Here is a 72,089-nt window from a genome sequence, read left to right as displayed (position 1 = left end):
ATCTTAACTGTAGAAAGATAGAAAGCTGTTCTGGTTGGAATTCTTAAATCTATGCTTTAAAGAATTCCTTGTTTACAACAACCCTTAGGAAAACCAAAAATATAGAGGTAAAAATAGAATCAAATCAAATGACCAGTGATGTCACTTTGAAGCTCATTAGCTTCAGTATATACCAACATGTTTCCTTCAGTGTCCATCTGTTAGACACTAATATTAAGGCAGCCACACCCTGGGATAAATGTAAAACTTATGAGAAGTTCTAATATTTATAGATCTGAATTCATTTGAATTTCTCATTTAGAGGTTAATACAGTCCTGGGTTATAACAATACTTACACATGGTGACTGAGCTCCTGAAGATTCATATTTGATTGGGAAGTGAAGAGATTTAGAAGAAATTTGAAGAGGTTTGTGGGGTTTTTTCTGCACTCCTGAGGGTTTTAGTAGCAGACACATGCCTTATCTAAGTGGTGTTGAAAAAACTAGATGGTCTGCTCAAGGCAAAGACACACTTCTGAAGCAGAAGTGGTGTTCAAGGCACTCTTTGTGACTGATTCCTGAGGCAGATCTGCTCTGGCAGGGGTCTGGTCACTGGGGAGCCGTGTGTTTTCGTGCAGTTGTTTTTCCTTAAAGTCTTGAGCACAATTGGAGGTGATGTATATAGGCCAAAGTTCAGGAAGATGTCATCTCTCCAGTGACCTGTTTATTATGTCTAAGCTGGAGTACAGGAACTTTATAAATTATTACAGATGTTTTACTTATGAGTGACTCATTAGGTTATGAATCAATCCCTCAAATACAGACCTGTGTGCTTTTTCTGGCTCCCTGTCCGCCTCTTTCGAACTGTCTCCCTAGATGAAGCTTGACATTTGGGAGCTAGGAGCTCTAAGTCCTTGCAGAGTATGTGATTGTGGGCATGAAAAAGGTGGTCAAGCAGAAGGGACATTGCTCATCTCTATTTTCTCAAAGTTTTCTCAAACTTTGCAGGATTGAGGGAAGAAACCACAGCTGATTCTTAAGCAAAGATTTTCATGTCAGGCCCTTTTCAAAGAAATGCATAGGAAAATTTCCTAAAAAGCAAGGAAGGTTTATCTGAAGTTAGAGGTGATCACAGAGAAGATAGGAGGTGAGATGGTTTTCCTTCACTTGATGTTACTTAAGCACAATTTAGTATGGATTGATGGTTTTTACCAGGTCAAGCAGTTCCACTCAGATAGACAAATATCCATCTATTCACAGGTGAGACAGTGAAGCACACACCCTGAGAAAAGGACTCATCTATCTTCCTTAAGGAAGGCTTGGGAGTCATGACAAGCTAAAAATAATTCCAGAGAGAAAATCATCATAGCAAGGAACATAAGGCAGGTATTTTTATAGGTCTAATAAAGAAATGGCTGTGCAAACACAGTAACACAATCTGATGCAATAAAAATTCAAAAGACATGAATATGACAAATCAAGGATGAACATTCAAAGCTAAGAAAATGAGAAAGAAAGAAACAAAGCTGAATCACTACAGTCCTCATGCCATCTGTGCATACGAGGAGGTGCTAGACAGAATTTTGCTGACACATCCTATTTTGAAAGCAATGTTGAAGATACCACAAGTAGTGCATTGACTGTACTGTAATTTTGGTCTTTTATATAGAAACTCATCCCAGAATCAGTTTGTTTTCATATGGGCTTTGAACCACAGCAACAGAACCATGCGAAAACATGGCTTGTTGTAATCTGGACAGTTGGAACACAGACATACAGAGAAAGTACAGCTCTCCAGTTCAGAAAAGAAGAGTGAAATGATAGCCACTGAAGGAGAACATGCTCCATATCTGGGAGGAAAGCCATGACTCTTTTTATATATCAGACATATATAGTGAAAGGACATAGAACAAGCTGGAAGAGACCGATGTAGTAGATTACGTTTCTGCTGTGAATGTGGGGGAAAAGTTATCCCAGATTATTCCATTCTGTGAAAAGCATCTTGCTGATGGCTTATGGGAGCCAGAAAAAGCAGTGATCTTTGGTATCCTGGTCTGGGAGGAAGCTTCTTCCCTTGCTTTCACAGCAAACCACAGATAACTTTATCTTGTAGCAAATAATGCCGGGCAGCTTTAACCTTTCTGTCTGCAGACACAGCCCGTGTTTTAGCCTCCTACTGCACAGTCTGATTAGCCCTGCAGTTACTCAGGAAAGGATCACATTAATTCATTTGGGACAAATGCACAGTGAAAGCATAGCCAAGGAGTGTATCAGGTAATGGGAAGACCCTCTCTGTAGGTAAGACAAAGATTTGCTGCAGTCAGGAAAATTCCAGCATTGCTAATGATTCCAGACGCCCCACTGCAACATTTATGTGCTCCTGGCTGGAAAAAGTGGGTTTCCATTCAGGTATGTTTTTGGGCATGCATGGTCATGTCATGGCTGCAATTAGCAAGCTACAGTTGGATATCTTGGGAAGGGGAAGCTTGTTCTGCCACATCTCCTACCACTGGTGTTTTCCCTGGGTTTACAGCACAGTCCTCTCCTGTCTTGTTCCAGGAGTCCAGTGGAGAAATGACGTGCAGGACTGCATTCTCCATAAGTCAGGTTGTTGTGTTCTGTTACGGCCACCACCATAATTGGAAGAACAGTGAAAAGCTCCTATTTTCAAGGTACAGGTGTTTTAATTTCTATTATTCTTGTTAATGTAATTAATACACAGACTAAAAAATATGAAACTACTTTCCACACGTTTGTTGTGTAATTACAAATCTGTCTGGATACAGCAAGCATTTTGGCATGGCTGCCATATGATTTGTTGTCTTAATACTCTTGAGGTTTTTGGTATTTCAATTCTGGTTTTAGTACAACAGACTATGCTATTTAAACCTAAATGGTCTATTTCCTTTCCAAAAAATCCCCTTATCTACAAAGACACAGTACCATTCTGTGCAGGTGATAACTAGCATTCATTTCTTGTAAAATAATTTTGTTAGTCTCCATCTAGTTCTTCATTGCACTATACAAGCTTGAAGTCTGGCACCTCCCACACTTGGTTTTGTATGTATCTTATTTACTGATAAATTAAAAATTTATAGAGAAGGAGGACTCACTGATCAGATCAAGAAATCAGACTACAGCTAAATTTTTTACTTTTTTTTTTTTAATGCCTTTATTCTCCTGGCTGCAATACCTGGAATTTTCTGTCAATGTACATAGTAGAAGAGTGGCACAATTTACATTTTCTTCTTTGACTGCCATGTTCAGGCAATGTTTATTTGTTGTCTCTGTCCTCATTTTTTCTGTTTTCTTAGTTTCAAAGTCATGAGCTTGACAGTCACGTAGGTAGATTCTTCCAGGTACCTGAAAGAAAGAAGACAGGCTGCTCTGTAATGATGTCTGTCTCCCTTTTACATGGCTGCTTCATGGTAAGCTGCAACCAGAGGCAATTAATTTCTTTGCAGTAAATCCTCCAACTTCTACAAACTTCAATACCTCAATGGACCTGGAGGAAATTTAAGTTAGGTGAAGTAAAAGCAGGTCTGGAAATGGACCATATGCTTTCTTTTATTTCTGTGTGTGATACAATACAATCCTCTACTGATACTTTTCTTTTTTGTCATAGGCCCTATTGTCGCACTGTTAGTTCCGTCATTTTTGGCTGTCAAAGCCTGTCACAGCATGGATCAAACTCAAATGCATCAATTATATGTACACATTAATGCTGAATATCTAAAATAAGGTACTTCTTTTCAAAATATTGCATTTAATACTCACTGCAAAATCTAGTTGATTTTTGGAAAATAATATTTTATTAATACTGAGAGAGGAGGAGAGGGCAATTTTAAGAGCTGCCAGTCAAGAATTTTTAAAGGCTGCTCCTTATTTCAGTGGTTTCTTTGTTTTAACTGGAGGAAAAGAATCTTCCCCCACGCTTAGGAATTGTAGGATTGTTTTTGCACCTCAGGAAGTGGCTCAGGACTGCTATTTTTAAAATGCTAGTAGAAGTAGGTAGATTGAGAGCTAATCATGTCTTACAGCAAAAATGTAAAAGCATCAAATCAAAACACTTTGTCAAAACTTACATTATACTTCTGAAGCATTCACACCTGAATTTATAAATTTTACAAATCTTGTTAGGTGAGATCATTCTGCCTTTAAATACTTTGATACTTCTACTCTGCTGAAAGGAAGATTGGATTTGATAGTTTCTCAGCTGTTTTTAGTGATCTGCCTATGTATGGTACCAAAACAACCATGCTAGTACACACAAATACGCAATAGCAGTTAGAGTCAGAATGGCTTGGGTTGGAGGGAACCTTAAGTGTAGGATCATCCACGGACGGCAGGGAGAAGGAATTCTACTGACCTGAGATATTCTAGAATATGTGGTTTTATTGCAAGGATCGTGGGTAAAAAGGGCCTTGCCTTCAGCCACCAGCCTCGGCTGAAGGGAAGTCCCAGAGAGAGTGAGAGAAAGAGCAAGGGGGTACGAGTTAAGAGAGAAAAAAATGAGGGAGCCAGATGGCAGGGGTCAGAGAGCAGGGGGAAGAGGTAAGAGCGAGAGCAGAAGAGGTGCTAAGCGAGGAGCTGGGATGAGAGAGGAAGAAGTAAGAGATAAGAGAGATAAGAGCAGAGTGAAGAGGGTAAGGAAAAGAGAGCGAGGTCCTTGTTACAATGCATTATATCCTCTTTTGTGATGAACATTCTAATTTACAGTGACCAACCAATACAAGACACAAAATCTTATAGAATCTACATATAGCCTGTAAGAACTAGTACATTACCATACTATGTTATATTTTAAACTCGAAAAACTACTCTTTAGACTTTTCTGTTTTGCTACATTGACCTTTGGTTCCTTAGCTAGCAGAAGGGTATCATTCCATCAAAAGGGATTCTCCTTCAGCTAGCTAGGCTATTGTTTTCAGGTTATATAGTAACTAAGACTCGGTATCCTACAACTCAAAGTAAGCTTCCATTTCTATTTCGATTATAGGTTTCATATTTTCAGAATCTTTTGCTAAACAATCATATTTATAAGGTCTCCCTGGTTCATCTTCCCCAACACTTAAGGATCACCTTGTTCCAACCCCTGCCATGGGCAGGGAGACCTTGCACTAGACCAGGTTGCTCAGAGCCCCACCCAGCCTGGCCTTGAACACTTCCAGAGATGGAGCATCCTGGACAAGTTTCTCTGGACAACCTGTGCCAGTGCCTCACCACCCTAACAGGAAGTATTTTCTTCCCAATACCTGAACTAAACCTGTTCTCTTGCACTTAAAAGCCATCCCCCAACTTGCCCTGTCACTACATGCCCTTGTAAAAAGTCTCTCTCCAGGGAGGGACTCTCTTGCAGGCTCCATTCAGGTAGTGGATGATGCTGTAAGGTCTCCTGTCTTCCATACTGCCTGCACCTATACCACAGGTGATATACAATTTCAATTCAGTAAAAGAAGCTATCTCAGTTTCTCAAGTCATCTTCAATTTTCAAGTATTCGGTAGAGTATTGTTGTCAACAGCCTAGAGGGGATTACTTAACATAATTGTGTGACTGAGTTATTGTACTTAATTCATGGAGGTAGAAGGTGGCCCTAGTCTGGGTGATACTGTGCTTTACACACAAGAATTAAAGATTTTTTTTTTTTTGTTGGACTTTCAGATTCTTTGCTTGCTTTTCTCAATAACAAACACCAATTTTACTTAATAAGTCGTTGTGCTGGTTTTGGCTGGGATAGAGTTGGTTTTCTTCACAGTGGCTGGTATGTGGCTATTTTGGATTTGTGCTGAGCACAGGGTTGATAATTTACTGATATTTTCGTTACTGCTGAGCAGGGATTGCACAGAGCCAAGGCCTTTTTTGCTTTCCATACTGCCACACTGGCAAGGAATGTGAGGGTGCTTGGGAGGAGACACAGCCAGGACAGGTGACCCCAACTGACCAGAGGGATACTCCAGACTACATGACATCATGGCCAGTAAATAAAGTGTGGGGAGAAAGGAGGGCACATTTGGAGTGATGGTGTTTGTACTCCCAGCTTGTTCCATGTGATGGGACCCTGCTCTCCTGGGGATGGCTGAACACCTGCCTGCCCATGGGAAGCAGTGAATCTATTCCTTGTTTTGCTTTGCTCGTGTGCATGGCTTTTGCTTTTCCTATTAAACTGTCTTCATTTCATCCAACGAGTTTTCCAGCCTTTACCCTTTTAAGTGTCTCCCCAATTCTGTTGCTGTGGGAATGAGAAAGTGGCTGCCTAGGGTGTGGCTGCTGGCTGGGGTTAAACCAAGACAGTTGGTGAAACAGAAAAGTGCTTTTTACAGTAAGACCCAGAAGGAAACGATTTCATAGAATACAACTCTTACTGACCACTGAGTTCATAGTCATTGGCACAAAAAGGATCATTTGACAAGGCACAAGGAATATGTTTTTATTCTTTTTTCTTAAAAAAACGCTGGAGTTAGTTAGTAGCTCTACTGATAGATTTACCGATCCACTCCTGCTATATCAAATTCTTTTCAAATGCAAGCATAATAACACAAGTCAATGAGAAGAATTTCCTTTTTCTTTTAGGTTTCATTGCGTCAGACATGACATCAAGAAATTGCAGTAGAAATTCAGCCTTACTACAAAAAAAATGAGTCACTGTTTAGCTACATGTAGTTAATAATTTACAGCTGTTTAAATTTTTTACCTTTTGTTGCAAGAGGTCTTGTATATCCACATATTCAAATATTTAGATCAGAGGGTAAACCAGCAACAGCACATAGGTATTAAAAAAATAAATATATCTTTGTTAATTTTGTCCCTGCATTGCTGATCTCAGTAAGGAATGTTCATTATTTGAAAAATAATCCCTTTCATGACAAATTCTAAGTTAAAAATAACCTGTTCTTCTTGAAGTTAATAAATCTGCTGTGAGGAATATGTAGCATTTATTAGACATCTTGTGTTGGGTACAAAACAATATACAGTATTTAGTTTCAAGAATAACAGAGCAATCTCATCAGAAGTCCTACTACCTTAAATCCAATACCTCACAATTGGTAAGTCGTGCCTCATGATTCAATCACTTGTACATAGAAAAGGCTAAACAGGATAAAAAGACTGTGATGAAATCCTTAGTATCTGTTCTGTTGCATTGTACTTCCCAAAAGAATGTAGGTTTTTTAATTAGAAGTTCTGGTGGCTGAGGTGATTATAAAAACTGTAATGCAGAAACAATGCAGAAACCTACCAAGGATAACTTCTCAGTAAATTATAAATATTGCTAGAAAAGCTTCTTAATCTAAACTGCCTTTATTCGTAATGCTTTTTCAAAACCTTCCTGGTTTTCCCCCTCTTGAGATTTAAGATTACATAATAAAATAGTTGAACAATCATTTTAAGAATAATTTAAATTGTTTGAAAAGTATATTAATAATTCAATTTCAATTTAGTAGTTTTTAAAATAATAAATATAAGTTGTAAATGGATAATTTAATTTTGTAATGTCCTACATTAAACCACATAAAGCACTGCATAAGTGTGGAAAGCTAATTGTATTAAGTTTTTTGGGACTGAGGTAATTTTATTTAGCTATGTATTTTCTGCACTCTGCTATCTCGGACCTCTGTTATATGTTCTTCTGAAAAAAATAGTTCTATAACTATACATTACTCAGAGCACAGATTTTTCCAAGATTTATTGCTGTCAATCATACACTCAAGCATCTGCAGCAGTAGCCAAGAAAGGAAGGGATATATAACTAATTTTCTTGGAATTAATTCTACACTGTTATTTCTCACTTCTTTCATAGTATCTCTTTTTCCTCTGGGTCTAAATACCAGAACAGACTGTTTTCATTAGCTCTTCTTGAGAAAAGCCCTTACGGAGCAGAGTGGTGCTGTCAGAAGGTTGCTGCAGTGGTTGTGGATACAGCACTGAAGCATATGAGGAGCCTGCCCAAGGAAAGAACAAACAGAATTTCTCCTGCAAATGCATGGTAAGTGAAGTAAAAAACATCCTCAATTTCTGTCTCCTTGGAAGTATTTGAGGGCATAACACCTATGGTATATAATCCCAGTTGGTTTTTACTATATCTTAAAATAAAAGAAGCTGTCACACAGAAAACTGGATAGGCAATAAGGAGTTTGAACTTTGTGCTAGAAAAGGGATGAAAATTAGGAGGTTTTGAACATGGGAGATGAGTCTTGACATCTAGAAAATGTTCTCAAATGAAGACCATTTCCTAGAGACTAAACAGTTTTGTTTGTGCTGTCTTTTGAGGTGATCATGTCTTATTTTGAGTTTGAAAATGAAACTTTTGTGTTTTAACCCCCCAGAAAGGCTGAAAAATCTCAGAAGCTCCATTTGTGAGGTTTCTCTTCCAGCGCACACTTACAGGTGGTCACTGACAAAGGACCAGCCAGAAGAAGCGGGCTTACAGCTGCACCAGGTTTGTCCATGAGCACTTCAGATGCCGAAAAAAGCCCCTCACAGCAGTCTCTGCCCTATTTGTGAAGGCCCCATATAAAGCCTGTAGGAGTGTGTGGAGATTCAGGGGGAAATGGCCTGAAAAAAATTCTGGAAATCATTAGAGCTTTCACATTCCTCCCAAGGGAGATAAGTTATATTCATAAGCTTGGTAAACATTTGCACAGACTATTTCTGAAGGATTTGCTAGACTGTTTCTGGTGGATATTCTACAACTTTCCTAGGCAATACATTCCAATACTTCACTAGCCTTACCTTTAGAAAGGTTTTTTTATGTCCAACCCAATTTTCCTTGCCTCTGTTTTTCTGAAGGAAAAAACCCTATGTTTGTCACAAGCTGTCTACAACAAAATATTTGTTGACTTTTGCTTGCTGTCATGGTGGTTCTCAAAAATAACGCCACATGACTCATTTGGGATAAATTTTTTGCCCCCAAACAATCAAAATAGAATGATTGGTATAAAAATTCTTACTTCTTTCCTTTGCTCCTCTTCAAAAGAATCGCTGTCCACCATCCCATCTTTCGGTACATTCCCAATCCTTCACAAGCTGCCAAAATAACACCAAGTCCCAACTGCTTCAGGTGCTTTTTTAAATTCCTCCACCTTGAACTATTCTGAAGGCAATATTCTATTTGTGTCACTTTTTCTCACTCACTGATACAGTCAGATAGCTATCAATTTCTAGAAGTTTGGAATTAATTATTTTCAACAGTTTTGAATTAATTATTTCTAGTAATTTGGGAGTTGGAGCTAGATAATCCTTATGGTCCTTTTCAGCCCAAGCCATTCTGTGATAATGTCAAGGTTTAATTAACACAGATGAAATAACCTGCCACTTCCTGTGAGAGCATTTCTGCTTTGCTGAAAGCAAGAGCATTTTCTGTTTTCTGCTGAAAGCACTTCTACCTTTCTATGTCCCTGATTTGGTATTAACTAGACAATACTGATCAATTGAATCTGATAATGCTAACTTCAAATCTATATGAATTAAACTTTCATTTTGAAGTACTTTTACCTTAATTTTAGGCCTTGCATTTACACATTCCTGGACAAAGAATTGATCAGATGTTGGAAACAATCCTAGACTTGGCACAAAATGGTATGTGTCAAAAGTTCTGGACAACTAAATTTTGGCTGACAGCTTTGATGCACATGAGCACATTGACATGTGAGCATTTGCTCTTATTCTATGAGCAGTAACAAGAACATTTCATACTGGTGAGTCAAAAAGAAAAAGGAAAATTAAAGATTTTCTAAATCTGTAAGTAGAACTAGGGATGGCTTGGCAATGAGTCAGTGCTCTAGTGACTAACTAGCAATACTAGAATTGCACTACTGTCCTGGGTTGCAGTGTAGGATATGCCAAAAGTATGTAGTCTATCACCATCCTCATGAGCTGTTGAAACTAGGTGGGGCAGTGTTTCCTTTGCTCCCTCCCTCTGGGCTATCTTCTGTTAATGGCCCATCAATGCCTTTGCTGCATGACTAATAGGTAACTCCCTCCGGGAGCTATCTCTGTTTAATGGGCAATCAAGGACCCCCTGCATGACTCATAGAAAGATATGATCACATCATGAGATGCTCTGCCCAGGGGGAGGAGCCAAGCATTCCCATCTGGATATAATCTGGGATTTGGGACAGCACAGGGAGCTCTTCTTAACCATTGGATTCCCAGAGGACAAGAGCTACCAGACCTTTCTATGGGAATCACTGCTTCAAGGAGACCACCTCATCTAGACTGCTTCCACCACCCTGCTCAGGTTGTAATTCTGACTCTGACAGTGGTCTTTTGTATTATTGCATTTATCTTATTTTACTTCTTTTTTCCTTCCTATTAAATTGTATTTCTGACTTGGAGTCTCTCACTGGTTTTGCTTTCAAACCACTACAACTACTAACACGAAAACCATTTTGTCACAATAATAAACAGGATAAAAATGACAAACATTAACTTCACCAGCCAGAAAATCCACATGCCTGAGTCCTCTGTTCTGTTATCTGCACTGCACCTGGAAGCAGATTCTTGGAACCTGCCCTTGGTTCCTTCTGGAAAGAATGAATTTGCTTTGTTTGCCGCTTTTGCATATTTTTAGGAGCAAGATGGAGTCTTTAGGCCTTTTGTAGAAATAGTACCTTCAAAATCTCACACTGTTCTTTAACACATAGTGTTTTGCTCATAGGTAAGATATTCGGAAGCTGCATATGCTTCACAGGGATACGTGACTGATAATATGCTCCTTAGAGAAAAATTCAGGGAATGAAAGAGGAAGGTTAAGGAAAGCAAAATCCCTGCAAGTGTACTAGTTTTAGACATGTGGTCTGCTTTCAGCTGTTGGGTTTTTTCTGCTCATTGGGGGTCTTCTAAACTTGTTTTCTTCCATTGTTGTATATGTCCTTCAAGTCATATTCTGAGCAGCTTTTAATAGTTATGATAATTTATTTTTTTATTCCCCATTTTAGTTTCCTAGCATAACTATAAAATCCCTCATCTCCTTTACAAAGAAGAGGACCTCAGCCTGGGTACCACAAGGCTGGTGAACCAAAGATGACTACCTGATTATGTGTCCTGGTTTTCTTGGGCCTGCACGTAACGCACTGAGAGAGCAAAGAGTGGATTATATTATTTGGTTCAATGTTGGCTGATGTGAGGAACACTTCATCCCCAAAAATACAAGAAGCACAGAGGCAGGATGGGGAATCCCTGGAGCCCAGTAAGAGGAATGAAGCCCTTGTCCCAAAACTGCTTTGGGAATGCCATCAGCCTTGCCATCCAGCAATGAGTCCCTGTGCATGATCCTGCTGCTGAAGAGGCTCCCTGCATCTGGCCTCTGGCTGGACTTGCCACAGCACATTTGGGGGAGGAACCAAAAGTGGGGAAAGGGAGGAAGGAACAAGCATATGGAAAGAGAGAGGAAAGGGGATAAGAGGGGCTGCTTGCGTGCAAACAGGTGGCTGCCATTACACTTAAGGTCATTATATTAAGGCTGCACCCTCTGCTGCACTTGCACGTTCTGTTCCATCATGAAACTCCATTTCTAACTACTATAAATATGCTTTCATTTAAAGACAGCTTTTTCTTTAGGGATCAGAGAAGAATTTAAAGTACCACTTTGGATTGTGTTTCACTATTTTTCCCATATTTTTGAATCTAGGAGGTACATAACAGCAAAAAACACACCAGAGGGCTTTCAGACCCTGGAAGTTGTTTTAAAGATAAAATTTTGGTTCTGTTTTTGAAAATGCTCTGGCACTTCTATATGTACAAGATGCAAGTACAGCTTGATAAAGCACACTTAACAACATTCCCCCTTCCCCAGGTTTCATTTCATTAATGTGTCTTCCATATGTGCTGCCTAATGAATTAAAACAACAAATAGTGCATGTAAGGTATAGAGGTATGCATATAAAGAACATCACCTATTTAATTTGTGACATTGGTAAATTATTACTTGATTTTACTTTTTGGCACTAGTAAGAGCACTTTTAAAACAAGCTACTCTTTAATTTTGTCCTTTTAAGATGTTATGTGATGGGCTTCATTCTATTTTCGAGAGGTTGCATATTCTCAGGCTTTCCATGAGAAGACTGTGGCCACACAGAAGGGAAGGAGCTCACAGCTGGTGTCTGGGATGTTGATACTCTCATCTGCCTCTGTTCCACTGGAGGAGCTGAGCTTTGGAGGAAGGCCCAGCTAAGGATGCAGGAAGAAGTGTCTGGTTGTCTTGGTTTGGGAAGACAGGTATCTGCCAGGTAGTAAAAAAAAAACAACTGGAGTTTCCTTTGGAATGGAGAGTGTAAACCCCCCCATTCCACCCTTTTTTTTTCTTTCTTCAATTATAAATTACAATCAGAGGCTCTTTGGCAAAGATTTGGGAAATAGGAATAGCAGTTCTTTACTAGTATGTATTACAAAGCAAACAAACACAAAAAAAGCCTCACCAAACAACTACAGCATTAATAACAAACGAAAACAGTACTAAGAACTTTGAGGGCTTTGTTTCGCAAAACCCAGGGCAGTTTGGTTTCGGTGTCCCTGCAGGATCCTCAGAGCACCAAGCTGAAACAGTGGAAAAGTCCTGGGCTGGTAGCTGGGATGGCAGGGTGTCTCAGCAGGCAGGGGCAGGATGTCCCAGCAGCGCAGGGGGTGCAGGGTCACACTGTAGCAAGAGGAGCAGTGCCGAAGAAGCCGAAGGCGAGGCAGTGCCTGGCTCAGCTCCCGCGGGTGGCAGAGAAAACTCAGGATTCAGGCCGAACTGGTGATAGTAGATTTCCCAGGACTGGATCTTTTTGGCCACAGTGAAACTTTCCAGCCAGCAACAGCCGTTCTCTCTTTCCTCGAAATGCCGGAAAAAGAAGAGGACCCAGCTGCCTTAAGCTCTGTCTTTTACCTGTGTTATCTCCCCCTTCCACCTTTGTCCACCTCTTTGTTTCGGTTAAGTACTCTCAAGTATCCAACACTTGGTCTCCTTGGTAACTTTTTGGGAAAAAATTCCTTAGAGAAAGAAGGAACAAACCTAACCCCCAACACTGGTGAAGGAACTCGGGCAGCTGGAGCATGAAGTGTATGCAGTGCCTTCAAGCAGTCAATTTCAATTTTAATTTTATGTTCCTTTATACAGCTCTTCCTCTTACTACAACACTGCCTTGTTCCCATGCATGACCCTCTCTCTCCATTCTTCTCAGACACATGTTGTTTCTCCTTTCCTAGCAAAGACATCAGACTTCTCGAAATAACTTCCTTCCCTCTTAATATACAAATTATGTATATCTGTATGTATTTTTATTACAAACGGCTACATAAGCTGGGATAAATAAGGTATCTTTCAACATTTTTATTAAAACATTTTCGGAAGTATTCAGGATTAATGCATATTACCAAAGTTCTACCCTAATTCATTCATGTCACTCAAATGTAGGTATAAATGGGTATAGGCACTGATCTGTAATTCATGTAATTATAATGTCACCTTGATGGAACTGGATAGCTAATTTATGGCATAGTAAAAATAAAACAATTTCATTGTAGCTAAACTGATTAGTTTTAACAAGTTTAGCTAAGACTGATTTAAATAGTATAACACAAACTGGTTGCAAAAAATGGAATTTTATGCCTTCCCCTTCCTTTTTTATTTAACCTGTCAGTCTACATTGATTTTTTTTTTTCTGGTTGAAAGTAGAAGCAACTGCACAATTGTCAATTAGCAGCACAAATTATTTCATACAGTCCACAACCCTTTCTGCAAAATTTGCAGACTGTGTTCATACAGAAATAAATGTATAGCAGTAAGTGAATTACATACAGTCCTTCAAAGATTACTAATTGAGAGAGAATTATAGCTGCTAAAGCATGGAAGGAAATGAATAAGGCTCTTTGGATTCCTTAAAATATCTCACTGTAGGTGCAGGTTATGATGTAATTTTGAACACAGTTCCATAGTACAGAAAAACATAAAACTAACCTTTGGAAAACATTCTAGCAGCACTTTGGTCCTTAAACACCATATGGAGTAGTAACTAATCCTATACAAAACTAGATGACTCAGTGGGATAATTCTCAGAAGAATTTCCATATTGCATTCTCAGTGTTCTTCAAGACATCCTTTTCTACCTCCAGCCCATGCTTATGAAATGCTGGCAGATGCACTGCTGCTACAGCAGCCTGAGTTGAAAAGCAAAATAAATATCCATTTTATCTGTATCCAAAGACACAGATGACACATGAATGTGTCATCACCAGCTAATTGCTGTTATTTGTCCTCTTGGATGGTGAGCCAAGGCCAGCAAGAAGGTAGGATTTCAACTGGCGTAAGCACAGCCCATCTCTGCTATGGTACAGGTCTGTCAGGCTTGAGTTTGGATTCAGATTTAAATCATTTGGATGGCTGATGGATTTGACTGGACCGAACATGATTCCGTTTGAAACACTCTTTTCCCACATTCCCAAATTCCAGGACCTGCCAGTGCAATTTCCCTCATTTCCAACTTCTCAAACTGAAATCAAACTCAAACTGAAAATCAACTTTTTTTTTTTTTTTTTTTTTATTCTATAAATCCCTCAATGTTATTCTAGAAATCATTTTGAAATTATTTGTCCAATTAGAGAGTCTTTTACATGAAGGTACTCCAGACACTTTCTAGCAACCCCGGCCCACAAGCAGTGGTCTTGAAGGCAGCAAATTGATACAGATCCATTGATACATATTTCCATTATACAGAGTACACAGCACCCTTTATAACTCACAACACAAAGATTGCAGAGCATACAAAGCAGCATAGAGAGCAAGAGGCATCTGGCCAAATAGCAGACATGTATCTTAGTGATTTCTTTGGGCATTATTTTTAGCATCACCTTCTTTAGCATGGAAGGACATAGTAATTATACTTCCCCAATAAAGTTCTTCTCTGTCAAAGAGAATTGATGCTCCCATCAGTGCACAGCCTGGCTTTGAATTATCCATTTCATAAGTTCTGTTACCAAGAATTGTATTTACTTCACTCAGCATTCTCATTTGAAGAGAAGCAGATATGGCTCTAACTCTGTAACTGATTTCAGGAGCTTAAAATTTGGACTGACAGGTAACTTCAGTTTCAGGTGGTTTGCTCTGCTGAGAAGAGTTATACAATGTGAAGCAGAGCCAGATTTCTTATAGTAGTTTCATGAACATCAAAACTGCCTCTAAGCAAACAGGAGATCCATTTCAAATTCCTTTCTAAAACAATAGAATATTTTCTTAACTTATGTTCACTGATGATGACAACCTTATTCACTTCTTTATTACCTTCACAGCAAATTTTAATTAATTATATAATATTCAACAATTTAATCACTTTCAATTGGCTATCCTTCCAGACTTGATGCATGCAACATTAATTATTTGCCTATAGCAAGATTTTATGAACTCTAATATGCACCACATGTTCAACTTGCTCAAAATTAATTGCAGACGTATTTGGCATTAATGTACATCTTTAATTTGCTTTAATTTCACATCTGTGTTCCTTTATATACAGCATTCTTTATCAGCATAAATGCAAACTGCTTCTGATGAGTGTAATAGCAGCCACCAAAGCCACCTTTTGTATTAACATTTTTTGCTTTCAATATAAATCTAGTTTTCTGGATTTAAGAAAAAAAAAGATAAAGAAGTAATTTGAAAATAATCTTTCTTATTCACATTAATTATTTGGAAAGTCAGGTGGAAAATACTGGCTGAGATCTAACAGAGAAAATATAAAGTCACTAAGCTTTGCCTGAACAACAAGGTTTGCCTGTTTAAGAAAAAAAATCTCTTTCGAAGAGGTTTTGTTGTGAAAATCTATGCTTAGCCCGAAGAAACAGACAAGAGCCTCACTTATCAGCTAGCAGCTTGTAAGGGACAGCCCCAAGACTGGTCCCACAGTTCCTCTCATTTTGCCCAGATACACATCTGAGGCAGCTGTAAAGCCCTACCTTGGTTTCAACCTGGAGATGAAACCGAACAAGCCCCAGCACAGGAAAACGATTCAACTCACACTAGGAATCTGGCACTGGCTTATCACGCAGGTATCTAGTTGTTGATACACAGATTAGGCAAATTAATGCTAATTAGGGTAAGTTCACAAGGTGTTGTAAGCACCTCTCCAGTTGCAAGATGTAGATATCCTGAGAATTACAGCAATGCAACACTGTACATCTCAAATGAGATACAATGTGTAGCAGTCAAATATAGGACACTCTTTTTGGTCCACAAAGTACTCTGCTGAAACACACATAGGTTTGCCACATTGACAATTTGGAATTTAAAAAAAATGTGCCATCATTTTACTTTCTGAGGGGATCGTGATCATGTCAGATCTCTTTCAGTAGAATGTGGTTTTGGACCAGTAACTCAGACAGCAACTATATCAGAGTCTTCACCTATTGCTGAGGGAGACTACAACATTAACTATGGAGTAATATTCAGCAATTTTTAGGAGAAGAAGGCAGGATCAAATGCTACTCAGCACAAATATAATGAACTAATTATTCAATTTAATACAAAAAGTATAGCTGAATGAGCAGACATTATACTCTAGGCAACAGGAAATACAGCATACAGAATAAAGTATTCCTTTTCCCTTAGCAGTTGACAGGAACAGCAGAAAACAACATAACACTTCAAGAACAGTTTCTGTCTTACCACCAGACTATAAAATTATGCTGTCAGCATATTTGTAGCAAACTGCTTTACACTGAGGCCTTTAATTATTCCAAGTCCCAGAATTCCACTTCTCATTCTTAAATATTTTGTAGGAATCAATTTCAAACAGATGCTGCTTTGAAAAGGCCAATGCACATGGTTTAACTGGCAAACAGTAGCCTGCAGATTCAGCATCCAAACTCCCAAGGACAAAAATCTTTGCTTTCTAGAACAGTTCATTTAAACTTCATATCACCCTTTAAAAAGCCAAATTTTAGAAGCTGATATTATTTCAAAGTTCACTTTGCTGCTTTAAAGCAAAGGAAATACTTTCAGTCGTCTCAAATATTTCATCTGGAACTGAAGAGGTGACTTAGAGTGACAATGAATGACCTTTGAATTGTCAGACTTACCCACATCTTTTCCTTGCCTGTTTGCTTGGGGGACAAATTACTGCTACTAATGACTTGGCACGTAAGTGGCACTCAGGGGAAGTGGAATGCACAGCAGTTCCCCCTCATCCAAAATCAAGCCAGATTAAACCACTTAGCGTTACTGGGGGGAAAAAACCCGCACCTAAACTGTTCAGGACGCCGGTATTTTCAGAGAAACTAAACCAGCCCACAAATTCAGCCATCCGGCTGATTTTCCTTTGGGATCTGCTGCCGCCTTGTGGGCTCGCCGTGAATTTTAAGTCCCAAGATAGAAAATCAGAAGTTAACTTTGGATTGTGGGGGGAAGCCCAGGTATTTAACTGACGTATAACCTCACTTGCATACCAGCATCATGTCTGCCCCAGTTTGAAGATTTTTGTGTAATCGGGTTACAGTTGAGAATTTTCACTTTCTTGAATTCACAATTATAGCAATAAAAGACTTCAAATTAAAATACTACTAAATGTACTGTTATTGTTTATGGGTTTGGTTGACAAAGAAATAATACACTTTAATCACTCTATACTGGTGGAGAGAGAGAGAGAGAGAGAAAAAACTCTCTCTCTTTTTCAAATTATTGGAGTGTTCTCCTGTATTGTCTTGTTTTGTTTTTGGACTATTTATAACTTGATATTGGACTTAAAGGGTTTCTACAGATTCTCCAGGCTATATAAGACCATGGAGTCATTAATAGCTTGGTAGCTTGTCTTTGGAGAAGGAGGTCGCTGGGATATAAGATTGGAAAAAGGAAAAGCAGTTTGTGGGACACTGAATTCCATGGGTTTTTGAAAATTTTCCTGTTTTACTATTGCTGGAAAATCTGACAGTGGGATGTTAAGGTGCTCATCCAAAAAGCCTGGAGTTTTCAGAAGCTGATCCATTCACCTTGGAATGACCAAGGCAAAGCGGTCACATGAGCAGTAACTCAAGTTCATTTTAGCTTAATTGGATAGCTTACATTTCAATTCCCTTTAATTCTTACCAAAAACAAAAGGGGGGTAGGGGGGTGGGGGGTGGTGGTGAAGGGCAGCTTGATCTCTACATGGAAAATTAGTTCCAGTGGTGGCCCTGCTGCACAGAGGTTTCTTGGCTTCGTCAGCTACAGACTCTTTAATTGTACACTCTGTGGACTGAATCTGACACCGATGATGGATCATCAGCATCAAGGTGTAGCCATGACAGCCTCCTCACCTCTGTCCTCCCAGATCAGAGGTCGTTCCCCTCTGTAGCTCAGGCTTGGGGCCAGGGAGGTCACTTCTCCCTCAGTGTCACTGCATACACAAAGTAACTTCCAGCAGAAAACATTGCTATAAAGTTGCCTTACAATCACAGAAATCACAGAATGGTTTGGGTTGGAAAGGATCTTAATGACCATCTTGTTCCAAACCCCCTGCCACAGGCAGGGACACCTTTCACTAGATCGGGTTGCTCAGAGCCCCATCCAACCTGGTCTTGAGCACTATCAGGGATAGGACATCCACAGCTCCTCTGGGCAACCTGTGCCAGTAGTGCACCACCCTCTGAGTAAAGAATTTGTTCCAAATATCTAATCTAAATACCTCCTCTTTCAGTTAAAAACTACTCCCCTTTGCCCTGTCACTATCTGCCTGGAGAAGAAATCACTGTCCCTTCTCTTCATAAGCCCACTTTAAGTACTGTAAGGCTGCAACCAATGCTCTAAAAGGGATGTCTAGAAACATGTTAATAATTCAAATACAATACATAAATAGAAGTAAACTAATTCAACCGAGCCTGTGCCCCCTTCTCCTCTCCTTACTCCTCTTTTCAGACCGAGCTCGAGTCCTCCCTCCGGGCATGGCCCTGTCGCACCATAGGCCGGGGAGGAAGAAGGCTGCGAGATCCTGCGGCCCGCGGGCAGCCCGCTGCCGGGCCGAGGAGGAGCCGAGCCCAGCGCCGCCCCCCACCCGCGGCTCCCGCTGGAATGTCCGCGGCGGCCGGGGGGGCGCGGCCTGGCGGGGCGGTTCAGCCAATGGGGCGTGGCCTGGCGGGGCGGTTCAGCCAATGGGCGCGGCGGGCGGCGGCGCGGGGCTGGCGGGAGGGGGCGCTGCCAGGGGCAGATTCCGTCCGTCCGTCACTGCGGCGGGCGGGGGTCGCGGGGCGGGGTCGGCGCGGGTTCGAGACCCGGCCATGGCGGCAGCGGCCGCTCCGTGGCCCTGGGCCTTGCTGTGCCTGGCGGCGGCCCCGCTCTTGTGCCCCGCGGCGGCCGGTGAGTAGCGACTGCGGGGGAGGGGGTGGGGGGAGGCGGCCCACGGGTCCCTCTCTACAACATGGCGCAGGGGCGGTGTCGCCCGAGGGGATGCAGCGCCGCGGGACTCTCCTGTCCGGCCGCAGTCGGGGCGGGATGCGGGAGCCGGGGGAGAGGGATGACGCCACCCCCACCTGCCCCGCGCCCGGGGAGCGGCAGCGGCGCCGTCCCAGTGCCGGTCCGGTCTGGTGCCTGCGCCGGCTTCCCGGGGAGGGAGAGCGCCCGTCGGAATCCCTCCGGCCAGGACCGGAGTCGGGGAGAGGCACTTCCATAGCCTGCACAGCGGCCGGATCTCCGGCATCCCGCCCGGCTGCGTGGCGGGCATAGACCTCCTCGTCTGCCCCCGCGGGTTCCGTGGCTCGGGGCCGGGGTGTGTGCCTTCGGCTGTCACGCTGCCTGCGGATGAATTCCCGGGATTGTGGCTTGAAATGGTCCAAATGGGTAAAAGCTTGGGTTGCCATATATAATGTCAGAACAGGCTGTGTATTCCAGGGCTCATACTCCTTGGTTTCAGTAGAAGAGTGGTGTAGAACAAGGTATTGAGTTTTTTAAAAAGTGAGGGCCAGACATTTAATATGAGAAGGGTAGTGGTAAAATAGCTCCCCGCAGATGGCAATGTGTGCTCACAGCCCAGAATGCCAGTCATGTCCAGGTTTCCCAGAGGATGGATGCTCCATTCTGGGGTGTGTTCAAACCAGGCTGGATGGGGCTCTAAGCAATCTGGTCTAGTGGAAGGTGTCCCTGCCCATGGCAGGGGGCTTGGAGCTAGATGATCTTTAAGGTCTCTTCCAACATAAACCATTCAAGGAATCTATGTGTCTGTAACTTCCTGACAGGACCAAAAAAAGAGTGGTGGAAAAAGAAGGCAGCACAAGACAGATACTGGAAAACACCTTTTAATACATAGACGACATTGTTGTCATAGGAATGGAGAATACATAACATGTAATACTTTAAAGCAGAAGACTGCAGTCAGGCGTTTACGGATGTTTAATTGTTCTATAGTTTTGGTTTCTAGTGAGGCTTAGTTTTAGGAGGGAGGCAGTAAAAAGCTAGTGGAATGAAATATGACATACTCTGTCCCAGCTTTCCATTGATAAACCTACTAATATTGCAAGGAATTAATGCTCAAGTTCCTTCTTGATGGTTCAGTCAAAATCTGTTTAGTAAGATGTTGTGAAAAAGACTTTTTTTGGTTGTTGTACCCATGTGATACATAGTTCAGATGCAACTCAGCAGAAATCTGTAACCATTAAATGATCCTGTATGTGAAGATATGTGTAGAAGTAAAAGCTTTGAAGGACACCTCTGTCTGTTTTCTAAAACCCTGATCCAGAGGAAACTGAGGATGAGAATGTTAAGGCACTATTCAATTCATTTTATGTTTGCCAAGCTTAACCATGATCGAACAAAATATTTGAATGGTAGGGGGTACAAAGCACAGCAGAGTATTATGCTAAAAATGCTGCTTTAAGCTACAGTGTTTCATGACTTCTTAGTGCTCCAGTTCTTTTTTCAACTCTTGATGTGTTCATATCTGTGTTTGCTCTATGACTTCCTTCCAGTCAGGCAAATCCAGTCTTAATCATCCATCACTAGTGAAACAACTTATGGTTTTGTTCCAAGGGTTTTAGAACACAGAGTTTAATGAGCAGCTATGTGAAAAGAAGCCCCTGCTCTGATTTCCTCCACCACCTGTTACTTACTGATTCTTTCACTTTTCAGATTCTGTGAGATGATTCAATTTACAAAGGCACATATTATCTACAGAGATTTTTTGACTTTTTTGTCTATTTTTTAGTATTTATTCTTTTTTAAGTTTCCCCTGAGTTAATAAATTGCATTGTCTCATGAAGGAATTTGCCATGTGCCAAGCTAGTGCAAGTTAAGTAGCAGAAATGCGGCTAGAGGGAGAAAGGAAGTGAGATCTCATTTTGGTTGCAGTGAGTGTTCAGGGGTACCTGTGAGACTTCTTGTAAAGATCTTCATCATTTTCAGAACAAAACTTTCTCTTGTTCCTTTTGGGAAGGAAAGTTTCCACGGTCATCTGTGGGCCAGAAAATGGTCCTGATAGAACATCAAGTGTGCACTTGCGTTCAGAAGTGATGGTTAAGTGTTTCGAATCTTTTATATATCCTTTTCCCTCTCCCCTTTTTCCATAGGCTTGTCTTGTTGTTACCATGCAAAGGACAATTTAATGTGCCGTGATGTCTGTGAACAGGTAAGCTTGTTTTAAATTTAACTCCATCAGAGTTGAAATTGTGCCTTTAGACAATGATGTAGCAACATTAAGTTTGTAAGCTAATGGTCCTCTGTCTGGAGGCTGTATGTTAATTATGAGATGAAATGGTATCAGAATGAGAACTTAGAAATTTTAAAACTATAGTCCTTTTCCTTTTTGTAGTGGAAAATGGGTTCTGCTGAAGTTAAGGAGAAATACAAATACAAACTTGAGGCCACAATTTGGTCAAGAAGTGATAAGCACATTGGGAAATGAGAGGGGTGAAGGTATTTTACAGAATTTATGAATCTTACGTATTTCTAAGTTCTGAGGAGTTCAAACTGAAGAACAAGATGCTGGTATTATTCTTTCTTCCTTCCAGTTCTTGTTTGTCTGCTAAGCATCTCATTATGATAAATGGCTTTGTGAATGCAGCAAAAATCTGCTCACTTACTCTATTCATACGGCTTTTTGTTCTGAATTCAACCTTGGAAAGTATTTTTCCATAACTAACGTTTAGATTTGTATCTGCGGGTAGTAATTTTTACAGCTTTGTGCATGTGTGTAGTTACATTTATTTATCTACATAAGAATTTTGCATGAGTAAAATTTACATAAATGTAGACATAACTTTTTATATGTAAGTTGTGTTCTTAGATCATACCCATCCTCTTTTCTTGTTTTCACTGCTCACTTTGGGGCTGCTTGAGCAATAAACCTGGTTATGATTAAGCTTATATTTATCTCTGTACTAACAAAACTTTCACTTTAAATTGCACTTTTCCCTCCCTGACACATCTGGTGAGTACAACCAAATCTTCTTTCAGCTTTCATGTTGTTAGGCCAAACAATGAAAAGTTTTACAGTCTCTTTGCATAAGGTATTCTCTCCATTCCTATAATAATTCTTGCAGCCCTTCCAGCATAAGTTTATCTCTTTGAATACAGGTATGCAAAATTATACATGGCATTATAAAAAAAGCCTGTGGCATTCAGTTTTAAAGATTATGTCCAAACCTGCATATAAGAGAAAGATATCCATTCCTGTATATATTAAAAAAATGATGAGTTTAGTAGCTGCATTGATATGGCATTTGGAATCATCTGTCCATTTCTTTCTTGTGTTTCACTGGTTTGAAGTTTCCAGCTTATCATGTGAATTCCTGTTGGCTCTCCATGAAAGGCCTCCAGCTTTTTACTGTCAAATTCCATCCCAACTCTTCTATACTGGTTCTAATTATTACATCGTTTCCTGTAGGTTTTGTAAGATGCTCTGATCTGGCCTCATCTGGACAGTCTCTCTCCACTTGGATAATCAGCATATCCAGAGTCTTAGTGGTGAGAGGCCTAGAAAAAGTCTGAAGCAGGACTAGTGCCCCTCAAAAGTATTCTATAAGGAGCTGGCTTAGCTACCTCACATCAGTCTGGTGGCATCATTTTCTGTGTGACCTTTTGATGTAGTCCAACAGCCTGAAGGAGCTGTCTGCTGTTATTTTACTGATTTTCATCTTCTGTAACTAAACTATTTCGTGCAGCTGATAGAAGGAAGAAATTCCTTGGCGTATCTTTGGAGATAGGAGATCTTTGGAGATACCACTTGCAGATTAGATTTGGGGCCTTAGAGCAGATGAGGAGGAACAAGGTTTATTGAGGAGCCATCTTGGCCTAACCAGCAGATTGTAAACAGTACCACCTGCAGAAACACTTGTTTCCACAGGGCATGGAGGCACTCATCTGCAGATGAGACTTTCTGGCTAAGGTCGTTTGGTTTTCAGGGACTCAGATCTAGGATGTTGCATGAATCACAAGGTTTTTTTGACCCTCAGACTTTTCACCCTCGGACTAGGGTGAAAGACGCAGGACATCCAGTCATGTTGCCCTGGATCCTGCCAGTTAAGGAAAAGGGCTTGATTAAGGCTAAGGAATTTTACTAATCAGTAAATCAGCTACTGTGAGACCTTTGAAAAAGAGAAAGTGGATTACAGATTTATATGTTAACTAACATGATTCAAACACCTAATTATTTTACATTCTTAATAAGTATTACTCCACTTTCAGCTTTAGTATCATCTCCTTTTCATGATGATTTGATTAAGCATGTCAGATACTGTAGCAAGGAATAAACAGGCCCCTCTTTCTTTGACTTTTTTTCCTAAATTTATTTCTGAGAAGTTTCATACTGATAAGTTTCTTGGTGGCATTCATCCATATAGCATTCCAGAGGATTCTATCCATATCCTCCTCCAAGCCTAAGGACAGTCCATCCCTGCTCCCAGGAAAACACCTTAGTGTTCCAAGAATCTGATTTGGATAAACAGAGAAGTCATGAACAAGCTTTGGTGAAGAAAAGATATGGTATAGGGAGTGTAGAAGCAGGGAAATGTTTTACGAGGGGAATTTGGACCTTTTTGCCAAGGCAGGTAAGATTATAAAGGGAAAGACAAATCTCAGCTGAAATTGAGACTCGTAGAGGATGTCAAGGGCAACAAGACATTTTATGGCAGTAGTTGAAGGCTGAAGAAGGAAAAATGTGAAGCTGTTGCTGAAGGCAGCATGTGATTTAGTGTCAGTAAATCATTTCTGGCCAACCTGGTTTAATAAAAAAGGTGGATTTCTGGATGAGGGGAAAGGCATGGATGTCATCTTTGTTGTCTGTAGCAAGTTTTTAAACATTAATTCCCTCAATGTATTTGTATCCATTTTAGGATCATATGGGTTTGAGGAATGGACAATTAGATGAGTAAAAAACCGGCTGTAAAATCTCAGGCTCAGAGTTAGAGGGTGGTGAGTCCTACTTTGCCTGCAGACTAATAAGAAGTGGAATACCAAAGAGGTCTGCCCTGGGACCCGTCCTGTTTAACATCTTTGTTAACGACCTGGATGAGGCGACTGTCATTGAGTCTTCAGGCTATCTGAAGCTGAAAGGAAGTGTTGATAATCTTAATGACAGGACTGTCATCTAGAGGGACCTGGACAGATGGAAAGAATAAGCAGGTGGATACCATGATCTGGTCTCGTAGTTGACCCTTCTTTGAGCATGAGGTTGCAATAAATGATCTTCTGAGATCCCTTCCTACCTGAATTATTTTATTATTCTATGACCTCAGAAGAGTCAAAATACTGATGCAGTTCTTTTTTTTGCTCTCATTTTTGAGACATATGCTGTTGTTCTCTTGATTTTCTTTCAATAAGTTTATCATGTTAGAATAGAGAGTAGAACAAATTTAGAATACAACGGTAACGTACTTTTCCTTCTGAAATTCATCTGTTTCAGTTATATAATTTCCAGTTTCATATCACACATTAATAGATCTGTTTCCATTCTTCTTGTTGACCAGTTTCTTGTTTTAATTTAGAAGTAAAACTTTATTAGACTGCTAAAGGAACAACATCCTCAACATCCTCAGTTGTATTCCATCCAGTCTAGCGAGCTCCTGGGTGTTCAGTTTGCCTGTTGGTACTATGCATTCCCCTGTTAGTTTTGACTGTCTCTTTAACTAGTCTCTGTTTTGTTCTACCTTGTTCCACAGAAATTGTTTCAGGGTTTTTTTGAAGTTTAATTGCTTAAGGTCATATAACATGTAGCAGAAGGTTAATAAGTAAATAGGGTTGTATGGTATTTTGATATGTGCAGCAGAAATCCTCTAGTTAACGTTGCCCTTCCACATTCAGTGGTAACTTTCTGATTGAAATGTTTGAGGAGGAAATTCTCATTCTATTCTAAATAGAAAAAAATTGCTTCTCTATAAAAAGTGAAACATATTTAAAAAACTACAAATGCATAAAAAGAAATCTTAAATTTGAGTTCTGTACATCCTAACCATTAGGCAAAGTTGTTAAAGAGTAGATATTAGAGAGACTAAAAACAGTGAAATCAATTGAAAAAAGTATTTGATGTTCCAGTACATTCTCTGTGTTTTAAGATATGTTTTGCTTCTAACAGATTTTGTCTTCTAAGAGTGACTCCCGTTTGAAGCACTTACTGCAGCGAGCACCTGAGTATTGTCCAGAATCAATGGTAAGACTTGCTAGAAAAGCTCTTCAAATGAGATTCAAACCTCAAAGTAGGATTTTTTTTTTTTTTTTGTGAAGCCATCATAAATTATGTTACTTGCAATAAGGTGGCATGAATAAGCTATAAAAAGCAATGAAAATCTTATCTATGTTGTAAAAACCTGTGCTGGGTGATTGTCACTTGGTTGTTAATGACAGTGACTTAAATTAGATCATACGTTCCAATGTGTATGGCACAAAGCCACGAGGTCTTGGGCTGAGACTGGAAGGCCCTGATAGCTGCACCAAATTGATTTTGGCCTTATCTGAGAAACTGAAGTAATGCTTTTATTGGATAAACAAGATTATAGTTTCCTGAAAGTTCTGTACTGTCACTAAAGTTCTTTAGTTTCACTTAAAAAAGAGTGTAATCTGCTCCCTCTTCTAAGGACAATCTAATCAGGGAGTAGATAAGTATGGTCATTCAGATTGTAAATTTTAGAGTCTTATCTCTTGGTTCCCTTTTGCACTCAGAAAAGCCTGCTTTCTTCTGGTAATTTCTGTTACTTCTGAACAGTATCAATACTGTTTGCAGCGAGCCAAAAATATATGCTCAGCTCAAGTGGGCAGTAAGTAGGAGTAGTAAATCTGCGAATAACATTGAATAAGTAAAAAGCCTGTGTTTGCTTATAGATCGTTTCCTTCTGTGTGTCAAAGTTCCTTGAGCTTTTTGTTTCTGTGAATCAATAGCTGTAAGGTCTCAGAAAGTAGTAGACAGCTCCTGGTATGAGTAAAATCTGTCATGAAAACCTATTGAAGTGATGAAAAGCATTTGGTTTGGTACTGGTTTTCTTTATCTTTCATTCCCTGATTAGACAAGTAGAATCTTATCTGTATAGTGGAGGAGTGCTTCTGATAAGACAGGACTGGAGATTATCTGAAAGGAGGAAAACGACAATGATTTTTATAACTCTTTGTAAATGACAAGTCAGCTGTCTGGTGTGGATCTTAAATTAGTATCACTGAACTGGTAATATCTAGATATATAAAATAGCTAACCAATCAACTCAATACCATATTTGCTGTTCTCAGATATCTCTTGTCATTGGACAGATGTTCTGGTGCCATTTCAGAGATGAGCAGATATGTTTAAATTTAATCAGACAGTCAATATTCTTGAGCACTGGTTATAGACGTTGTGTTGTGTGTATTCCTTCAAGTAATATGATAGAAAGGGTATTGCCTGGTATTAATTTAAAAAGTAACTGTCAACACAAGATTGTGATTTTTTTTCTTAGAATCACAGATGCATTTAAGTTGGAAAAGACCCTAAAGATCATTGAGTCCAACCATTAACCTCCTCATGAAATAAAGGAAGTCAGCTGAATAAAAAGGATGGAACTCATAGAAGTCGCAGCTCTTTACCATCTTCTTTTGATCTTGCTGTGGCTCTTGTCTAAGTAGAAAACTTCTGCAGATACAGAGGAGGATGGTGTTAGATCATTAAATACAGATCCATTGCAGCTTTGGAAAGTCATTGATTCCTGTGATGATAGATGTGTCATTGTGTGACAGTATGGGTTGCTGTGTCAGTGTGATTGAAACTCTTTCTTTAATTTGTTTTCTGTGTGTTTAAGGTATTTTTAAGCTGGTGAGAAGGAATGCTAGGGCAATAAGCTTCCCCATAGGTCTTAGTCCTAGACAAATCTTTTTCTTTGTCTAAGTTGCACTTTAGTTCTGTGAACAGTGATGGAGGGAATTGACTAGCTTGTGTATTTTAGATAACTACATTATGTTCTGCATCTGCAAAAACGCTGCTATTGATTCCATAGTCTCTGCACAGCAGCCCTCTTATTGAAGGAAATGGTACTCAAATTCTATCATAGCACTTCTTTAAAAGATGTTTAAACATAAGAATTCTTCTAATCAGATATTTAAAACGCAGTGAAAAAATGCTGAAATTGCTGGTTTGAGTCTGGTAGAAACTTTCTCATTCTGTAGACTTGCTTTTGCTTAATTGTATTTTTATTTTTCAGAGAGAAGTGTGGGGTTGTATAAATTCTTCTTTGCCAGGTAAGAAATACCAGTTGGCTATTGAATCATGTTGCTTTTTCACCCTCTGTGTGTTTCGATATTGTCTGCCACCTGCACCTATAGATTTCATGATAATTTACCTTCCATTATGCATCTAATATAAACTATGCATCTAATATAAACTATTTCCTCTAGTATATAATTTGCATTTTATTAACAGTTTTCTTTTCCTAGCTAAAAAATATTTAATATGTTTGTATAATTAAACATGTTCTTCTGTGACAGATCCAGGAAATATCAGCATTTCTTTCTTCTCAAGATTTTTTTGGGTTTTTCGGTTTTGTTGCATCTTAGCCTGATCTACAAAATGGTTGATAATTATGACTTTATTCTAGATGCAGCATGATTTGAAGAAAAACTGAGTAATACAGGGAGATTAGGCAAACAATTTAAGTGCAGGGGCTCAGATCATGAACCAAACTTCTTGGTACAGGTGGATTTAGAAAGTGTGACAGGTTGAAGCTGGCCAAATGCCAGTGCACCCACAAGAAATCATTTATTCATTTTCCTCTGCTATAGTTAAGCAGGGGGTGGGGGGAAAGAAACTCATGGGTTGAGATAAGGATTAGGGGGAGACACTAAAGGGCAAAGCAGGCTCAAAACTTTTAAAGGTATAAAGAAAAAAAATATTAATGGAATTAAAAGAGGATAATGAGAACTGATATAAACCTTTAGAACACCTTTCCCCCTTACCCCAGCCTTTTTTCCATCCCACTGACAGTGCAGGGAGACAAAACATGGGATTTTTAGTCAGTTTGTCACTTCTAAAATCTTTCTCCAGTTCAGTTAGGGAGAGGAGTCTCTTTTGCTGTGCCATGGGGTCTTTCCTATGGGAAACAGTTCTCTGTGAACTTTTCCAATGTGATTTTAATTTTAATGGCTAACAGTCCACCAGGAACCTGCTTACAACACGAAGTCCCTCCCATGGCTTGCAGTCTTCCCTTGCAATGTGAAGTCTCTCCCAGGGCTTGCTTCTAGCTTATGGGGTGCAGTTTTTAAGGATGAGCTGTTCTAGTATAAAAGCAAGAGTCCTCTTTCTCTATCTTTGGAAGCAAGGGTTCTCTCTCTCTCTGTTCAAGCCTCTCACCAGATCACAGCTTTCAGCATCCACACACTCCAGCACAAATGCCTTTTTCTCGTGGGCTTTGGGTGAATGCTTTGTGCCCCCCATGCACTTCAGGAATTACAGGGAAACAGTTTGTTGTATTATAGTCCTCATCACAGGTTCTGGAAGAATCTCAGCTCTGATGCTTGAAGCACCTCCTCCTCCCCCTCCCTCCTTTGCCCCAACTTTAGTGTCACCATGTTGTTCTCCTCACGTGTCCTCACTTTTTCATTTTTTCTAACTCAGGAGAGAATTGGTGTTTGTAGGTTCATTTGTTCCCAAGTTCTATTAATTGAAAAGATTTTTTTATAGAGTTCTGCAGCGCTGAAAAGTTGATTTCATCCAGGCTTTGCACAGCTTTGCTTGCTGTCCCTCTCACTGTTGGTCATATGGTCCAGGCTGCACAGGTGCTTGTGGCACTGGGATGCCGCCCCGGCAGCAGGATCTTCACAGCTGCACTGGGAAGGGGCCTGGCCCGACCCTGCCGGGAAGGGGCTTGGCCACCCCTCCAAGGGCAGAAAGAGAGCTTCTCATGGTTTCTTCTTTCTTAAAATTGTAATCATAGAGGCATTACTAGCGTCTCTAATTGGCTTAGCAGTGTGCCAATTCTCAGAGCCAGCCAGTAGTTGGTTGTGCCAGGCTCAGGGGAAGCTGCTAGTGGCTCCCCACAGAGAATTACTTCCGTGGCTGACTCTTTTGCTCCTCATCAATTAATGCAAAACCAGCGTAGAAAGTGAAAGCATAAATCACAAGATAAGGCTGTAATGTTAAAAGGAGAGGTTAAAAATACAGGAAATCAGACTTAACTAGTCCGGTGTATCATGTGTAATTTCTAAAAGACTTTGAAATTACAGAATTAAAGTGCTTTGAAATTAGAATGCTATAGTTGAAAAAGTGGGAGTGAGGAAAGAGGAGGCTGTAACAGTTTTACAGCATCTGCTCAGATTCCTCCTCTCCTTCTTGTCCCCCCACCAGGCCTGCAAGGCAAACTGTTGATTCCAGTGCTTGTAAACAGACTTTCTGTCTTGTTGGTTAGAAACCTGTGTGCAGTTACTCAGCTTCCATTCTCTTGGAGTCACAGAGACACTGCAGGAAGGCTCCCACAGCAGGTGTGCTGTGAGGAACAGGTGCAGGAAGGTGAGGAGCAGGAGTTGCCCTTTATGTGAGAGTGTTAACTGGATTGCATGGAGCTCTGCCTGGAATGGATGCTGAGCCAGCTGAGAACAGCCTGTGGGCACTGGAGTGCATTGTACTGAGAGCCCAACATGGGTGATGATGTGGGTGTCTGTTGTACACTGCCTTATCAGGCTGAAGTAGTAAATGAGGTCTTCTTTCTACAGCTAGAAGAAGTCTTGTGTTCACAGGACTGGTGTTCAGGGGCAACTTTAATCACCCTGGTACCTTTTGAAGAGAAAACACATGAGGGTACAGGCAGTCTACTTGGAAGAATCCCATGGCTGTGGACCTGGAGAAAAGGAGGGTCCAAGAGATTTCAAGGATCACCTTATCCAAGCTCCTGCTTAATGCCTGGTGGGGTTAGAAAAGCTAGAGCATACCAGGAGTTGATCCTGATGAATTATATGATGGGCAGCCAGAAAGCTTCTTGAGCTACATCAGCAGAAAAGGAAGACTGGTGAAAATGAGAGCCTGCTGCTGAATGAGGCAGGAAACCTGGTGACAAATGACACTGAATAGCCTGTGGTCTTCTTTGCCTCAGTCTTTTCTGGTAAGATGAACCTGCAGGAATGCCAGGTCCCTGAGATCAGTTGTAAAGTCCAGAGCAAGGCTTGCACTTGTTGGAGGAGGATTGGGTTAGGTATTGAGAGGGGATGCTGAGGACTGTGAAGAAGAAGGGAAGAAGGCAAGTTCACTCCTGCCTGTAGAAAGGTCCGGGAGGACCTGAGGAACTCTAGGCTTGGGCAGTTTCACCTCAGACCCTGGGAAGATAAGGGAGCGGATCTTCTGCAAACAATTTCCAGACACACTGAGAACAAGAAGGTGATAGTTTATAGTCAGCATGGGTATGTGAAGGTTATTCTGTGCTAAACCAACCTGATAACCCTCTGTGATGAGATGACTGCCTTTTTTGATGAGTGGAAAGCAGTGCATATTGTCTATCTCGACTTCAGTAAGGATTTTGTCACTATTTTTTATGACTTGCTTATAGACAAACTGATGAAGTGTGAGGTGGATAAGTGAGCAGTGGAGGTGAAGTGAAAACTGCGCAAATTGCTGTGCCAGAAGGTTTGATCATCATCACAGAGTGCAGCTGTAGGCCAGTATTCCAAGGGTTCATGCTGGGTCTAATCCTATTTAACATCTTTGTTAATGATGGGACAGAGTTCACCCTCAGTGTATTTGCCAGCGATGCAAAAGTGAAAGGAGAGGTTGCTAGGCTAGATGGTTTTGGTGCCATTCATGAGGATATTGATTAACGAAAGGAATAGGCAGACAGGAACCTCATGAAATTGCAGAAGAGGAAATGCAAAGTCCTGCACCTGGCAAAGGCCCCATGCTCCACAGTGCACAGGAGGCTGGCCAGGTGGAAAGCAGCTTGGTAGAAATGTACCTGGGAATCCTGGTGACCAGCAAGTTTAACATGATCGCAATGTGCCCTTGTAACAAAGAAGACCAAACAGCATCCAGACTGCATCAGTGAAAATGTTGCTGGCAGATCAAGGGAGCTGATCCTTCCCCTCTTCCCAGAATTGGTGAGACTACATCAGGGATACTGTATCCAGTTCTGAGCATTTTGGACAAGAAAACTATGAACACTCTGGAGTAAGTGCAGCAAAGACCCACTGTAAGGTGATTAAGGAGCTGGAACATATATGAGGCAGGCTGGAAGTTTGTGTTAGGCAACTTGATGGTTTGTTATAGCTCAGGAATCTGTATTGTACAGATGAACTTGATGAATTATCATAACTGTTGACTCCGGTCAATTAATTGCGCGCTGAAGGTGTATTTTCATCTAGAAATGCACACAATTGCCTTGATGACAAAATTAATTTACAAGTTACTGTATTAATATTGAAGTTCAATGTTTCTTGAGAGCATGACATCAGTTTATTCACAAGCTTGTCTGCTAGTTGGATATAACCTGGAGAGAGGGCCACTTGCCAAGAAAATATTAACAACAGCTGAAAATTATCAGCCTTCTTAATTTGGCATGTATTTGTAGCTTGCTTCATTTTTTTATCACTGTTTAGTTTAGTTCCAGTATGTCTGAAACCACAGGCCCTGTACTGCACAAAATAAGGATGCCTGATTACTCAGTTGTGGCTTCTCAGTGGTGACTCTGCCCCTGAAGCTGTCCAGCTGTATTTGCCATGTGTTTCTCCTGGATACAGCTAGTTATTGCAACAGACATTTTTGGAAATCTTTTTTTCATATTGCACATGATTTTTCTTTGATTTTTTTAGATTGCTTATGCCTTGTGTTATCAATCCTACCAATAAATGTTCTGCCAAACATTACTGTTCTGATTGAAAGGAATCACCACATAGGCATTTATGCAGAAATGACTGATGTGTTATTTTATACCTGAAACAGAGCATAGGGAGTGGCTGATTTGGCAATTAACTGTACATATGTAGTGAAACCTGAATTCCAGATTCTAGAACACTGATTGCAGGCTACTGATGTGTGCACAACAGTGGTCTCTTCGACACTGGCAAAGATGTTCAACCTCTGATAAACTAATTCTGCACCACAGTTGTGGAAGTGAAAGGTGAGCTGTACTTTCAGTTGTTGGTGACTTTCACAGCTGCTTTGCACTAGTGTGAATTGGAAGCCTGAGGCAGTACTCTGAATAGATGTCAAAAGGATTTTGAGAGTCTCCAGAAGGACCTATGGATCACTGGCCTGTAGTGCCTGCAGGAGGTCTGAACCATTCAGTTGGACAAAATAACAGAATACAGGCTATGCCCAGAAGCTGTAGTGCACCTTTGGCTCGCTACTCCACCCACCTGCTGAGCAATTACTTGTTACCACCTGCTGCTACCTTCCTTGTGTCAAGCATTAAGCTTTTAACTTTTATATAATGCAAATATTTTAATTCGCATTTTAATAACTATTACGCATATTTTAATTTCCATAGGGAATGTGTTCATTTTGCTTTGTGAAGATTTTGCTCCTCCTTTATAAATTTGCCATTAGTGCATTTTCTTAATTTACCCATTGGAATGAGCGTCATGAAAGACAGATGCTGCCAAGACTTTCTATGCCACCTGTGTTTGTAAAGCGGACCAAGTGTTTTAAAGGCAACCTTCTTCAGGATAAATACCAGTTGGCCATTGTTTTCCATTGATTGCAATTATTTTTTATTACTTTTTTCCAAGTGTTTTCTTAGCATTTAAATTTAAGATCTTACACCTAGCTCTTTCACTTCCCTTTTTTAAAGTTGGATGTCCTGTGTGGCTCTTCTAAATAGGCATTTCCACTAGGCTTAAGAGCATTTTTTAAAATTAAGTTGTTGATTCTTCTGCTTTCTGCTTTTTTATTTCTGCATAAAGAATATAATTTATGTATGTAATAAAGTACTGCTTTATTTTTTAAATATTTGTAACAAAAATGAGTGGTTCATTTGTGTTAATTAATTCTACCTCTTGTCCTAAGAAAAGAATGTAACAAGTTTGTCAGAGCTGCTGGGCAACTGCATGGATCAAACCTTCCCTTTATTTCTGTCTTTAAAGTTACATGAGAAAAAGATACAGGAATACATTCTTTTATTTTATTTCTGGTGTTTGGAAAACATTAGAAAATCTGTATTTATTATTAAATTAAGAGGATGAAACAACTTCTGGCAGCAATTTGCTTCTTACTGTATTTCAATGTAATTTTATGGTAAGGATGAGGATAATGCAAACAGTGAAATAAATGGATTAAGAGAGACAGGGAGATGGGAAACTTCTATTGGAGATAGTTCTGGCTATGAAACCATGTTGCTGGGGAGATAAATGACAGAGGAAATGTTGTGGATTAACCCTAGTAGGCTGCTAATTGCCACACAGTGTTTGCTCATTCTCCCATCAGTGGGAGGGAGGGGAGAATCAGAGGGCAGCAGTGAGAAAACCCAGGGCTTGGGAAAAAGACAGTTTATAATTTAAAAATGGAAGGGAAAACAAGAAAGAAAGGTGGAGAAAACCCAAACCCAAGAAAAAACAAATGATGTAAAAGAAAATAATTGCTCACCACCAACCTATGCCCAGCCAGTCACCAAGCAGGGCCAGCCCCTGCCATCCTCAACCCCCAGCTTTTATGGCTGAGCATGGTGCCATGTGGTATGGAATGTCACTGGGGTCAGCTGTCCTGGCAGTGTCCTCTCCCGACCTCTTGGGCACTGCGGGCTTACTTGTGAGTCCCTATGGAAAAAAGCCCTGGATGCTGCCTGTGTTTGCAGTAACATCCCTGTGGTATCAACACTGTTTTAATCAGAAGTCCAAAACTTGGACTTCTGCGAAAAACCCATGCCAGCTCAGTTGAAGAGCTTTAACTGCATCCAGACCAAAAATGCCACAGGAAGTTTGGAGAAAGAACATGGAACATTTTTTGCATTGGTAAAGTTGGTAGAGAAATGTGCTGTTGAAACAAACAACAGGATGTATCTGTAAGAGATGATGTTCTCAGTTTTAATGAGATTTTTCCTGATTTTTTTCTTGTTTTATATTTCAAATTAGATAGATTATTAAAATCAAGTGTTTCCATTGAACATATAAAGCAGTTTACATAAAGCATCTTTAACCTCCATGTATGGAAGATTCTTCATTGATTGCTAGTTTTGGCATTTATGAAAACACAGACTTGTGTTTTTTGCTTCAAGTTTGTTGATTTGGAATTCCAGTAAAAATATAATCTGTACACAGGCTTCTTGAATGAGAACAGGATTATCGAATTTGAAAAGTAGAGGGAAGGGAAAATGGTGGCATAGTTTCTCTTTCTACTCTAATAAGTCTGTCATCTTATTTCCCAAGGAGTTTTGAAGAAGTCTGATGGATGGGTTGGTTTAGGCTGCTGTGAGCTGGCTATTGCTGTGGAGTGCCGGCAAGTGTGTAAGCAGGTAAGGCTTTCACCCTGCTGACTGAATCCAGACTGATTCTGCAGCTCTCTTTGGTTATGCTAAACTTAATTTTGACTTTCTTTGTCACAGTCTCTACATGAAAGTTGTTATATTAAAATAGTGTTTAGTGAAAGGCAACATGTGGCTGATCCTAAGCTTTTCTTTTTGTAGTGTCCTGTTTACTGATACAACATTGTGGTTACAGCCCCAAACAGATTTTTATGCCTCTTCAAAGAGGTTTTTGTTCGTCAAATGGAAGAAAGAGGTTTTTTGGTGTTAATAGAGCCAGTGTTGTTGTCAAGTAACACTTTGAAGCATAATTCATAAATTTAGCAATGACCTTTTTATTTAAAATCTGTGAAGCATTTTGTGATTTTTTCCCCCTAAATATGCATTTGTGGCTTTAAAAACATCTTCAAAATCTAGGAGCATTTTTGTGTTTATAATCATCATCATTGTAATTCATTTGTGGAGCACAGATGTACTTAATATTCATATTTGTGAATATTACCTGTGTAGTCTTAATCTTAGCCAAGCAGCCTACTGCAAACTGCTGTCATAATAAAAAAAAAAATTCTGCTTTCACTCAAAAACACAGAGTTTAAACTATGTGGCAAGAGATGAGCAGTGAGTGCAGAGTAGTGTGGGAGAGAGATGAAGAGTGAGTAAACAAGCTGGGTACCTTTGATCTTCAGAAAAGAAATGTGTGTTTATTCTCAAATGCATTTTTAGCCATGTTTTCAAGTATGTCTTAATGCTTAAATGTCTTCTAGACCTGATAAAGACATTTCTGTTTATTGTAATTTTACTAAATTCTAATAATTTAATCTTATGATTGTTACATCATTTCTCATTATTCTCTAAATCAGGTATTGTATTGTTTGATTGCTGACTGTTGTTTCAGAATCTTAGCTATATTTTGTACTTCAGCAGGCTCTGGTTAAAACATTTCCTATTTTTTAAATTTATACTAAAATCTAAATACCTTGAAACTTGAGGGGATTTTGGAATCATTTTGAAGGCAGTGATGTAATAGCTCTGAGGTCAGACTTTACCCAAATGTTTTAAATTACTGGAGGGGGAAGTAATATGTTAGTAGTTATTATAGTTTTGAATGTCTGTCATATGAAAAAGGAGCACGAGATTTTGTATATAACAAAGGGATCTTCAGTTTGAGGGGAGAATTTCTGCAACTCAGTTTGACAATAGGAACCATAGAACTGAACATACAAGAGGGCGGAGAATGGAAAGCAATGCGCAAGTGATAAATTAGCAGGGAAAAGGGGGAGATCTTTATGCTCAAGCTCTTCCATTTCTTAAATGCTTCCTGTATTTTGCAATCTGGCAAACCTTCCACAAAACCAAAGTTGCTCTGTGTGCTTCCGCTATCAACTAACTTGGTGCAGAAATATGAGGGTTTGCGTTTTCATTAAATGTCATATTAACAGTCATGGTGTCTGCTTTTTTTTCTTTAAGCTTTACATGGATTCTTTAGGTTCTTAAAGGAACATTTTAATCGATCATGAATCCATTGTCATTGCAGTTAATTTAAAAGTAGAACTGTCTTTATTTCATGACTTGATTTTATTTTCTACTACAAATGGAGAAATTTATCTGTCTTTCAGGCTTCAGCAAAAAATGATGTTTTAAAGGTCTGCAGGAAAGAATATGAGGTATGTTTTTATGTACCTGAATATTTCTGAAAAAAAATCGAGTTTTATATCGATAGTTTTATAAGTCCAGTAAAAAATATCCTGTAGAAGAGGGAAAGTTCGGGTTTTTTATAGCTGTATTTCTGAATGTACTCGTTTTCATATGAATGTAAGTTACCTCTCTACACTTCTTATAAAAGTATAATCACCTTCTGTAAAAAAGTTTTGGGTTTTTCAGACTTGCATATATCTAAATTTAAATTAAAAAGTTGCAACTTTCAAATTGGATTCCTGAAAAGTTTATTTCATAGGAGTTTTGATCAAAGTCAGCATTCGTTGCGATCATTCAGTCTGTCAGAAACCTTTCACCTTGGACAGTGAGAGTCAGCTTAAAAGTGACCTAAAGAAATAAACTTAGGAAAGAACAGCCTAAAGTATCCCATCTGAATATAAATAATTTCAAGTGTATAATTTTTTGTAGCATCAGTGAAACAATTGATGCTTGCAGTTATTTTTACTGTTCTGCTCACAAAATTAATCATCAGGATATCTTCAGAAATCTGCCTTTACCCATGTTCTTTTTAACACAGTGTGTAGAAATGCTATTTCTGCAAGGAATCCTTTTCTTTTGATCTTCGTCTTAATTGAAAGCCAGATTCCTCCCATCCCCTTTCATCTCATTTCCTTCTGCCCTAAGTTAGGTAGTCCTGCATCATAAGTTCTGCTTATTATCAACAGTTCAGGATATCAGACAATTTTCCGTTTTCTTAATTTGGGCAGAGGTGGAGCAGCTTTCTTGTTTTTTCCAGGAAGCATTGAATTACTTTTTTAAAATTTATTTTCCCTTTCGTCCTTTTATTTAAACAATCTACAGAGTATTTTCCTCGACTCTTCACTGTGAAAGTTAGCATGGATTGAAGTTGCTGGTTTTCTTAAAAATGTATTTTCATTTTAAGTAGGTCTGTCTCCTTTCATGCTATAATATGCTATACTGTCAACATCTGCAGCTTCTCCTCTATTATGCTGGTCTGTTTCCTTCTTTTTTTCTGGATTTCTGCATTGCTGTAGGAGGTTGGCCAGTATGGGTTGAAGGAGAACGGGAGAGGAAAGGTAAGAGAATAAAGAATGACTTCAAAATGGTCATAGTCATCTTATTTACTTTTCCAGTTTTTATCTGGAATTTTAAAAACTGGATCTCTCACTCTTAATCAAGAGTGATCTTGCTGTTATTGTACAGAAAACCTTAATGCTTGCTATCTGTGCAAGACTAAAAGAGAAGGAGAGGGAGAAAAATCGTAATAGAGGGAATCAGTCTTCTGATTAAAGAAGGAAAGAACTTTTTTTAATGAGGACAAGGTGTAGTAGATACAAATAGTGTGTCAGGGGCAGAAATTAAGTATCTGATGTGCTAGATCTTCAGTTATGATAGAATTTTGTATGACAATGATTTTTCATATATATCCAGGCTTACAGGTGCTCATGGAAAATAATCCTCAAAATGCCCTTAAGAGACTCATTGGTTGCATAAAATTCAAGGAAGATATGCCTAAGATTAAAGATTCCAAATAAAACTTTTGGAGGGAACCAGCAGTTTCCCACACCCTGTCATTATTTTTCATTTTAAAAAAGTAAAAAATCTTGCTGCTTTTTTGTATGAGTCCTGTTCCCTCTGTAGTCTGTGAGTAGCTTCTGTGTCCTGTACTGTACTTTGCATTTAGTGGAGTTGGCTGGGGAAACACTCAGCTGGGGAAGGAGTGGCTACTTCAAACTGAAAGAGGTGACATGAGATCAGAAACTGAATGTAAATCACATAAATACTGTGTTTGGTTTTGAGTTTAAGAATTCATACTTTGCCAAAAATGAGGATCCAATTAGAAAATTAGTTTGCAGTATATATCATAGTGCAAAATTAGTTTGCGGTATAGATCATAGAATTCTCAAGTCTACTGCTGAGGTATTTAATAATTAAGTACATTACATAAAAGTAAAAACTAGATGAATTAATGATGTAAAATATAATTCCCTTTTTTGTAAACACTCTCATAGCTTACCAGCCTTCTTAGTTTACTTAGCTTGCTCACATACGGATTTCCCAGAGAATTTTCACACGCTGCTTATAATAAGTGAGTAGTACACTTTGGTAATCTTTTGACATTAAGGCAGCAACTTTGTGAGTTACTCTTCAGCCTCCCCCTAAGTCAGTGAGGGTGAAGAAGGAAGTAAATCTTCAGGGGTAGGGCATAGACTTCAGAGCAATGAAAAAAAGCCAAACTCCATGCAGGAGGTGTCACCAAGTTTGAAGTCATTAAGGGGAGTCTCAGGTTGTGCAGTAACAGAATCACTTGAGCGTTGATGTGCCAGCTTTTCACAAGATTAATAGAAGAAACTTCTTCTGCTGATCATATGTTTCTGCATTACTTTTACTGTAACTATTTTAATTTGGAGATTTTACACATTTCAGAAAGGTATTGTGTTGGAATAAGATATTCATTTTTTTATCAGTGTTTTGAAGATGGCATGTCCTGTTAAACAATTTTTATTTTCAAGTAGCACTGCATACAGAAATGAATAAATTTAACAGAACTTGCCCAGTATTTTTGAGTGTTACCAAAAGGTATTTTATTTGCCTTCTTTTGAAGGTTTTATTCTAATAGTCCTTTTTTCCATCTTCTGCTTCTCAGATACTCATTTGGTCGTCTTCATTTTTCCTCTAGTTCTGTGCACCTCAGTTCTTTTATCTTTCACTACTTCCAGCTTTCTGCTATCCTGTTCATGTTCCTCTAAAAAGAAGGTAGGTGATAGTCAAAGGAAGAAGAAAAAAGAAGTGGAGACGGTATGGATTGTATGTAGGATTTTCTGATTTTTGTATTTTTAAAACATTAGAGTAAAGTGGGGGCTAATTTTTTAAAAGACCACATGGAATACATGCTTGGAGGAGCAACTTAAAATACTTCAATAATCTTAAAATAAGCTGTAAAAGCTTTACTACTGTGTTTAAGATCCCTTTTCTTTCTTCTGTGCATTGGAAGGGTAGCACTAAAGTTTCCATTAGGTTGCAGCTCTTGAGTCTGTGCACTGCATATTGTGCGTTCACCTCTCTGAATATTAAGAACTCCAGTTTTTACTTCAAGACATTCAAACCTCTCTAGTTAATTGGCACTGTGAGAGCTTTACCGCAGTTGAGCACTACTAACATCTCCCAAGCACTTGAAATGCAACTGGAAATGTCACCACTTATTAGCCTCTGCTCTTAAAACTAGTTTTGATGCACAGTAGTGAACGCTTTTGGTGTCCGTGGACTATTGAAAGATAGTTTTGCTATCACAGATTTGAGCACTCTTTAGCCTAATCTCACTTTGGTATTTTACAGTTTTTAAACACAGAAACCTAAAATGCAGTGCCTACAGCTTCAAATGCTTTAATGGGTATTCAGAAAAGTATTCACTCTGCTACGGTATTGGTTTGGTTTTTTCTTCTAGGGTTATATGATCCTTCTTTTTGCTGAGATGTTAGTGAATGCTGGCTATTAATTACCCCTGCTGAAAAATGCAGTCATCAGTTTTTAGCTCCTATCTAATTGTGTGGATTACTCCAAGACAATAGATAATAACTCAAGGTACTGTTTAGGACATTGTTTAGCTAAAGGTTCCTAAACCATTTTAATGAACTCCTAAGGCACAGGACTGTGTGTGGCCTCTGGAATTACTGCTTAATGAATTCAGGATGGACTCTGACCATACACTACACATGGTAGATAATGTTATTGTCATCTGCTGGTGCTTTTTGTCTCTATTCTCTGCTGTTCAGAGAAGGTTGATAGAACACTCAATGATCTTGCCAAAATTTCAGTTCCAGTAATTTGTACTACCTCACTGTGCAAGTGTTCTCAATTCTTTACTGGTTTACATAATAGAGGAAAATCTTGACCTTACTTGTTTATTACTGCAAGTTTTTAAAGTTCTTAATAGGTGTTCACCATCATTTGACACTTCAGCTGATTCCACTAAACCTTAGTATGTTGCCTTCTGACTTTTCTCTCAATAAATTCAAATATTAAATGAAGTCAAGGAGAAATCAAGAGGATTTTCTGTGCTTAACTGAAGCATTTTACTATTGTATTTGTTACTGTAGGTAATACTTATAAATTAAGGTGGCCTTAATTGGATAGGATCTAAATTCAAATATTTGTCATGGTTAGGTTGCCCAAGACAATAGTACTAAATTTATTTTTGTGAAAGTTAGTAGAATATAGATATCATGGTAATTTTTAGGGAGGAAAATATTTTTTGTGGGTTTTTTGCAAAATCTTCCTTATTTCTGATGTGAAACAACAGCTTCACTGTTGCTTTTCATTCAAGATGCAAGAGGCAGCCATTTAGAAAAAAGGTGCTTATAATATGGACTTACAGAAGCCCTCTTCATGCCTCACAATGCAGAGGAATTCTTCCTTCAGCAAAATGTTCTGCTCTGTTTGTGTGGGATGCATGCATTTTTGGGTTTTGAGCCGTTACCTGCAGCTGATGAGCTCCAAAAAGAGCGAAACCAGTTAGGTCCTGCAGTACTGGCTAAAATCTTCCTTCAGGGGGATTCTGGTGAGGAAGTCTGAAAAATGTTCTCTGCTGCATAAACCTCAATAGCCTTTTTCGATTTCCATAACACCAAAAAGAAACCTTTGAGAGTCTTTGCTTTAAGGTGTATGTGGTTGTGTTGCCACCTGCTGTTTTCCACTCCTCCTGCTTGTATCTCACTGGCTTTAATCACCAGGCTTGGAAACACCTGGCTTTAATAAAAGAGAAGTCTGAAAGATGGGGCTTGTGCACAAGTAAAATAAATCATTGTATTTGTGGTTCAGAAATTTTGATATTGCCATCTTTGTTCACTTAATTTAGTATTCAACACAAGTTAAAAAAGGAGCATCAGACTGTGTGTGTACACAGTATTGTCTTTGTACCATCATTCTCCCAAATCTTGATGACTTAATCATTCTTTTAAAGAGAACATACTTTTCTCCTCTTTTGGTTTTTGTGTTCGTTGGCTGGTTTGGTTTTGTTTTTCGTTACCTATATCTATCTTTTACCTTTTACTTTGTTTTCTATGTCTTGCTTCACTGCCAGTTCACTCAAAGATTCAGAAGGAACCTTGAGTGGACAGAAAAGCTGGTGACTTCTTAAATATCAGTGCTAATTTAGTAGAGATGGACATGAACCTTGTGTTCTGAAGAGAAGTTGCAGTTAGTAATTCAAATCAGACTGTCTAATACTGTTAACAGCTCTTTTTACAAACAGGTGATTAGACACTAATTCTTTTAAAATATTATCTCATATCTCTGTAGCTATACCCCTCACATGTGTGAGGGGTATATACATACACATAAAATGAACTATTACCAGATCTACCAAAAAAAACAAAGTCAGCACCCTCACTAGCACTGTATTCTGTGATGGCTACAGACACAGTTTTGTGAAATACAGTGAGTTGCTGTAACAACTCAGTGCAGCTGAAGTTCTTCCCATGCCTTCCTGCAACTCCCATTTTTCCACACACATTCTCTACCCCTCCTTGCCTTACTCTCCCTCTGGCATCTGGCAGGTCCTTCTAAAAGAGGGTGTCTAAAAAATGCTTGTTCTATTCTATTCTATTCTAATGTAGTATTATACCTGTTGATATCACTGACTTAAATCCTAGGGGATGAGAAAAATGAGTTTTCATCAGGGTTAGTGAGAAAGATCACATCATGACAAGGTGATGGTGGGGCATACACAAGACTATACAGCTGGGAACAGTGACAAGGTGGAAAAGAGAAGCCAGACCACCTCCTATTAACAGAAATGTGAGGATTATTACAGTGATTCAGCAGTCTGTGGAACTGTAGTTTCAAAATACAGAAAGAAGATTTATTATTAGTTTAGGTTCCTGCCTGTATAAAATTGGTCTGTGAAATAGCTATGAGAAGATAATTTTGTCTCAATTTGAGCCCTTCTTTAGAGGAGGAATATTAGTAGATATCACAATCTTCTCAACATTCTCCTTTCTTTTGTGTCCTTTGAGCAGGACAAGTGACACTATTATTCATGAACTGCTTTACAATCACTTTTTTGTATCATTCAACTTCTAAATAATGTGACTATTTTTATCTGAGTTTATTGCAGCATTAGAGTATGATTCTAAGTATTGTTTGTCAAGTACTTGGTATAACCATGGCAGACAGACTTTAGACTTTCCAGCAGCCTCTGCTGTCCCAGTGCATTAATTTATAAAGTTACAGTGTTCATGCTGCCTGGCTGGTTTTGTGTGCCACCTTCCAGTGCTCCATGCAGGGTGGCTCTGGAGAAGTCAAAGTTCAGCAGCTGCTGAGGACAGTCAGTTTAGGGGCAGAGTGTTGTTGTGTGTGGCAGGTCCCAAAGAAACCAGGATGGCCACATGGAAACAGGGCCTTTGTGGTAACCTGTGCCTGGCATCCACAGTAAAGGATGTATGGTGCTACAAAAATGTCATGAGCCTTTAGGCAGCAGTATAAATCTGTTCTTTACAGATGTAGGATGGTGACCCCATCTCTGTGTTCTTTCTCCATTAATTTTCTTGCCCTTCAGCTGTATTACACAGATGGCTGCGTAACAGGATTTGGTTTGTGTGTAGGAAAGAAGGGAAAATCTAAAGTTAATCAAATGAAAACGTGCTGCTGGGATGAAGAATGTCACTGCAAATTCATCTTAATCTAAGAGAAATAATGTAGTACCCATGCTTTTAGGAGAAAAGATCTGAAATATTGTAGAGGGTATTTTTGGCATGAAAATAAAGTGCCTGAATTGCTACTTTATGAGATTTGGGGCTTTGTTTTATGTAAGGCAGACTTTTCAATTTTTGTGTGAGGTGTACCAATAGATCTATGCCTTTATTTGTTGCTGTTTATGGAAAAATAACTTACACTTTCAAGTTAGATTTTTGTTTATTCTCTTAGAATAGAAGGAATTTGATGCTGCTCATTTCAGTATTGGGACTGACCTGTTTAAAATCTTGTGTTCAGAAGAAAGCAAGTAGAAAATATGAATGAAAAACAATTCCTGCGCACTAAACAATATCTAAGACAAAAGGAAAAATAAAATCAAGTTAATTTCTAACATATTTGTATTTTCATTTGTTTGCAGCAGTACAGATCTGCACAAAAAATAGCCCCAAGATTATTTGGAATACCCACTTCTCTGCAATGCAGTGAATAACTAGTAACTAAGATAGATGAAGAATTTGGTGAATCACTGAGCTTGAAATAGGTCTGCATGTTGAGCTCTTCCTTGTCTTAGAGATAGTAGCACATCTGGTGCTTTCCTGTATTGAAGCAAGACTAATCCCACATGATTTGGGATCAGTCTGATGGTGTTTCTCTTTTCTTCTCTAGATACTCTCTTCTGTGTGAAACACAAATTTGTTTAATTATACAGATAAGGGAAATGGATATCAGGAATTTTTTGAAGATGGGGATTGTCTTTTGTCGCCATATTGATATATTTGATCATGTTTTATAATCTTGTGTTCTGATAATGGTAGACGTTCAAATTCTCTTTTCTCACAATCATAGTTTTAGTCTTTGATAACTGGCAATAACATTTTGGAATTTCAACCTCGTGACTACATCTTTTTGTAGAGTTACAGACAGCTTATATGCAGTATCTAATTTTTTTTTAATGGAAAATGTGCTTATTCAGTGTGGGGAAGACTGTGGGGTTTTTGACAGGAGTTCAGTAGTGGTGAGGGAGGGAATCCTGCCTCTCTGCTCTGCTCTGGTGAGATCCTCGTAGAGTGCTACATCCAAGTGTGGAGTCTTCAGCACAGGAAAGATATGGACCTGTTGGAATGAGTCCAGAGGAGAGCCACAAAGAGAGATGGAACATGTCTCCTAGGAAGACAGTCTCCTATGAGAGAGCTGGGGTCATTCAGTCTGGAGAAAAAAAGGATCCTGGGAGACCTTATAGCACTTTCTAGTGCCCAAAGGGGGCCAACAAGAAAGCTGGGAATAAACTTTTTGGCAGGGCTTTTTATGACAGGGCAAGGGTTAATGATCGTAAACTGAAAGAGGGTAGTTTCAAACTAGATACAAAGAGGAAATTTTTTTATGATGAGGGTGGTGAGGCACTGGAACAGGTTGCCCAGAGAAGCTGTGAATGCCCCATCCCTGGAGTTGCTCAAGGCCAGGTTGGATGGGGCCCTGGATAACCTGGTCTGGTGGAAGGTGTCCCTGCCCATGGCAGGGAGTTTGTGACTAGATCAGCTTTAAGGTTCCTTCCAACCCAAACCATTCCATGACTGGTCTGCAGATTAGAAACCTCTGAAACAAAGCAGCAGGATGTGTGTGTTTCCCTTCTTCTGACATTTAAGATGTATATGCCCGAGCTGTGCCTTTCAGCCGCAGTTTGAGGGAGTTGGTTGCATGCTTTAGCTTTTAAGGTACATTGTCATGGAGTTATTTTGTTGAGATTTGCTATTTGCATGTGTCCATCTGTGCAGAATTCTTTTTTTCTACATAGAATTTTTTAAATTATTGTCCTTAAAAAAGCAATCCCAACATTTTGGGACACCCTATTAAAGCAGTTTACCCTGTGTCTAAATTAGTCCAGGAAAATCTTTGAATTTATTTGTTTAATTGAATATTTATCTATTTTATTATGAGTGCACACAGAACTTTGGTGACTCTTGATCTCTTAATTTCCTGGTTTCACTGTTTGTATAGTGTTTTGGTTTTAATGTAATCTAATTGAAGCAAGTAATGCTGAAGGTTTATTGGCTCATTTAACAAATGACTGGATACTTAAATATTTATTTGAAGTCTTCTGGCTTGTAACACTGCTTTTGTTTTGATTTCAGAATGCTCTCTTTAGTTGTATTAACAGAAATGAAAGTAAGTATATAATGAATAGTTTATTTTGTTTTTCTTTTGTGTCATTCTTTTTTTCTCTAAACTGTAAGAGATTCTGTGGATGAACATATACACAAACACATGGATTTCAGACCCATGTAAGCACATGAGTAAATTGTCTTATTCAAGTAATAAAGGGATTTGGCTATTTGTATAATTAATATCAGTTTTTAGTTTGTGTATCTGTATTTGTCTTTTTTGTCATATTTTTCTTCTGCTTGTTCCTTTGATGTGTGCTAAGTAGCAAAATCAAATGCATAGTTGAAATTTTGAAGAACCATGCAAGTGTTTTGTTGCCTAGTATGTTTATATAAAATGAAATCAGTGTCTCAGAATTAATTCTAGTAGAAGTTGTTCTCAAGAACTACAATATGTATTTAACAACATAGCAAAGATAGGTGAATCACCAATACCATCTGTCTGGGTTTTTTGAATGATACTATTCTCGTATTTGTTTGTTCGTTAGTAGTATTTTCTGATAATACAGTTATTTGGCACGTCTGGTTACCTAACATAAGAACAAAACAGCTGAAAATGAGATTCAGCTGGCTTGCTCATGTCTTGAACTTGGGTTCAAGGCCGCTTTTGTACTGACTTTTTTCTCCTGCCAGACAAACAAATGTAGTTTGGCTAGTTACAGATATTTCCAGTCATTCTGTAGACAGAGATATTTCAATAGAGCATAGAATTTCTTCTCTTTTGTTTTGTTTTGTTTCCTTGAGCATCTTTGTGTGTTATACAGACATGCTCATCTCTTCATTTCTCTGCGTAGGAACCCATAGATTTTCGGTTGTTTGTTTGTTTGCTTCCCCAGTGGGGTCAGTCTGTTGCAGTTACGCAGGTCACCACACGAACTGCCGGGAATATTGCCAAGCAATTTTTCGGACAGACTCCTCTCCTGGTCCATCACAAATTAAAGCAGTTGAAAATTACTGTGCGTCTGTTAGCCCTCAGCTTATACACTGTGTTAATAACTACACACAGTCATATCCAATGAGAAACCCTACAGACAGTAAGTACAAACAAATCTTTCTTTACTGAAAGTCATAGAAGATCCTGAAAATGTACTTCATGTACTTTTTATATAGAATGTGTTGTTGTAGATGTCTATTGTATAAATTGTATTACTCTCATTATATGAATTTATTTGATGATAACTTTTGGGTTTAGGTGCATTATTAATTTTTATCTACTTTTCATTTTTACTTACGGGCTTTGTAGTTTTTTTCCAGACTTGATTCTGTATTTGGGAGAAGCAATGTTATTTGAGATTCTTTGGAGGAGAAGAAGGCACCTTACAGCACTTCTATTTCTCAGGGCTGTTATGTTGTACATCTTTAATGTTGTTTTGTGCTTGACTGTTAACTATTTTGTTAACAGGTTTGTATTGCTGTGATAGAGCAGAAGACTATGCGTGTCAGACTGCTTGTAAAAGAATTCTAATGTCAATGAAAACAGAGCTTGAAATTGTTGATGGACTTATAGAAGGCTGTAAAACCATGCCTCTCCCTCAGGACCCACTTTGGCAATGTTTTCTTGAGAGTTCAAGATCTGTTCACCCAGGAGTTACTGTGCACCCCCCACCTTCAACAGGCCTTGATGGAGCCAAGCTCCATTGCTGTTCTAAAGCAAATTCTTCCACATGTAGGTCAGTACCTCTCTAACCTGATTTCCAATTGTGAAAGTTCTTAGGAATTTGTCTTCTTTCTGGCCTTTGCCTGAATCTTGCTAGGTACATCAAATAGGAAGTTCTGAACTTCTTAGAAAAAAATACAGGTTCAGGTAACCAGATAGTCATCTGTTGGGTAATCTATTCTGTCCAATAATTTGTATCTCAAAACATACTCTTTTATAAGAGGAATCAACCTTTTCTCATATTTAGCACTGGTTTATTGTAGCAGACACAGTAAGTTAGTTAAACTTGTACCATACCTGTGGTCATAATAGCCAATATTGCAACCTGTGGTTAAGAGGTCTTAACGAGATGCTAAAGAGAGACAAAAGGACAATGAACTCCACAAACTCTCAAGTGCCTGGTTGCTTCATGTTAAAACCTTGGCAGTGTTCCTTTCTAGATGCTATTCTGGTTTTTCTCAGTGAAAAATAATTTAGGTTATTAGGTAATTAAATAAGGGAACTAACTATTCTGACATTTAGAAAAACAAAGGTTTTCAGCAAACTGTTGCATGCTTGCAAATTATTGAGGCATTTTTAGTCTAGGGTGGTTTTCTGTCTACTTTTAAAATAGATGATGATTGCATTTTAAATGCATCAGTGCGTCTGAATAAGTGGCAAACATTTTTGAGCTGTTACTTCCTTCTATATCAAAATTTTCAGTAACAACATCTCATGACAGTGAGTTCTAAAATGGATCCTTCTACCAAGTTCTCAATAAGCAGGAGATCTAATAGTACAGTGAAGTTCCATACCTTGGGATGGAAACAGTTGTAGTTTGTAGGACATTGCCATGAACAAAGTGAACTGGGTATTGCTGACACCAGAAAACATCTGAAACAAAAGCAGCAAACAGTGTCCCTGTTTCAAACATTAGGGCTAAAGAAAGAATGTGTTTTGCTTGACAGTCATTTCTGTAGAAGAAGGTGTGATTTTAAGCTGAAGGATGGGATTAGAAGTTGTTCATTGTGTTGTCAATTTAGATATATTACCAGTAAAATTAGCTGGGATAGTTTTCATCTCAAAGTTGTAAGTTCAGGTTCCCAGCTGTTACATTTTTATTGGATATTGCAGTTTTATATCCTGAAGTCTTTTGGTCTTACTAGCTTAAAAATGTGCTGACATTCTCAAGCAAAATCGGTTATTTCCTTTGAGCACTATATTTGGGTACCCTTGCAAACTTTGTGGGCTCTAATCAATCCTCTGTGGTGAGCAGAGGCTGTTGTGAGCAGCAAAGAAATGATGGGCTATATCTGAATGGCTGGTGTTCTTTTCATTTTACTTTCTTCATCTCTATTTCTTTTTTGTTTTCAGAGAGCTCTGCACTAAACTTTATAGCACGAGCTGGGGCAATTCACAGAGCTGGCAAGAATTTGATCGCTTTTGTGAGTATAATGCAGTTGAAGTTTCCATGTTGACCTGTTTAGCAGATGTACGAGAACCTTGTCAGCTGGGCTGTAGAAATCTTACTTACTGCACTAATTTTAATAACAGGTAGGAGAGAGACACTGAATATTTTATAAAGGAATTCCTATGCTTTGATTTCAAAAATAAAATGAAATGTTTTTAAGACTTATTTTGAGATTGTATGTAGCTTTCTTTCTGCAAGTATGGTTTTAGTTAATTTGAAAATAAGTAGTTTTTCTTCAGAATGAACTTTGGGAAATGTATTTAGCAACAGATGTAACAAAACTTACAAGAATAAAGGTTAACCCGTGAACTTGTAAAATGTCAGTTTATTACCTCTGCATATTCCTCTGTCCTACTGCATAGACAAGTAAGTCATGGTAACTGGAATGCTGTATGTTATAAATAAGGTTAAAGTGTTTGTTAAAGTTACACGTTACTAATTTTCAAAATTCCTTTTTTGCGGAGGTGTTTCTGTGGGTTTGTACTCTATAGGACAAAATTATTTAAAAGTGGTGTCTGAAAGTAATTTCAAGGTTATGGTTAGAGTTTTAAAAAAACCCTAAATTTTCTTAGCTATTAGAGATCACTGGCCTCTTTTTTTTTCCTTTTTGGTTTTTGTTTGTTTTTTTTTAAAAAATATGTAATGGCATGAGTGTTATATGAGTAGGAGAATCCCAAGCCTGGCTAAATATAAATGATAAATCAACTTGCATTACTGATTCACCAAGAAACATTTACATAGATATTTGGGCTATCTAAGATATTTGCTCTTAAGTCAACTTCAGGTGAGAAATATTAAAGTGATATTTGATCCAAGAGAGAGGCGAGAAGGGAGTTTCAGCTTTGAGTCTTAAAGACCTTGTCTTCCTTAAAGACAGATTTCAAATTGATTCTGTTCTTGCTGAACTGTGGGAGGGATTAATTACTTTTATACCACAAAAAGCAGGTCATATGAAGAATGTAGGATTCTTACAGTGAAAAGGGAAAATGTGTGGTACTTTCTTTTTCTTTTATACATGCTATATCTTACCTTCTCCTTTAAGACCAACAGAACTTTTTAGAAGCTGCAATACTCAGTCAGACCAGGGAGCCATGAATGACATGAAGCTATGGGAAAAAGGGAGTATTAAGATGCCATTCATAAATATTCCTGTGCTTGATATTAAAAAATGCCAACCAGAAATGTGGAAGGCAATTGCCTGCTCCCTGCAGATTAAACCTTGTCACAGCAAATCCAGAGGAAGTATTATCTGCAAGTAAGTACTGTGGGTAAAACAAAAACCATTTTGGAGGTTTTACGAAGGATTTCAATGAAAACTAAAAAGCTGTAGGACTGTGTTTGCTATGTTAGGAAAACATGGCAATGCAAACATGGAGGGAGTATGAAATTGCATGGTTTCCATTGCTTGAATCACCATTGCATGGTTGCCATTGCTTGAATCTCCATCACTGTAAATGATGTTATTTGCCAGTCAATGAGATGGATGTATATCTTTGCATTGTAAAGTGAAAGAAAAAAGATTTATTGAAGGGGTTTTTTGACCCTCTGTGGTGTCTTAAACCTTTCCTCTTTTTAGGTTTTGGGATCTACTGATAACTTTCAGATGACAGAAAGGTCTGAAAAAAAAAAAAAAAGGGGGTTTTTTCAATAAGTTTTGAAAGTAGGTGGTTGAGTAATAAAAAAGAGCAGTTAATAGTGCAGGTAGTGAGGTAGAGTTCAGCCCATATTAGACATCAGTAAATGAAAGAAATGCTTGGGCTTGGAAGACACATGCATATGATGCCATAGAAAATAAAGATCACCAAGCCCAAAGTCAAAGAGGAGTAGTACAAGCAGTAGTGCAGTAGTTTCTGTCTTTGTGTCACAAATTTGTTCCTCCCTCCTACATGAAATGTAGCATATATATTTATTTATTTATTTATTTATTTATATATTTATATATTTTTATATATATATAAACACTGCTGTGAGGCATATTGGGAAAGTTCTGGATTTGGGTAAGGGAATAACTTAGAAATCTTTTTCAAATAAACCCTTTTTTGTTCAAGTAGTCTTCATGAAATTCTGTCTCTTTATTTATCTGTAGATCAGATTGTGTGGAAATACTGAAGAAATGTGGAGATCATAATAGATTCCCTGAAGGCCACTCAGCTGAGAGTATTTGTGAACTCTTATCTCCAACAGACGACTTGGAGAACTGTATACCCTTGGATACTTACCTGAGTAAGTACTAACATACCTGTGCAGCAAAATTAGAAACCAGGATATTCTGAAGGCTTGTCATTACTTTTAATAATCTTCATTATTTATTTTAAAGAAAATGGTATTGAATTTGAGACATTTTATTTAGTGTATTAGAGAAAATTGGAATTTTCAAATTGCCATAATTCATTGCTTCTATTCCTTCTTGTATTGGGCATATGTGACAAGAAAATTATTGGGCAGACAAGATAAAGGAAATATATTTTGCATGTGAAGGATCATCCAGATCATTATTTGCAGGACTGAGGACTAAACTATTGTAATAAGTTAACCACCTGGTCATATCAAGCTTCTACATCTATAATTAAAGTAAAAAAATTCCACTGGATTGTCAAAAATATGATTTTACTGGACTTAAGAAATGCCATGCTTTGCTGAAGAAAGATAAACCTCATTTAAATCAGTGTAGATGATGTATATTCTGTTTTCAGGCCCAAGTTCTTTAGGCAACATTGTAGAAGATGTCACACATCCATGTAATCCAAACCCATGTGCAGCTAATCAGCTGTGTGAAGTAAATAGAAAAGGATGTCAATCTGGAGAGCTGTGTCTTCCATATTTGTGTGTGCCAGGTAAAGGTTTTTTAGGCTTCTCTTTACTGAACTTTGCTGGTAAATACGTCATTGAAATGTTGTGGAAGGTTCTAAAGTGAATTGCTGTGCCATGGTTTAACCCAGCTGGCACCTGAGTACCACACAGCTGCTTGCTCACTTTCCCATCCTGCCTGGGGAGGAACAGTTTAGTCACTGATATGAAGTTAGTAACAATAATAGTTGTGATGGTGCTGTTGATGCAAAGTGAGATAACAGACAAAGAGGAATACAACCCAGAGAGAGGAACCAAGAGATATACAGTTCCACAGGTCCCCTCCCACTGACCCAGCACCCAGCCCATCCCACCAAAGATGTCTGGATGTGCAGCCGATGGCGTTTCTGCTTCTACTCCCTTCAGTGACACTTTTAATGTGGTTGCACCTCACCAGAAAGACACTAATGGTCATTTGGGAACTGGTTTTTTACAGCACTTGTGTTGTCTAACCTCTGCACCATGTGTAAATGTGAGCTGACTGGGCAGAGAGCCTCATGCAGAATAAGTTTCAGGTACCTAACTTTGAAATGATGCAGTTGGGTGGTGTCAGTAACAAGGATCAAACCTGCAAAAGGAACTGTGAGACTCTGCACTGTCCAGCTTCTACAACCCCTTCATTGTTCTGCCCTAGGCACAGGTAGTGTTTGCCACAGTTTTCCCCTTTCCTTTAAAGCAGAAGCTGCCATTAAGTGGCATGAAGGGTCAGCTGTCGTTCTTGAAGCAGAGCAGAAAGTGTGCATTTGGTGACCATTTGAACACGTATGTGACTGAGCAAGTGAGAGCAACACTGACTTTTACACTGAATTGCATGGAGCAGCCTCCTTTCTAGAGGAGGTGATAGAGAACATTTCCATAGCTGTCTCACATCAGTTCCCTGAGCCTCTTTTCTTCCAGCAGTTCTGTGGCTGATCAGCAGTTTCCCCAGTGGTTCCTAATTAAAAAGAGGAAAGCTGGACTTTGCTTCACTCATACATCTGCTCTTTCAAAAGTCAGGATAGACTTCATCTCGTTCTTTGTGTAAGCTTGGGGATGTTGTTTTGGTTATGCTTCTATGACCCTTACAGATAGTTTTGTTTTCCTGGAAAGCTGAACCTTATTACTGTAGACGTTGTATTGTCTTTACTTGCTGCAAAAGTCATTCAAAGTCATCCGAAAACAAGCTCACACAGAGCTTTCGAGGAGACAGTTTGCTTCCTCTGAGGGTTGGAAAGTGACTTTTATATTTAAATTCAGTCTTTTTATTGGCTGAAAGTTTCGGGGGGTTTGTTGCAGTTCACCCCTTGTAGGGTTACTTTAATCTGCTGTTTATTTTATTTTTTTTCCTTGCAATTCTTAAAACCTTTTTCTCTTCTCTTCTCTTATCCACTTTTCCTGCTTTTTCTCCCTTTCTCCCCGCTTCACATCTACTTGTAAGAACTCTTCAGCGTTCACTTAAAAGTTGCACGTAGAGAAGAAAGGAACAGTAAAATATGTGAGGGAGGGGAAATGACTGGGCTTTGCTTGCCAATTCATATTTAATTCAAATTCTATATTGGAGAAAGTGAAACGTGTAGTATTTGTCATATAACATGTTTCATACTACTACAGAGCTGGAAAATCAAAATACTTGAGAATTATTGTAATTTCAAGTCTGTTTCTCAAAAGTAACATCTTTACAGGTTCTTGAGAACTTTGTCTCAAGCAACTGTTTTCTATTTTTGCTGCTCGTTTCCTCTGTGAAATGGGTGAATTTAAGGGCAAGAGTAAGGCTGCTCAAGAACACCTTATGTTTTTTGCAAGTCAGTGTAGTAATTAATTGCAGTAGTGGCAGTTGCCCATGTGTTTACTACTTATGAGCTAATTTTTTTCCTTGTATGCAGGCTGCAAACTGGGAGAAGCCTCCGATTTTATTGTCCGACAAGGTACACTTATCCAGGTTCCATCCTCAGCTGGTGATGTTGGGTGTTACAAGATTTGTACCTGTGGACACAGTGGCTTGCTGGAGAACTGTATGGAAATGCATTGTGTTGACCTCCAGAAGTCATGCATTGTTGGAGGACAAAGGAAAAGTAAGTAATAGAGCAGTGATGCATCCAGCACCTGTTCCTTACCTAATGAATTTTGAGCTACATGAGAAGACTGAGGGTCTGAATTCAGGGTTTATCAGAAAATACAAAAGCTGATGACTGCGTGCCTATATTTAATACTGGGTTAAGTCTGACATGGTGGAGGGCTCCATTGCTGAAATGAGTTCTGAACTGTGCCAGTCTCAAATCAATCACAGTCCTGTGTGAAGGGTGTTCTCAGTACACCATTTCTTTTTAGGGGTGGTTTCTTTACTAGCTCCTAATGGTTGGTGGGGGGTTGTTTTGGATTTGTTGGGGTTTTTTTTATTCCTTCCAGTGGCTTGTGGCATCTGAACCCATGAACTCCCAAGGTTTGTGTTTCCACTGCAGTGGCTGGCACAAAGACTTCTTTCCCTATTTATTCATTCATCCAGCTTAAGGTTTGTTAGTACTCATGCACATATTCAGAGTAGAAAGCACACATCTTAAAAGAGTAAAGATAGGATTGGATAAAAATACAGGATAGGTTGTGGTGATCAAGTGTAGGGTTCAGAGAGAAAGGCAGACTGTCCAGCTACCTGTCTACACTGAACCGTTCCCTTTTTCCCCTCTTCCCTTTGCCTTCCCACACATCCTCCTGCTTGATTCATCTTAATTACTCCTTTTCTTTGCTTCTTCCACTAAACATCCCCTAATAAGTTTTGCACAATCTCAACACTAAATAAGAATTATAGTTTAAGATACTTATCAATGGGGCTAACATATGCCTAAAAATAAACATGTAAGTAAATACATGATGATAATGAAGGTGTATTGAACACAAGTCTTCCTCACCATGGCAGCTCCCTGTTTAGAGTTTAGATTAGCACAGGTAACAAGGATTAATTGTGTTCTACCTAATCTGACAGTCAAAGGAGTTCAAGGAAATGTGACAGGTGATGCTTTGTAGAAGATTATATTGATTTATTTTCATATTTACTCTTTGCTTGAGAGATTTAAATGTGTATTTTTGTCACGCAAACTGGCATTATAATCTTGGAAAAAGAAAACAAAAAAAAAAAGCTACTACTAAGGTAGGGGAAAACTTACAAAAGATCTTGAATATAAAATAGAGTCTGTGCTGAGCTGTGACCTGTCTGAAGTTGGTGTCTTTGAATCAGCAAGCAAAAGATTTTCTGCTAATGAACAGTTACATATCTCAGCACTGGACATTGTTTAGTGACTGTAAATCAGCCTTTTTAAACTACTGTCAGACTATTGTACAAGCAGAGCTAGAGCAAATTAATGATATTTCATGAGTCCAAAATAATTGAGGGTTTTTTTTTACCATATGATAAGAGTTATTTTCACACTAAGTAAAACTTAGTGTGAAAGGCACCTGTTGTAGTTTCATTTGTCACAAACAAAATTTTCAGATTGGGAACCAAACCCTAAATGATGAAAGAGCAGGAACTTGGGGGATATTTCTTCCTCACAAAAGATACCAAGTCGAGCTAAATAAGCAATTGTACAATTATTTTCATCACTCAGGAAAGTCTGCCTGCAGTATTCCATGGAATGGAATGGGGAATTTTGGAATCTGTTTTTTTGTTGTTTATACAAAGAATATAAAAGGCAACCAAGCATACTTAAAACTTTTTTTTTTCTTTTTTTCTTTCTTTTTTTTTTCAGAATTGGTACTATTTGTTCATGGAAGCAGAACACTGAAAACATCTTAACATTAACAATATATTTGATGGGCAGTTATAGAAAGTATCTGGTGAATGTGGATACTTTTAAGATGCAGTTATTAACAAATAAGTTTTTAAATGGTGACTAACTTTTTATGGACCATTCTATCCAAGGAAACTTGTAGTTTTTCAGATTATTGGTTAAAATAATCACAAAAATATCTGATGCTCTATTTGTATTTTGTGGTTGTACAGTGTACAGCCATCACTAGTTCTGGTAACCCTAACAACATGTGTAGCTGTAGGTATTCATTAAGTGCTGACCATTTGAAAACAAACCACCACAACCCCAAGACCAGACAGCTTCCTCTTTTGCCATGGTGACTCATGAAGTATTTCTGCTGATTAAGACTCTAGCTATTATGTAATAAAAGAAAAAAATTACTAGGTTCCAAATTTGTTAGGTGATGCACTAGATGTTAGAAAGCAAAGAATTAAAAGTTTATGATCACCATGTAAATATTTTGCAGTTACAATATTTAATTGGTTTATGTCAGTTGTAAAAAGCCAGGGTTTAGACATAAAATCTGAACTGTGTTTTTTAAAACCATTTTCTATAAAGAAAACAACCCTGAATATTTTGAATGATGCTGGGTTTTTTATGTTGTGAGTTGACTCCAGCCAATGAAATGATTACTGATCATTGCTGATCAACACAGGTTGCTGTGTGCACTTTGACAGTGAAAGCCCTGCACAACTTTCAGGTGGATCCTAAGTCAGGTACTCTGAAGAATCACCTGAGATCCTGTGTTTGGCATTACCTTCTAAGCTTTTCTTCTTTCCTGCTACCAAATTCCTTGGTCCTTTGAGTAGTACTGTGGTATAAAGAGAGCCTTTTGTGCTACAGAGGCTTTCTCTCCCACCCCCTCTTGTTCTGCCCTCATTTGTCTCTGAGCACCTCTTCTGAATTGCTCCAGTGCTGAGGGGTTTCCTTGTGCCTGTGTAATATTTTCTTAAAAGTTCTAATTCTCAGTCTCAACCCTTTGAAAAGAGATTAGAGAGAATTACCTTATTTTGTAAAACACGATTACTATTATGTTTTCCTCGAGGGCTGTGTGTTTGTTGGTAGTCTTTGATAACCAGTTTGGTTATGGATAGATCAGTGTGTGTCAGCAACATGAACTGATCTGATACAAAACATACATCACAGTGAAGAGCAGTCATATGGACAGTTCAGAAAACTGAACTGGAGTTACTAAATTGAAGAAAAATCCCTTAAGTTTCTTAGATTCAGGTGTGAAAATGTTACTGACTTATAAAATACATTCCAATCCAGTGAAGGTTGGAATGAAGCATTGGCAGTTTTACCTCTTGAGAAACACATACAAGTTGTGCTATGTGTGTGAGACAAAACATTTAGGAGTATTTAATACTGAATACATGAATTTAATTTAGAAGAATGTGTCTTTACAAAAGCTTTACCTTTAAGAAAACATGAAACTTGCTAGCCATAATTTATTATTCTTAGAAAAAAACAAACAGAAAACCTAATTTATACAGGCTTTGAAAGGATGAAGTGCTTGCTTCTGTGGTTAACTAATTAATCAAACCACAGACTTTTCCTTTAAGTCAATAAAGCAAAACTTGAAATCTATTGAAAAAAGAAAAAAAAAAAGATAAAAGTTTCAGTGGGAAAATATACTGAAAAGGGAAATTACAGAAACAATTTATGAGAATGTAGCATCTATGTAGTGTATATGAATATGTCATCTTCTGGTGTGTTTGCATTAATTGTATGTATTTACTTAATTTATTTGAAGGCCATGGAACATCCTTTAATATAGATTGCAATGTCTGTTCCTGTTTTGCTGGAAACTTGATTTGTTCTACACGTCAGTGTCTAACTGAGCACAGCTCAGAGGATGAACGTCGGAAGTTTACAGGTAACTTTCCAAACCATGGAAACTGTAAATTGAGTATTTTTAGAGCAGGAATTATCAACTAAATTTGTTCTACAGTATTAATGGAAAACACCTGATAATTTGTTATTACTTTGGGTTTTTTAACTTTTTTTTTTTTCTCAATCTGCACTGCAGGAAAAGCACATACTTCAAAAAAGAAATCAATACTGAAAAATAAAACCTCAAGTAATACATAAAAATAAGTAGAGACAGGGTGCACTAGGGATAAGAGATAAGGAATTTAGGGGAAAATGGAGAAAGCTGAGTAGAAGAGGCGGAACACAAACTTCCCTTCCTGCTCCTTGTAAGCGCCTGTGTGCTCCAGCATTGCTAAATGACAGGTGGGAGGAAAGGGCTGAAGGCAGAGACACCTCAGTGACACCTTGTGTATCCAGTGTAATGGAAGATGAGTGTGGACCCAGTCCCTGTTCCGTGTGTTGCTCTTGCAGGTTTGCCCTGTAACTGTGTGGACCAGTTTGTCCCGGTCTGTGGTCAGAATGGGCGCACGTATCCCAGTGCGTGCATAGCCCGCTGCGTTGGGCTCCAAGACAACCAGTTTGAATTTGGATCGTGTATTTCCAAGGATCCTTGCAACCCAAACCCTTGTAATAAAAATCAAAGGTAAAAGCAGAACATTTTTAGCTTTTCTTTGGCTTCATTCACTCATAAAGGAGATCTATGTGTTCTTTGAATGTGTTGTATATTGTAACATTCTACTTTGGGGCTATTCCAATAAAAATAACTGTTTGAAGTAGCTGCTTTTTATTTATCATAGTAATATTGGACTGTAATAACTGCCAGTTCTTGGTTCCATTTTTGTAGTACTGTGTCAATTAACTTCATTATACAGATCGCAGTTTAGCAATAAAAGAGACTTCACGTACACTTTCCAAAGTGGGAGAATCAGACTTTGTCAAAACGGCAATAACTGTCATTTTACTGTTTTGTTTCACACCTTCTTTTACTGGTTTACACATCTGAATTCAAGACTTAGAGTCAGTCTTGCTTATTCAGTCAAATAATCTGTGTTTTTTGTCTCTAAAACGAGAAAATATCAACCAGCCTCCTTTTTTTTAGACTGAAATCTTGTGAAAACTATGTACATTTTCTGGTTTTTCAGTATCAAGAAAAGCAAAATCTGCATAGACAAATACATTAAAACAAAAATATGCTTTGTACTGTTGTCAGACAAAAAAAAAATCTGACCTTTCTTACAGAGATCAAAGCATGTGGCTTACAATATTGGGCTCTGTCTTCAATTTTCTCAGTGTTGTGCAATACTGCAGTCTCCTTTGAATCAGTGCATTTTTCTGTTTTGAAAGAAAGCCATCAAAATAAGTTGTGTAATATTGTGCTTTCATGAAAGCTGATTGTAGCAATTTTAGGGTCTTTTTCCTTTTTCTGCACTTTAAATGCCATGATGCAGAAAAATACTGAGAAAACACAGTAGTTTTGTAGCTGTTACAGCCGTAATGGCATTCAAAATTGGAATTTCAAAGCTGCATTGTGGATAAACATTTTTTACTTTTTATGTTTGAAATTTGGAGAGTATAGAGGCTTTCCAGTTTTTCAAAATACCATTATGCTTAGAATCTCAACTTGTAGTTTCAGTAAAGGACACAATACATTTTTTTGGGTCAGTTTGATAATGAAGCTCAAACTGAACATGCTCATTTGAAAATGCCCCTGATGCACTTGGAATCTATTTAGGATTTTACATTCCACTTGAGAAGTGTTTAAATCTCAGAATTTCTAAGCCTTCCCTAATATCATAGGCATGTCTGTAATGCATGGGAGTGCAGCACTCAGAGAGAATAAGGACATATTGTGCATTATCCAGTGGTGGCAGCACTGCTGTAATTCATGGAAGGAGGGGGTTGTCCAGAGAGGCCATGAGACCTTCCATCAGCCTGTTTAGCAGACTGCATCAGCTGGCATTTCTCTAGCAGAGGGATGTCTTGCAGGGCCTATGCCAAATGTTTTGCAGATAAGATCATGGAAGGTACATGTTTAATACAAAGGGGAAAGAATTTGTGTGCTGTTCTTCTGTCTGGACTTGTCAGTGAAGGCTGCAGAGGAATGGATGCCAAGAAAGTGTAAATATGAGATTTTTCTGCTTGTTTGCAGTTATCCTCTAGATGGGATGTTGTACAATATTCTGAACCTCCAATTATAGAATCGAATTAGATATTTGTAATTGAAACCATATAATCTTGTAGGTCTTGTTTTCACCTGTCTCAGAGAAGGGCGAGACTAGACCTCTGCAATAGAATCTTCTTTTCTTGCTGTATCCATGTTTTCTCTAGCCTAGCTGTTCTTACATATTCATTTACAAAATGAAGTGTGGGAGTAGGTAAGAAGTTTATCCAAGCCTTTGTCAATAATCCATTGAAAAATACTTGGTAAAAGATAAATGTTAGGGGAAACTGTAGTTGTGTTGACATACATTGAGTAAACGTGGTGTGAAACTGTTCCAGGTTTGTTGATGAGACCTGAAATGAGCTATTCAGAGTGTTTAATCACTTGTATTTCCTGCAGATCAGCTGAACCACAGCTAGCTATAAAGCACTGGAGAAAATTTCACTGAAAATATTTTCCCTCAATATTTTGAAACTTTAAAAAAAAAAATGCCATGCCACAACACGACATGAAATTACTATGACTTTCTCCAGGTGCATACCAAAGAAACAAGTTTGCTTGACCAGTTTTGAGAAGTTCGAATGCAGCCAGCATGAATGTGTGCCAAGGCAGTTAAATTGTGACCAGACACGGGATCCTGTTTGTGACACAGACAATGTGGAATACACTAACTTGTGTACTTTGTACCAAAAAGGAAAAAGTTTGGCATACCAAGGACCATGCCAGGTAAGAAGTGGTTCTAGCAATAAGCATCAAATCTTCCTCGTTCCTTGGTGTTCAATTAAACAGTTTTCATATTTCTTTTTTTTCAGTATTGTTTGTTTGTTTGTTTGGGTCGTTTTTAAGTATTCTTTCTGGGGTTTATCGTTTATAAAATGTTCTAATAGCAAGCAGTAATTTAAAAATCTTAACTAGTATAAAAATAATCTCACAATCTTCAGAATTTTGTCAAGTGTTTCTCTGCTTTAGTTAACAGTTGTCTCAAAGGCAATCAAAAGCTCTACTTATGCTTGCCTAGGGTTAATAATCTTGATATTTATATCTTCCTATATATGCTATTAAAGCTTGCACACTGAGGTGTGTTTTCAGTAATTAGTGCATTTCCTTGGTTACTTAAATGCTAATTCTTACCAATTTTAACTTGTTAAAATATAAAATAATGCCCAGTCATAGAAAGTTTTTAGCTTCTTGTGTGATTGTATCCCCAGGTTTACCAAGTTCATTGCTCAGGATCTATTTACAGACAAGGCAGTCTGTAATGATTTTCTAGTTAGTCTGCATTGGATTAGTCTTCATATCAATCCTTGAGAAGGATTAAAATTAGGTGTAGTTTTTGCATTCCACCACTCTCTACAGTGGTGTTAGACAAACTACTTCTGGCACCTTACAAAAACACATACACGAATATAAGTAGTATAGGTAAATAAGTGATATATAAAAATATACAATAATGTGTTAGAAATACGTTTATGCACACTAAAGTTCAAGCATGCAAAACCACACTAAGATGAATTAATAAATTACTAATGAGTTAAGAAATTAATTTTATTAATAGACTATTTTAAAGTATAATGAAATTATGATTTAATTGATTTAATAAGTTAATTTAAATATGGTCATTTTATTTAAGCATTAGCACAGAACAAAAGTTGTTGGTTTCTGAAATATGTTCTATTGTGCATTTCTCAGACTTCTGTCACCTCCTTGAAGTACTTACCCTTTTCATTTATGGTCCATTCATAAACTTGCAGGTTATTTCCGACCTTTTCAAAGGCTTGACAATATTAGCAGTGAATTCCCATTAACTTTGGTTTTCCCAACATTGAAACTACTGTGAAATTTGTGCAGCAGGGCTGAAGTGATGTTTTGGGGTTGCTGTGTGTTCCAGCCATTCTGCAGGTCAGCGGAGCCCGTGTGCGGGCATGACGGACAGACGTACAGCAGCGTCTGCGCCGCCTATGCCCAGCGCATGGCTGTGGACTACCACGGACACTGCCAGGCTGTGGGCGTGCTCTCTGACCACGGCTTCCACTCCGAGTGTGCCTTCGTCCAGTGCCCCCAGCTCTCTGCCACGGGCTGCAAACCGCTCCTTGCGCCAGGTGGGGCCTGCTCACTGCAGGGAGGGGAGAGTTCTCCAGGCTCTGGGTATAAAGAGGGCGATACTTGGAACAAAACGTAGGCTTTAAAATGTTGTATTACCGGAAAGCGTAAAGTAATAACTCTATTTAGGGCTAGAGCAAGCCAGTATCAGGACCAAACTGAGTAAACCTGAACTGGAAAGCCTGTGGCTTTGGGAGGCATGCTCCTTCAGTCTTTTAGAGACTGACAGCTGGGATGGGTTTGGGAGAAATGAATGAGGTCTGTGGTGTCCAGGGTAGGATGCTTCTAGGAATCCAGTGAGTAATTTTTCAGAAGTGGCAGCGCAGATACCACAGTGGAATGCTGAGCTGTCATCAGCATAGGGCTCCCAGAAGGATGGAGATGGTATTTAATTAGAAGACAGAGCAAAATACCATATGTATTCACAGTACTGTGAAAGACAGCAGGAGTAGTTTTGCAGTGTGTTGGTTTGAACCAGTTTTTTATTCTGTTCACAAGTGCTTCCTTTATGAAACAGCCACTAATCACAGGTAATACATAGAGCAAGAAAAGCTCTGTTCTTAAAACAAAACAATTGCATTCATTTTTCTCCTTTCTCGCCCCCTTTGAAAAAGGGTCTTCGTGCTTTGTAATAACATTTAGTCCTGAAAATGTCACTCCATGAATGTGAATTACATGTAAGTTGGAGAGTGGATTTAATACACAGGATATTGTATTGGATATTGCATGGATAGCAAGTTGAAATATTATCCCTTTGGTTTCTGACATGGTGAGGAAAAACAGGAGACATCTGATGATGTCTGTCAGACAAGCACTTTTTCTCCCTTGTTATCTAAAGATTTTAAGCTCCAACATGGTGCAACTGCAGAAATGAATGCTTGCAATGTGCATAAATGCTTCTGTCATGTCCTAGCTATATCAGCTCTTGAAATCCATAATTTCTGTAGCTGATATGCATGCATTCATACAAAATCTTGCCTTGTGCTACACACAGTGCCTCCAAGTTTTAGCCTACATAATGAAGGATCTTAAAATGAATGAAAATTCATCTTGTTGCTTCCTGCTGGTAGTAGTAAATGTGTGTTGAAAGGTGACTGATTTTGCATTATAAATGTTCTAAATATTAAAAAAGTATTAGAAATGTGCAACTCATGTGCTGTCAAATTGAAACATTTGCTTTGGTAATTTTGCTATTTTCATTCTCAGTTAATATTCAAATTTTGACTCTTTGTTACTTGAAAGTGAAAAGATTATTTGTTTTTATTACCAATATTCCTTTAATTCACCCAGGAGCCTGCTGTCCACTATGTGCTGGAATGCTGAGAATCTTATATGACAAAGACAAGCTGGATAATTTTGCAAGGGTAAACAGTTCAATCATGCCTAATGTTAAATGGTATATGAAAAGTCAAGTTACGGTGCACTTCCCCCTGAAAGGTTAACATGTTATTAAAGCCATTATTTTTTAGTTGTTATTTGTGATAACTGGGTGGTCTTTTCCTTATGCTGCTTATACTTTATTTCTTTATCTGAGTCACAAATTGAATTACAATGCAAAGCAAAACAGAATTTGAGTAGGTACAAACAAGCAGACTCAGGTTTGCAGTTTATATGACTTGTAATAGTGCAGACAAATTATATAGGAACAGCATCTATGACTCTACTGCTTTCCTGTCAGAGATTATGTGCTTATAGGTGCTATGTGTGTGTGTTGACCAATTTTGCTGAGTAACAGTGTCTCTTGGGTCTGACTGCATTCTGGAGTGTTGTCCAGTTGTCACCTCTAATGGTACAAGGGACACAGTGGCTGCTGCAGTTTCTCAGTTCATACATTACAACATGTGACTGTGAAGAATTTTTAGTTTCTATTAGAAGAGGGCTTTCTAGTTAAAGAAATTTGTCTTATTCAAGTAGTTGGTGATAACTACTCCTCTCACCTACTAAGCACCCTGATACCTGGATTGTAATGTCTGCCTCTTAGTTCAGACAGCTGGTTCATGTGAGAAAAAACTGCTTCAAATACTAGAGAGTTCTATAAATCTAGGGCTGCTCTGCCTCTTGTTTCCCAGTGTGGAAGCACAAACCACTTTAAGAGATAACAACCATTTTTGAAGTATGGGATACATAGGCACACTAACCATGAAGATGGAGAACAACACATATCTAAACCGTGGTTAATTTAAGAAGTAAATATTTTTCCTCTCTCTCTCTTTCTTTCTTTCTCTTTCTCGCTCTCTTTTTTTTTTTTTTTACATTTTTGGAGGGATAGGTTTTCTTAGAATCAGTGAATCATTTCTTAGAATGATGTTTTAGAAGCATTGAATCCTTTAGGTCTTCTGCTAGCATTTAAAGTAGAGTTTAGAACTGAGTAGTTTAATGGCTTAAACACATTTTTGGGCATGACATAATGTTATTAAAACTGAGGAGGAGAATTTTCCATAATATCACATTATCCACAGAGTTCTTTGTTTTCTTCCAGGTAACAAATAAAAGGCCGATAACAGTACTTGACATACTTGAAAAAATCCGCCTGCACGTGTCAGTGCCACAGTGTGATGTGTTTGGATACTTAAGCATAGAATCAGAAATTGTGATTCTCATCATTCCTGTGGATCAGAACCCCAAACCATTGCAGGTAGATGATGTTATTATTGATTTACCCAGCATGGATTTGCTTCACTTTTGTATGTGTAGGATGGTGCTTGTTTCTCAGGCAGATACATTGCGCGTAATTTGACTGCTCATGCTCTGTTAAGTCCAACTCACCTCCAACTTGGCTCCAACTTCTGTCTCCTTCTCCAGCAGAAATGGCCCGAAATGTTGCCAGGACTTAGGAAGTAAAGTCTTGCCTGCAGCTCTCACTCCATCTACAGCAGGTGCTGTCAGATTCCTGGGGGGAGGAGGACTCTGAAATCAGAGGCCACCACTGCTTACCTCGTTGGTGGCACCTATTGCTGAGCTAGACACTCCTCAGCTTTCAAAACTTTAGACCTCCAGATGTTAAGCTTGTCAAATTTAAACTTCACCAGAGGCAGCTTCTAATGCTTTTCAAGAGACTTATTACTAAATTCCTTTCTGGAGTGCAGTAGAAAGTGAAGTGGAAGAAATTAATTTCCGAACAGAAATTCATTAATATCATCATGTCAGTGGGGGAATGGAAACCTGCTGTTTCTCAGGTTCTATTACTTCCATTCTTTTCTCCCTTTCCCATAAATCGTTTTTTTCTGATTTGGAAGGAAAAGCCCAGGAAGGAGAAAATCTTGATTTTTCCACTGTTGCACACTTAAAGGAAGTAGGCTGGTCAATCAGGAAGGAAGTCCTCAGTTTTGGAGGCACTTTTTTTAGTGATAATTCACTGTGGACTTTTTTGCATCAGCATTCAAAACACATAACCCCACGATAACTTGCATACAGCTTCCCTCCTTTTCCTTTTCTACTACTCAGGACTTCCACAGGAGTTTTCATAGTACCAAAGTCTACGATGAGACCTATGATCTGTTTTCCAAGTACTCCCCAAAATTATCTAAATCTTACGTGCTGATGGGAATATATTTGCGTTGGCATTTTACATGATAAGAAGAGAAACAGTAACTTTCTTTTCCTCTAGATTGAAGCCTGCAATAAAGAAGCAGAAAAGATCGAGTCCCTGATCAACTCAGACAGCCCAACATTAGCATCACATGTGCCACTGTCAGCTCTAATTGCATCTCAAGTACAAGTTTCATTTAGCATTTCTTCTGCTTCTGCTCAAGTGGCGCCTGCTCTGCACTCCCTGTTCACAAGCCTTCTACTCACCTTGTCATCAGCATTGGCATGCTACATGTAACTGCTTGGGAAATACGCATCACCATTGTGGCATTTATATGGTGAAGGACATTTGGAGTTGTTGGTCACTGAACAGAAAACAAAAAACATGCAAGATTCGATGAACTTAAATTTTTCGATGAAGGACTAAAAGTATTTGAATTATGTGAAAAGATGATTCACTTATTCATAACTAGTCAGATGACTGTTTCAGCACAATTAGATTGTTTTCCATGGATATTGGAAACATAAATATGCTCTGGAAGGTTCTGACATTATGGATTTATGATTTTGAGGAGAAGGGATCTTAAAGGGTTTTTTCAGCAATGAACTAAACAGTGTTTTAAGTTTACAGAAGAATGCTAATTTCATATTATTCAGATGCATATCAGTGATAATGAAAGCATGCACCTATTTTAAACATCATTTTTGGAAGAAACAGATTGCTGCTACTTAATTACCTTGCCAAAAATTTAAGAGTTTATTCTCATGTAAATATCCTTTCCTATTTTATTATGAAGAAAACGAACTAGCCCTGGGCCTATTTCTGTAGACATCTTTCCTTGGACTAGTGAAGACTTGTAGGAGTTTGGGCTCACTCCTTGTAAAATGACAATCAAGCTTTATGCTAGTACCTGACTTCAGTGAAGAGATGTGTTCTTTTTATAGTTTTGTACATTTCAGAATCTCATATTGGATGCAAAATTATAAAGAATCTCAGTATCTATATTTAAGTGCCATTTAAAATATTGCAGTATTTGCATGTTATCTAATGAAATTTATACTTTAAATGTTTATACAAACAGTATGTTTTATTACTTATTGTATTTTATGCACCTGACCTTACTCTACATGAAGTATTTTATATCAGTATTATGATAGCCACATTTTGAAGTATATACAGAAAAACCTATTTTTGCCAAAATGCTGAACTTTGAAAGAAAGCACTGAAAACTTTTTGAACATGTATGTTGTAGCATGTTTGTAGCAATTATTTTTTGCTAAATCTTTTAAATGCAAAAGCATTAAAGCTTTTTATTTTAATAAACATTTGTGTCTTGTGTCCTTGTGCAGAATGCATGTAATTTTATGGATTCAGCAACACTGCATATATTCTCCTTTCTCTCTCAAAATAAGCACTTAAAACTAACTGCACTTACATACATGCATGACTCACACAGATAATGTTCCCAAATAGATGTCAAGGGGCTCTCAAGGGTGAAAGTGTTCTTGCCAAATAGCTTGAGGAAGACTCATGCACATAATCATCAAAGTCTTGAAACAGAAAACTTGAGTATGTTGATAATCCATCTGTTTCTGAAATCTGTTATGTGGATTCTTTAGACTTGGACACAGAAATAGAATGGATGCATTTCTAAAAAGCTTTTTGAACTGAAATGGCTCAGATGATCGATCGCCCCAGAAACTTCAAGCAATTCAGATTGTTTATTTTTTCCTAATCATTTGCAAATATCTCTTCAATGTGTAGCCTGTTAGCTTGCCTAGCATTTAGCTGAAGCAAATCTGATGCCTACTAAAATAAAGGAATTATAAATGTCTTAAGAAAAAAATATATATATTTATACATACATGTGTGGTTGGATGGATGGATGGATGGATGGATGGATGGATGGATGGATGGATAGATAGATAGATAGATAGATAGATAGATAGATAGATAGATAGATAGATAGATAGATAGATATGCACCACAGTGGAAAACTTAGTAAAGAGCTTTAAAAACAAACTTTTGGTGGAATAGAATATACAGTGAATTTACTTTTATACATCTGAAAATTGTAACAAAAAGTTTCCTTAATTTGTGTAATCAATCTGGGAGAAGCAGAATTTAAGCCCAGAGATTCTGTGATTCTGTAATTTATGTCGGTGTCCATTGCTTGCTAGAAAAGAGTGAAGCTTTTGAGAGGTTATGTTAAATATGTACAGAACCAATGAGATTACATCGAATCCTAAATTCTGAAATGGAAGTCCAGCCTTCAGACAGTACAGGGTTTACACTCTTTTTTCTAGATGAACAAAAACACTTAAGTATTTTCTAGCTTTTCTCAAGACCTTGGACTACCTCAAAGGACAGAAGAAACTATTCACTTGTGGGTTTTGAATTCCATTGAACTGGGATAAAAAATAGAAGAAACCAAGCCCAGTCATAATTGCAACTTAGGAAATTTGAACCTGAGGGGGAAAAATCTGATACAGGTTTCAGAGGAGTTTTCCATAAAAGTGCTAATGATCTTCTGCCACCATCTGTGTGGAAATCTGGGTTCACTTAAAAGGAATGGAGACAGCACAAGAGCACTTCAAAACAGCACAAGCCTGTTTGTTGCTTTTATAACAGGACCCAGATGAAACATTAACAAAACATTATTTGCTTCTCTGCTGAAAACTAGCAATGGCAATAACTGGCTCCAGAGAAATGCCACCGTCCTCTTTCAGTTTGCTCAGTTTGGCTCTTCCCAGCAGGGTGGCACGGAAATGGAGATGGCACCCTTTGTACACCCCCAGGAGAGTATCAGCCACGGGGACAAATACCAGAGCAAGTAAAAGCAAGAGATTTCTAACTTAGTTCTGAGTCCAGCAGGAGCTGGCATCTGAATTTCAGAGGTGAGGAACAATCAGCTCTAAGCAGGCACAAAATCACACCTAGAACTGCAGTGTCACTTCACAGCCCTGCTCTTTTCCCATGCTCTGCTTTTATGGTGCTTTACCCACTGTCATCACTTGGAGATTTGCACCAGTGTCTCGATTCAAACGTTAAATGTTACACATCTCAACTGCGTTCATGACACTTCTCCAGCTCTTCCTTTTACACATAACAAAGAATATTTCAAAACTTTTCCCCACCATCTCTATTCCTAGGAAGCCCTGGGAGCAAATACAAATACATGAATGCTATGCGAGACTGTCGCCCAAGTGTTTTATATTTGAAGTCTGGACTAAGTTGATCCTATAGTCAAGTGAATCCCAAAAAGTAATAATGAAGGGAAAAAGGAATTCTCTGCCAGCATTGTGCAAGACCTGATTGCAACTTCCTGCAAGTTCTTTGAACTGGTGCTTTTATACAGTGAGACAGTGGCTCCAGCTGCTCCATGTGGATCAGTAATGAAGGTGACAACTACAGGTAACTGTCACCTCCTAAGAGTGGCTGCACCTACCACTGCTAAGGCATTCTGCCTCCCATATAGGTGTTTAGGCACTGCTTGTTTTTGTGCTCTCTCCCAGCCCTCTCTGGGCTGCAAACCTTTGCAGAGCCCGTTGCATAAGCCAAACAAAAACTCTGAGAAAAATGTTTCCAAGCCATAGCAGGTTGGTTTGTCTCAAGTTATCACAACTACAGCCAAAAGAATATGCTTCTGGCATTAAGTAGTACATCAGCTTTTGCTAATTAATACCATGAAGCTGAAGGTTTCAGTTATATTTGAAGCTATAATTCTATACTATTTCAATGCTACCAACATTTGCATTATGGAAGGCCACCTGTGTATAACCAATACTGAAAGCAAAGGTGCTTACTTTGAAAACCAGGGAAACATCAATTACCCAAAACCTTTCTTAATTTTAATGGACTTTGTACATGTACTGCTTAATGGAAAAAAAGTGCGAGTATTTCATCTCAATATAAGAAAGACTTTTTTTTACAGTGATAACAACAAATCACTGGAATAAACTCCTCAGGGACATGGTGGAGTCCCCCCAAGTGGAAGTTTTCATGATACAACTGGACATGGTGCTAAATAAGCCAAAAGGTTGGACCAGATGATCTTCTCAGGCAACAGTGAAATATCTAAATAAAAGTTCTTGTTAAAGGATTTTTTTTTTTGCCTTGCAGTTCCTAGGACATAAAGGAGAATAAAAAATAAAGGACATCTTTATTATTCCCTGAAGATGCATTAATTCCTGAAATAGTGCAGTAATCCTACCATTACTTACATAAAGGAAGGTTATTAACCTTACACTTTTCATGAGATTATCATATATATGAGAACAATTCTGATTATAGGGGTGTGTGTGTATATATATATATATGTATGCATGCATGTATATATAAAACACATCTGTGAACTTATAAATTACTTTCAAACTTGCCTTAACACATACCTGTTAATTAGATCTCATGCCTTTCTTAAAACAGAATAAATCTGTTCTTCCCCCCAAGAGTATTCTCTGATTCGCCTTCCTCAAAGCTGGATTCCTCTTCATTTGGCCAGGTCTAGTAAGGAGAGTAACCTGAGCCAAAGGGTGTAGATGCCTCTGTAATTCTGATACTCCTTCATAATTCCATAGCTTCCATAGCTGTAAAGAGCCAGCCCTGTGTTTTTGCAAATGCCTTCTGTTGTCCTTGGCAAGGTTTCTCAATTTGCTTCTTTGTGCTCAGTTCTCAGCATGAGCTGCAATACGTACAAAGGCTTTCAATCTGTTTTATCCAGTTCCGACTCTTTAAGCCAGCATTCCTCTGCAACAGTACTGAATAGTCGCAGGGGGTTAAATGATTCAGTCAGTGAGTTATGATATACAGCAGAACAGAAGTTCTCACCAGTGCTAATGTGGCAGGTTTCAAATTAAAGCCTGCTCTTCAGCTTGGCAATTCCACACTGTTTGCTGACAATGGAATAAGTGGATGGGTTGTTACTACTGTTTGGTGTATAAATTTACTTTTTAGCCAAATTTTAAGCTGCAGCAGCAGGAGCAATGTTCAGTAAATATAAAGAAAGATATATTCATATGCACATATATGCATGTAAACACACAAATACACACATATATATGTATATAAATATATTTATATCACAGTGTTCTTTATCAGGTTCCATATCAGCCTCTTCAGGAAGAGCACATTTGGCCATGGTAGAGAATTTAGCAATTTATTTTAGTAAAGAATCCAAATATGAGAGGTTAGTACTTTTAAGTTTGAATTTCAAGTACAAATGGCAATCAAAGACGCAGGATGACAATGACTTATTACATAATTTATACACCAGGTTGTCTGGCTGTAAGCAGACAAAAAGGTTAAAAAGGTAACTTTGGATGGTTTCATTCTCAAGTGCACTCAGCTGCAGCAGTTCATTTTCCTCTGAGTTCCCTCTGGGCTTTTCACTCTGGTCCCTCCAGCTCAGGGCAGTAAGAGCAGCTTCCAAGTATTAGTGGAATTGCTGGCATGAGCCAGGAGCAGCGATCAACCCCCAACCACTGCATCACGTTCAGGGCCTCTGGCATAGCAAAGTTTAAATATTTGCAGCCATTAATTCCATGCAGCAACAGAGCTGCTGTCAGCAAGACTGTGGCTATATTGTCATTAGCAGTGGCTGTGGGCACCACCAGCTTCATCCAGATCAGAAGCAGGGACATGTCTTGGCCAGAAAACAAGATACAAACAAGCAGACCGTCTGGCTTTCATCCTAGAAAACAAATGCCTTCATACACACATTCCCTGTGCTTGTCTTGAAAATGGCAAGTTGTGCATTTTGCTTCTTTAACAGGCTTGCAGTGGCAATGTAAATTTTGTATCAGCATCTCATGCCTCAGTACTTTCTAAAGCGCTGCCCGTATCCATAATGCAGGACTTAGTGTGTCCATGCACCATGGCTTCAAGACCTCACTCAAGGCCCAGATGAGTCAAAGGAGATGTGAGAAATGCAAATACACATTCCCAAAGTTGAAAAATTTAAGTCTACTGTATTTTCTTTTCTGGCTTTAGAAGGTTTCAACAGGAGAAACTGTACAGGCAGAAAGAGTCAGAGGAATGAAACAGAATACTTATCATAGAGACTAGCAGAAAAGAAAGATGGAAACTATTTCCATCCAGAAGTGAAGTAGTAAGGATGTACCATCACAAACAACCTCAACACAGACTTCCCAGCCCTGTTGTGGGAGATGGCAAAGCCAGGCAGTGCTGATCAGTAACCACAGCTTGGGAAGAGAGCAGGCAAAGTTGTGGCCTGTGGAGGGGAGCTGAGTTAACCCTCTCCCAGGTCAGTCAGTTGTGGTGGCAAAGCAGCTAACACAGTCCAGATTGTAATAACAGCAATACATGGAACTGAGATGCTTTTCATTATTATGAGAAAGATTTTTAGTCAAGGTTAAGCACACTCAAAATAAGCAAAGGCTTGATTACAATCTGGTAACAAGCATCTGTTATGTTCATGTGGAGAAGTTTCTCTTGGCAACTGTTTAAAAAACTTCAGAGACAAACATGGGTGTGAGCAAGGGTCAGAGCCTCGGAAATGCTCTTTGAACTTCTCACATCACTGTTATTGCATCAAGGGCAGGTGCAGTACAGAAACACAGAATGTTAACCATTACTGTGTCACCCATGATATATCACACCTTGTGTTCATTTTCTATTACTCAGAAGCAGCATACTCACACTCAAGTGAGTAAATAAATAGCACTCGAGTAAATAAACAGCGAATACACACAATTATAAGCAGACCGAGTTAACATCCCTGGACCACACTCTGCAATAAAAAAATTGTCCTTGTTCTCAGTGCCAAGCTTCCCAAACTGAACAGTTCACTCAAGTTCCCTTTGTACAGCAGTGCTGTCCATCAACCATGAACTGATCCAGGTAAAGATAAAGGCACTGGCAGTGTGGATGTAGCAACTGTGCCATCCTTTGATGCTCCGAATTTTAACAGCAGAGGAGAAGTTTCCTACCAGAACATAGCAGGAAAATTTATTCTCAGTAAATGGATGTGCAGCTGCTGCTGATCTTCATACATTTTTACTGCCTGCTGCAGCAGACTTTTAACTACTTTACTGGCAGATGCCCTTTTCCAAGGACTCATTCGTTATCTAGAAGTGTTAGGAAAGGCAGACCCTTGCTGGCACGACAAGAAGCAGTGGACACAAATGAGAAACCTCAAACTTCATCTGAACATCACTTTTACTCTGCGAGATTGGTTAAAACAGCGCTTGGCATAGGTTGCCCGGAGAGGCCAAAGGTATTTTAATCGTTGAAGATATTCAACACATGATGGGACACAGCACTGGGCTCTAGGTGGCTCTCCTTCCCACATCAACAATGCTGTAATTGTATAATAAAGCTCTGAGCAGCTGAAAAGTACCACCATACAT

General features: G+C 38.6%; 1 protein-coding gene across 2 annotated transcripts; it reads left to right on the top strand.

Moving 5' to 3' along the window:
• The first annotated feature begins 19,111 nt into the window (after nucleotides 1-19,111).
• On the top strand, nucleotides 19,112-66,536 carry RECK (reversion inducing cysteine rich protein with kazal motifs). Of its 2 annotated transcripts, XM_066189885.1 has the most exons (24): nucleotides 19,112-19,274; nucleotides 21,476-21,534; nucleotides 25,477-25,551; nucleotides 27,563-27,599; nucleotides 34,698-34,783; nucleotides 36,409-36,456; nucleotides 37,504-37,545; nucleotide 37,811; nucleotides 39,150-39,226; nucleotides 45,292-45,325; nucleotides 46,158-46,355; nucleotides 46,724-46,991; nucleotides 48,332-48,511; nucleotides 49,471-49,683; nucleotides 50,515-50,651; nucleotides 51,122-51,262; nucleotides 53,138-53,326; nucleotides 56,814-56,936; nucleotides 57,404-57,575; nucleotides 59,627-59,819; nucleotides 60,982-61,192; nucleotides 62,484-62,557; nucleotides 63,673-63,828; nucleotides 64,801-66,536. In XM_066189885.1, exons 1-24 carry the CDS (start codon nucleotides 19,196-19,198, stop codon nucleotides 65,017-65,019), a joined length of 3,012 nt encoding a protein of 1,003 aa, XP_066045982.1. In that variant the 5' UTR covers nucleotides 19,112-19,195; the 3' UTR covers nucleotides 65,020-66,536. The 2 variants fall into 2 exon arrangements, with proteins under 2 accessions (XP_066045982.1, XP_066045974.1); XM_066189877.1 differs by lacking the exons at nucleotides 37,504-37,545; nucleotide 37,811; nucleotides 39,150-39,226.
• Nucleotides 66,537-72,089: the final 5,553 nt, after the last annotated feature.

This window comes from Chamaea fasciata, unplaced genomic scaffold, assembly GCF_029207755.1.
Source record: "Chamaea fasciata isolate MVZ Bird 193981 ecotype frontalis unplaced genomic scaffold, bChaFas1.0.hap1 SCAF_1, whole genome shotgun sequence".
Classification (NCBI taxonomy): domain Eukaryota; kingdom Metazoa; phylum Chordata; class Aves; order Passeriformes; family Sylviidae; genus Chamaea; species Chamaea fasciata.
Note: the sequence above shows the minus strand (reverse complement) of the source record. Positions and strands in the feature narration are given on the sequence as shown.

Excerpts from the sequence above, each read along its gene's own strand:
- RECK (XM_066189885.1), top strand. The coding sequence starts at position 19,196 with ATGGCGGCAGCGGCCGCTCCGTGGCCCTGGGCCTTGCTGTGCCTGGCG. Across the intron at positions 25,552-27,562 it reads AGTATTGTCCAGAATCAATG|AGAGAAGTGTGGGGTTGTAT; the intron begins GTAAGACTTGCT and ends TTTATTTTTCAG. Across the intron at positions 56,937-57,403 it reads TGAACGTCGGAAGTTTACAG|GTTTGCCCTGTAACTGTGTG; the intron begins GTAACTTTCCAA and ends TTGCTCTTGCAG.